At 35.7% G+C, this 72,089-nt stretch overlaps 3 protein-coding genes and 1 long non-coding RNA gene across 6 annotated transcripts in view; 3 read left to right on the top strand and 1 right to left on the bottom strand.

Moving 5' to 3' along the window:
- LOC128982303 (uncharacterized) overlaps positions 1–3,142 on the top strand; it is a 5,595-nt gene extending 2,453 nt beyond the window's left edge. Inside the window, exons 2-3 of the long non-coding RNA XR_008489618.1 lie at positions 581–680; positions 2,913–3,142. This is a non-coding gene — a long non-coding RNA (uncharacterized LOC128982303). The remainder of the gene's footprint in view (positions 1–580; positions 681–2,912) is intronic.
- LOC128982277 (flavin reductase (NADPH)-like) overlaps positions 1–7,255 on the top strand; it is a 17,200-nt gene extending 9,945 nt beyond the window's left edge. Inside the window, exons 3-4 of one of the 2 annotated variants that reach the window (XM_054401304.1) lie at positions 6,339–6,428; positions 6,872–7,255. In XM_054401304.1, the coding sequence (XP_054257279.1) occupies positions 6,339–6,428; positions 6,872–7,146 (365 nt within the window). In that variant the 3' untranslated portion in view covers positions 7,147–7,255. The remainder of the gene's footprint in view (positions 1–6,338; positions 6,429–6,871) is intronic. The other variant, XM_054401305.1, reaches the window with a different exon arrangement.
- Positions 7,256–19,271: 12,016 nt separating this feature from the next.
- LOC129006004 (flavin reductase (NADPH)-like) lies at positions 19,272–37,186 on the top strand. The gene is made up of 4 exons (XM_054435095.1): positions 19,272–19,534; positions 20,297–20,461; positions 31,755–31,844; positions 36,064–37,186. The coding sequence occupies exons 1-4, from the start codon at positions 19,462–19,464 to the stop codon at positions 36,348–36,350; spliced, it is 615 nt and encodes a 204-aa protein (XP_054291070.1). The 5' UTR covers positions 19,272–19,461; the 3' UTR covers positions 36,351–37,186.
- Positions 37,187–47,933: 10,747 nt separating this feature from the next.
- Positions 47,934–70,136, bottom strand: LOC129005991 (26S proteasome non-ATPase regulatory subunit 4). Of its 2 annotated transcripts, none has more exons than XM_054435076.1 (9): positions 69,990–70,136; positions 63,220–63,360; positions 60,728–60,839; positions 58,553–58,708; positions 58,145–58,276; positions 50,404–50,490; positions 49,948–50,053; positions 48,872–49,024; positions 47,934–48,301 (listed from the first exon to the last, which is right to left on the bottom strand). In XM_054435076.1, the coding sequence occupies exons 1-9, from the start codon at positions 70,013–70,015 to the stop codon at positions 48,066–48,068; spliced, it is 1,149 nt and encodes a 382-aa protein (XP_054291051.1). In that variant the 5' UTR covers positions 70,016–70,136; the 3' UTR covers positions 47,934–48,065. The 2 variants fall into 2 exon arrangements, with proteins under 2 accessions (XP_054291051.1, XP_054291058.1); XM_054435083.1 differs by having other exon boundaries at positions 47,934–48,298.
- Between the last annotated feature and the right edge of the window lie 1,953 nt (positions 70,137–72,089).

Raw genomic sequence — 72,089 nt, 5'->3', positions numbered from 1 at the left:
CGAACATTTAGACCAAAATTAGAGGCACTTGGAGGGTTAAGTTACTAAGTTAATTTCAACCACTAACTTACCATTACAACTACAGTAGCCTAATATCAGTTATAAGTTAGACTAAAAAGATATTTTAAACTAAAATATCAGTCGTTAACATCATCACTTTACATTTCACTTTACATTAGTGTAGGTGGGTTGTGTTATTTTAGTTAATAGGTACCATTAAATTACTCTTTAATATTATAATAGCCTACCGCATTGTTTATGTTGAGTTTTTGTTTTCGTTAACCAAAACTAAGATCGTAAAATCATCAATAATAATGAATGTTCTCTCTAACAGGAAAGTACCCCTAACTAACTTACAATAATTTGTTGGTAGGCCTAACTTGTTCTGTTCCGATCAAGGTTTGCTGTACTTTATATAGGCTATTCTTATTTGTTTGTTTTAACTTAGTCACACTGCTTATGAATATTGCGCAGTAATTAAAGCCTAATTCAAACAGTAATCAACCTGTACATTTTTGCAGGTGTCTTAAGTTACATAAATACAAAAATCCCTTAACTTAAACACTCTCATTCTTCACAGGCACGCAGGCATGTATAAAACCATGGGGCACGAGGTCAAAATAAAATCAGTAGACTCTACACAAGACTGACCAAGTTTCTAACATCCTTTGAAGCTACAGGTAATTGACCTTTTCAATTGATTTTCTCTGTCAGCTCAGCATGTTAGCCTAGATAGTTTTAAGAATGTGATGTATGCATGGTTGATTGTATTGTAAGGCCCTTTTACAGACTTAAAGATTTTTCAAAGCGGACTTTAGCTCTATTAATCTTGCATGATGTTTTTCTAAAATATAGCTATCAGTACTCTTATTTGGTTTTTAGTACAATGAACTTATTAACTTATTTTGCTTTAATGTATCATATTTTACTGTTGTATGACTGACTTTTGCTTTTCAAGCTTTCATGACAGTATCAATTGCATGTAATTGTCTAAATATTAATAATTGCTTTATATCATATTGTATGGCTAGGCCTATCGTTTGACTAGATTAATCAAATCACAAAACATGTATTTATAATCATAGGGAGTGTTGTGTCTGATGAGGCTACGTTGTAGGTAATCTCAGCCAAGATCGATTAGTAAAGTAGGCTAACCAGATGGTAAAAACTAGGTAGGCTATCAAGGTGAGCACTTTTTTTGTCTAAAAACGCCGTGTGATTTCGCAAACTGTCATAACCTAACCTAACTAACCAAACATGCTGTTAATGAAAAAATCAAATGAAGGTTTACTATCGAAAAAATTGTTCTGTTCATAAAATAAAATTATAACTTAAATGCCTCAAATTCTAAAAAAAGATGTACAGTTAAGAAGTAATCACATTCTAAGCAAAATCTTTGACAAAATGTTAGTGTCACCGGTGGGATTCGATCTGATAAGTATTTGATTATGAGCCGAACACTATCCACTTCACCTCGAACACCGATGGCAGCACTTCGTACCGTCGCGGTACGGTAACAGTGTTCATTATATGTATTCATTCAACCATTAATCGATTGAATCGAGCCTATTTGGTCCGAAATAATATAAATACTTAGTATTTCGTTATTGAACCGATAGTACATGGCGCTTTTGTACGAAAATTTGCTGACCCTCTTAAAAAGATTTAACAAATTTGATCATTTCACTAAAAAAAAAAAAAATTTAGTTAGATTCTGACACCTAATGTTTGAAGTACGGTAGCCAAGAAATATATTGACTACCGGTTTGAAAAATATATTGGTAGGCCTATATACGGTTTGATATAATGGCAAAAAATAGCTTTTGGTTTTGTTGTATGTTTAGGAAATCGTTCCTCGAATGACTAATTTTACAACAGCCTACCGCATTGTTTATGTTAAGTTTTTGTTTTCATTAACTAAAAATAAGGCAATAAATAGCAATATTAAAATATTTCTAGATAATTTGAAGCTTGTATAAGAGTAAATAAATAAGCCTTTATACTCTCTTCTGACTCTATCTCTGCCTAACTAAATTTTTAAATACATGCCTTTCATACATAATATAGGTTAATATAGGTCTTGTATTATATTTGGCTATTAATACAGGTAGGTGTTGATTAATATTCAACAATTTAGTCAATGGTAATATGCAAAAATTTTTTGACAGTGGAGAAAATAGTGGAAAAGTGAGTATTTAAATTACAGACCTTGCAAACCATTAACAATCTCCAAGGCCACGTTTAACCTTAAAATAGTTATTTTAAAGTGGGCCATGAGGCACAATTTTTATTTCAGCTGCGGTTTTCAATACGGACAAAATGAGAACATTCTATTGGCTGTCATGGTCTGACGTCACTCTCTTCTCTTGAGAGAACACCATTAGCGCAACGATACGAAGTTCAACTATCGATGTTGTGTAGTGGATAGAGTACTCAAACGATGTCTAAGAGTTATCCAGTTTGAATCCCTCCGGTGACACTAACTTTTTGTTAAAGATTTTGTTTAGAATGTGATTACTTAATTTTTTGTTAGAAATTGAGGCATTTATAATTTTATTTTATGAATAGAACAATTTTTTCGAATAGTAGTAAACCTTCATTAGATTTTTATCTTATATCTCTTTTTATATTATTAGCAAGTTTGGTTAGTTATGTTAGTTTATGACGGTTAGGTTTTATTTTTTTTTTTTACATTTTTTTACTCTCATTTCGTCCACAATGAAACCGCAGTATTAGCTGAAATAAAAATTGTGCGGCCGTGAGAGCGTGGAACATAGATCAAACATGCCTGATGTACTTCATAAGCTCTATCCAACCCTCAACAACATGAAATAGCAGCTGTTCTTGTTCTATACTTTCAGATACTCCCAATTCCCATGCAAAATAAACTTGACACAAAGACTTTTTTTTAGGAAAGGGAAGGATGCCACTACAGTCGAAGAGAATCGGGCCTATGGAGATGTCAGCGAAGATATAAACACTTTTCAACAATCACTAGGCCTATACATTGAGCCTACAGTTATTAATTTTTAAATCTTGAAAGTGATTTACTTTTGTTTACAGATTTGATATATTATAAGAATATTTTGTTCGCTTGGTTTTTTGGTCTCTTTTGTGATTTGACCTTCTATAAAAAATGTATATTTTGCGCTTTGTGAAAGAATAAACAATATATTTTTAAATTGTGACATTATTTTTTACCTTTTTCTTGAAATAAATATACATAACTTATGTCAACAATATTCCACAGAAATACTTTTTGCAGATTTTATGAAATAGCATAGCCTACTGTTATTCAAGAATAAAATAATATATTAGTAATAGTTTTGTCAGTCAATAGAGTATTACCTAAAATGAGTTTTTTTTTTGGCATTTTTGTTATGCATTTATGCAGGCCGAAGTATTTTGAATACTTAGATTGTTTAACAATTATTTTGTGATATTTTAAAAATATTAGCTTAATATTGACAGGATAATACAGACGATACAAAAATACTTTAACAATGTTGTAAAAACAATAATCAAAATACTGTTAATGTTAACAAAATATTGTTAATTGATTATTTCTACATTTTTTTCAAAATTGTCTTAATATTGGCTTAATATTTCCATATAACATTGAAACAACGTTGAAAAATATTAAGACAACATTGTCAAGACAATGTATTTTGTTTCACGAAAACGTTGTAACAATATTGTTACCACATTGATCAATATTTGGGCAATATTGAATGAATGTTGTTTAAATGTTGAAAACAACATTGAAACAACGTTAAAAAATATTAAGACAACATTGTCAAGACAATGTATTTTGTTTCACGAAAACGTTGTAACAATATTGTTACCACATTGATCAATATTTGGGCAATATTGAATGAATGTTGTTTAAATGTTGAAAACAACATTGAAACAACGTTGAAAAATATTAAGACAACATTGTCAAGACAATGTATTTTGTTTCACGAAAACGTTGTAACAATATTGTTACCACGTTGATCAATATTGTGGCAATATTAAATTAATGTTGATTAAATGTTAACGACAACATTGAAACAACATTGTTATGCTACTTGGGATAGGATAAAAGTAATGGCAATGCCTTAATATTTTTATATTTTGTTCTATACCTACACAATCTAACATAAATTATTAAGTGAATAATAATCGTGCGTGCTATCTCAGGTTATCAAAAGCTTCTAAATTTGTCACTAACCCAACTCAACCCACCAAAAGAAGGAACTCCAACAATACTAATGCGAAACTTTATATACCAAAGCTCTGCAACGTTTCCAGACTGACGATTTAAAAAATTACACCAAAATTGATTGAAGCCAAAATTATCAGTGGTAAGAGGAGAAATAGAATTAATACTGATGATTTCATCCTAATTACCCTCTGAGTTTAAGCAACTACAATGTCCTTTTCCTTTGTGTCTTGCTTTCGCAATCGCCATTAGCCTATAAGACACTAGGGCAATCCCTGACTAGGGTCGGTTTAAATTTAGAAAATACATGCTTTTCACACGGACAGCTGTATATTGCGTGGCTCACGTGGTGGTAGGTACGCCTAAAAACTTATATATTTATACACCTAATGAAAAAACAATAGTTATTTGTGTAACTAGTGGTGAAAGTGGCACTTTGCTGCACACGAGAGCAATGTTTACTCGGCTCGTGTGGAATGATCTCGAGTGCAGCAAAGGCCTTTTTCACTCGTGTTACACATTATATTTTTCCTACAGTCACTATAAAGCATATAAATTATTAGTCTTTCAAACACTATGCAACACGTTTATAGGTTCAGCTGGCAACACAAATGGTGCCCTAGAGAAAGTAGTACCCGCGGTCCATATCACTCCGCTATTTTTCCTCTGCAAGAAATGTGCTCTGCGTTTTGAGAATATAGTTCCGTATGTTTTTGTAATTTGAAGTGGATTCCGTGCCTAAAAAAAATGCTTAAAAGGTATTTTCTTGTTTATTATGATCGTAGGAAGGTTTTAAAAACGTTTAAAAGAAAAGTCCAGAAAGTTCAGAAATACCGAAACTATAAACACGAAATGACAGGTTAAATCGTAGTTATAATAGTCAATCAGCTGCTCATAGTATAATTATCTTCAAGTGTTGCCAACCTATTTCCAAGCGTAGACCCTACACGGATTACGTGCATAATGGAACCACGCTGTTTTGTGTTGTTTCGTTGGAATCCTGATGTGCGGCAAAGTATAAACCGTACGGCAAAGTATAAACCGTACGGCAAAGTATAAATATGCAGCAATTAGCAGCTTTCTGTACTATAAACAGTACAAGGAAGCCAACTTTGTCGGGTGACTGTAGGAAAAAAAATATTGTTTATCCACTGGCAATTAAGTAATATATTCTATTTTTATTTTTGGTATACACTTTCATTATTCATCGTAAAGAACAAATTACCATCCTTATTATATAATACGTAAAGGTAATTTCTACGAAACACTACTCCTCCGTTAATAATGGACGGATTTTTACAAACGAGGTGTCATAATAACAGGTGCACTAGCTTAAAATAATCGTCGGGTAACTGCTAGTATGTCTATAAAAATAAATCTTTAGGGGTCGATTTACTGCACACAAAAATCCAACAAATTCTTTTAATAATATATATTATACTTGGAAGTGTCCTACCATTTTACTTAATGGTAATGTTTCCTTTTTTCTTAAAAATATGTGGGGAATTTTGATAGGTTTTCATAAATTTGGTAGAGTGAAAAAAGGTTTGATTTTAAAAAAATAATTCAAAATAGCATTTAAAAAATATGTTTTATTCATACAGGTTAAGTTACTTCTTAGTTATTGAAAACCGTTGATTTCAGGAGGTGAAAAGTATGCTATTTTTCACACTTAGTTGTTATACAACTTGTATGTGAAACCGGGTAGTTTTCGAGAAAGCAACACATTGTTTTCTCCCTGCATCCTTTTCCTTTTCCCTATCGACAAAATATTAAAATTACCATGAAAAGATTTATAATAAAAATATACATTTCCTGTGTTATACACTTACTGCACCTGGAAAACCTAGTTCCTTTTTATTTTATCATTAGGAAGGAAAGAAATGTAGTAATTAAAAGTAGTTTTTGCAAAGTGACAGTTTTTACTTCAATTAATTAAAAATATATATACCTATTATACAATACTTGATGGTGGTTCATTTGAATTAGTATTTTTTAAACATAGTGATTCATACTTAATTGGTTAACACTTGCTAATAGCTAATAGTACGGTTAAAACACAACCGTTCTGCGGCCTTCCATTGCAATTCAAACAGTACGAGTACATACATTACTGAAGGATAATTTGTTTCAGACACTTCAAACGTCACATCTGAGGGAATAAAAAACATTGTTACTGTGATGGAGTTACTTCGCATTAAAGTTATTTCAGTCTGCTTTCAATGTATGTATTTAAGCACCTTAAATGCAATGACTTCTGTAAATAAGCTAGTATATAAGACAAATACTCGTAAACCACGGTTTTGCGTAATATTATATGCAGTTATCCACTTCCGCTATACTATAGTAATAATGAATTATATGAATATAAGTGTAATACATTTGATGTTATTTACCTCTTGCTCATTTACACGTTTACATGTATAAGAACCAACACTCTAATCGAAAATTGTATGTACTGTTTTAACTCGATATTTTTTCTGGTAAAAACTTAGCAAGAACTTTTATAAAATGCTTATTACTCGCACTGATGACTGTTTAAGTTGAAGCATTGACTAATAGACAAAGGTTGAAGGTAACAATAAAATTACTGCTTCCAATGTCAGCTTATAAATAAATTTAATTCGTATCATATCTGTTCTCATGGGACCTTGTGCTGTTTTTCAGCTAACACTTTTCATGAAGATATCCACACGACTAGGGACGTGTTAGAGCAGGATGAAAGACGCTCCTGGAGAGTGTTGGAAGGCAGCAGTCTTCATTGGGTGGCCGTGGTCACGCCATACGTCACCGACGTCGCTACTACAGGGTATACCATCGTCCGAGGACCGGGCTACCCTGGCGTCTCGCGCGGGGACTTGGCTAAGTTTCTGGTCGACTGCCTCACTATGCCCGAGCGTTACCAGAAAACTGTCAAGATCGCAAGCCTTGACAAAAGATAGTATTTAGTTCCTTGTAATAACATTTTATATGCATTTTTATATTGTGTATTTTATTGTTGTAAACTCTAATACCTCTGTTTTCCCAATAAAACATTTTTTTTGTATCTTACCAAAACCTTTGTTTTACAACCAACTAGCAGTGTGAACGATCTCAACTCTATATAACTTTCCACATCCTCAATGATCCCATCACGCTATTTAACAATTGTCTAATTAAATAATAAACTCAAGAAAAGTATAACCATGTAACCAACAAGGTGAAAATGTCTTTTGTAGATGACAAAACTAACCGAAGGATCTAACCAAAATGAAAGTATACATAATTATGTACAATGTTGAATCACGTGGCAGCATTGTTCACCCATCAAACCAAAGACTATAAGTCCGCGCGCGATATCTTTTCACTTGGGATTTTTTGTGTTCCACTGTTCCGTGTGAATTTTGTATCGGCAATGTCACATCACCGAGTTCAGCGCCCGCGTCTTGTACAGTATTGTGTGCTGTGGAACATGTCAGGTATAGGATGGGGTAGCGAGCCCTGCAGCGTTGCCAGGTTGTGTAAGTCCCAAGTGAAAAGATATCGCGCCCGGACTTATAGTCGAGCTTTGCTGGGGATCGAGCTTTGCACGTGGAAAATCATTAGTTTACACTCAGAGCAGTCTTAGTATTGCAGATGCATTAATCCATTCTTAATCCATTCCCACACTCCACACTGCTCGCATTTACTACTTCCTTCACCACTTCCTACGTCGTGGACCTGTTTCCCTCCCTTCCCATAGCATTTAAGGATTGTCGATCCATTAATCTAATTGCCACAAACAGTTTGCACACTCCGCACAACTAGCCTTTACAACTTCCTTCACCATTTCCTACGTAGTGGACACGTTTCCTTCCATTCTCATAGCATTTAAGTATTGCAGATACATTAATCTAACAGCTACAAACGGTTCCCACACTCCGAACTGTTTGCCATTACTACTTCCTACACCACTCCCTACGTCGTGGACCTATGTCCTTCCCTTCCTATAGCATTTTAGTATCTTAGATACATTAATCCAACTACCACAGACGCTTCCCACACTCTGCACGGCTAGCCTTTACTACTTCATTCACCAATTCCTACGTCGTGGACATATTTCCCTCCATTCCTATAGCATTTTAGGATTGCCGATACATTAATGTAATTGCCACAAACAGTTTACACACTCTGCACTGCCAGCCTTTACTACATACTGCACCACTTCCTACGTCGTGGACCTGTTTCCCTCCCTTCCTATAGCATTTTAGGATTGCCGATACATTAATGTAATTGCCACAAACAGTTTACACACTCTGCACTGCCAGCCTTTACTACTTACTGCACCACTTCCTACGTCGTGGACCTGTTTCCCTCCCTTCCTATAGCATTTTAGGATTGCCGATACATTAATGTAATTGCCACAAACAGTTTACACACTCTGCACTGCCAGCCTTTACTACTTACTGCACCACTTCCTACGTCGTGGACCTGTTTCCCTCCCTTCCTATAGCATTTTAGGATTGCCGATACATTTATCTAATTGCCACAAACTGTTCCCACACTTCACACTGCCAGCCTTTACTACTTTCTTCACCACTCCCTACGTCGTGGACCAGTGTCCTTCCCTTCTCAAGGCATATAAATATTGCAGATACGTTAATCTAATTGCCACAGACGGTTCCCACACTCTGCACTGCCAGCCTGTACTACTTCCTTCACCAATCCCTACGTCGTGGACCAGTGTCCTTCCCTTCTCATGGCATATGAGGTTTGCAGATACGTTAATATAATTGTCACAGACGGTTCCCACACTCTTTAATGCTAGCCTTTACTACTTCCTTCGCCACTTCCTACTTTTCGGACCTGTTCCTCTCCCTTCCCATAGCATTTTAGTAACTTAGATGCATTAATCCAACTGCCACAGACGCTTCCCATACTCCGCACTTGTAGCCTTTACTACAATGTATCGAGTACAACCTGTTTAGATATGAATGTCTACAATAATGATGGTAAATTTTAAAAATTTTGTCCTTAGGGGTAGTGGGGATAGGGGGTAGCTTAAAATTTTCAAACAGGAAGTATGGTCGAGTTTGGTATCATTTTACAGGTCTTGACATAACTAAACAATTACCGTAAAGAAAATTGAAATCGGACCACTAAAAACAAAATGGCAGTTCAAAATTACTTTTAATAACCATTGTCTTAATCATTTTTAGCTGCCATTTTGCTAATAATGGTCCGATTTCTATTTCCTTTACGTTCCTTGTTTAGTTATATCAAGACCTGTAAAATGATACCAAACTCGACCATACTTCCTGTTTGAACATTTTAAGCTACCCCAACCCCCACTACCCCTAAGGACAAAATTTTTAAAATTTACCATCATTATTGTAGCCATTCATATCGAAACAGGTTGCCACAAACCGACTCCAAATATATAGTTAAAAAGGTAAGGGGGGGCGGGGTGCAAGTTAATTTTCAGCCACCCTCATGGTTATTTGGATTTGATACGCTTTAGGGCGCCATTTTGTTATTAGTGGGCCGATTTTCGTTTTCTTTATGTCAATTGTTTTGTTTCGTCAAGACCTGTAAAATAATACTAAACTCGACTATACTTGCCATTTAAAAATTTTGAGCTACCCCCTACCCCCGCTACCGATAAGGGCAAAATTTTCTAAATTTACCATAATTATTGTAGTTCCTCACATCTAAGAAGGTTGCCGCAAACCGATCCCAAATGGTTGAAAAGTTAAGGAGGGGTGCAAGTTACTTTTCAGCCACCCTGTATAGATATGACTATACTGTACATATGACAATTGTGTGTTGACATCTGTATCAGTCCGCCTCATCGATGTATATAACCTAACCATATGTATATGTTAGGTTATATACATCGATGGTCCTCCTAAAGCCCCTCTCTCTCGGTCCTCCTAAAGCCCTTCTCTCTCGGTCCTCATAAAGCCTTCTCTCTTGGACCCGCTAAAGCACATCTCTCTCGGACCTCGTAAGGTCCCTCTCTCTTTAGGGTCCTGGTAAAGCACTTCTCTCTCCAACTGTCATTTTTTACCGTTAGTCCCAGTAAAGCACCAAGAGGCCATTCTTCAGAATTCAAAATATCGAAGAGCTGAAAACATATTTGGAATCAGGATTTTTTCTGAACAAAATGGCGTATTTCATTTTTCCTAGCACCAATGGGAACCGAGATCTGGTAAAGCACCATGAGGCCATTCTCAAAAACCAAAACTAGTAAAGCACCATACGCTGGACAGAGAGAGAGAGAGAGAGAGAAGAGAAAAAATTGTGGTGGATGCTAAGGCTATCATGGTATTGTTCCCTGGTCGTAAGATAGAAATCTCAAGAGATCGCACCTTGTTAGAGCGACAGAGATTGAAGGAACTTCGTGGATCTCTTGAGAAACGTACTAAAGAGGGTGAAAAAGACCTCACCATAAAGTATCAGCAGGGGGTACCAAAGATTGTGAAGCAGGCAAAAAACACATAAAGACCAACGGACAACTCATTATTTACTATCAAAATGTTAATGGGCTACGGACTAAACTTATTGATTTAAGAAATTTTATTGCTATGTCACCTTTTGATATAGTTGCACTAACTGAAACCAACTTATCTTAAGACATAGGCAATTCGGAAATATCTCTTCTCGGCTTCACAATTTACAGGTGCGACAGGTCTCATCTTACTAGTGCTAAGTCCAGTAAGGGTGGAGTAATGGTTGCAGTGAAAGACAGTATAGGTTCTTCTCAACTAATCTCTGGCTGTCACGATGTTGAACATGTTATGATCGAAATCAAACCCTGCAAGGAAGTAATGTGGCTTCTCATAGCTTGTTACATCCCGCCTCATGAACAAGTAGACAAATATAATAGCTTTCTTCAGTCATTTTAAGCATTAATGTCCTCTGGCCGCCAATATGACGAAATCTTCATCATCGGAGACTTCAATCTTCCGCACGTGAATTGGGTTCAACCTCTGTTATCTCCTCACAATCCTGCATCAAGAGCCATGTTGTCAACGATGGAATTATTTGATCTCCACCAGATAAACCGGATTCAAAACAGCAGAGATGTGTCGCTTGACTTAGTCTTCGCATCAAATGAAGAGATTGAGATCCAGCGAGAGGTTGATGCCCTACTTTTAGTAGAAGAAAGACACCACCCCCCGCTGTCTTTCAGCGTCAGTCTGAACACCCCAATGAACACTGGAAACCATATAAATTATGTGCATGACCTTAAACGATGTAACTTATTTGATACACATCTTTCTCTCTGTGCGCTGGATTTCACCATCTGTCTGAATGAACCTGATCTCAACAAAGCAACTGATAATTTCCTCTCAGCCATTGCCAATACCGTCAAGATCCACTCACCTATGAGGAGAACAGGGGTTTCTCCATTTCCTAGGTGGTTTTCTCCTGATTTGAAGAACCGGGTTATCTAAAAAAAAGTACTGCACAAATGCTATAAGCAAGCACCATCTGCTTCGAACTATTTACGTTTCTCCAATGCAAGAGCATCATGCAAGGTCGCAGCCAGAAGAGATTTTAACCAGTATTTGGCAAGAATTGAAGCAGGCATCCCTAACAATCTTAGTTATTTTTGGAGTCATGTTAATGCACAAAGAAAGTCATCCTCCGTGCCCCCTAATATTGTTCATGATGGCCGAACTATTACAGAACCACGGGAAATGTGCGAGTCTTTCCGAGAGTATTTTTCCTCTGTCTTTACCAGGTCCTCCCATGATTTCATCCCTGATCATTTTGATAGGCTTGGCAATTCAGCAAATTCTCAAATCAGCCCTGCTGATGTCTTGGCAAAGCTTGCTAAGCTCGATGAGACCAAAGGCTGGGGTCCGGATGAAATTCCTCCTAATGTTCTGAAATACAGTAGACACATTCTGGCTGAGCCAATATGCAAACTCTTCAATTCTCTTCGTCATTGGCCTATGGAATCTTCCCTGATGCCTTGAAGAAAGCTTTTATTGTACCCATACACAAGACTGGACCGCATAATACTGTCTCCAACTATCGACCCATCTCTATCCTCTCTGCGTTGTCCAAAGTGTTCGAGGAACTCTTTTTGGACAGAATCAAGCACAAGGTAGCCAGCATCATCTCCCCTCGTCAGCATGGATTTGTATCAGGACGTTCTACCGTCTCTAATTTAATAGTTTTCCAAACTAAAATACTTGAGGCTTTCATGTCAAATCACCAGTTGGATGCAGTTTATTTGGATTTCTCAAAGGCGTTTGACACAGTGGACCATACTATTCTCCTAAAAAAAAACTTGTCAGCCTGGGATTTGATAACACCTCAGTTCGTTGGTTGGCTAGCTACCTCTCGAATAGGCGCCTGTATGTAAAATTTGCAGGCGCACTGTCCTCAGAATTTGTCCCCTCCTCAGGTGTACCACAGAGGGATCTCGTCTTGGGCCTCCACTGTTTTCACTGTTTGTAAATGATCTACCGGAGACTATTATGACTGACTCTTTACTGTTTGCCGATGATGTGAAACTCTTTTCAGCTGTCTCAAAGGAGGAAGATTGCCTGATAATTCAGCGCAGTTTGGATTTCCTGGACCAATGGTGCTTGACTAACAACATGAAACTCAATATTGGGAAATGTCAAGTTATTACCTTCCATCGTTGCACCGCCCCTCTGGTCTTCAATTACAGTGTTCGAGGAGAAGAGCTTTCCAGAGTTACGGAGATAAGAGACTTTGGAGTTATTTGGACCTCGTCGTTGAATTCTGAGGCTCAGGTAGCTACCATATGCAGGAAGGCGAACAAAATGCTTGGGTTTGTTCTTCGATTTTCCAGAAATCTTACCAACTTGACCGCACTGAAAACTTTGTACTGTGCATTGGTGAGGCAGCTGCTAGAGTATGGTTCATCAGTGTGGAGCCCTCATCAGCGGTATCTCTGCGACGAGCTGGAGGGGGTGCAGCGCAGGTTTGCCAGGATGGTTGGTGTGAGGAATGGCTACCTGTACCGCCAAGTCCCGATTGATGAAATCTATAGTGAGATGGGTCTTCAGCATCTGGAGACCAGGAGGAACATCGCTGATCTCGTTGTCTTGCACAAGCTCCTTAATGGCTCATTTGACTGCCCTGATATGCTCCAGCAGATTCAATTTCGGACTCCTCAACGCACTCGTTCGAGAGACCTGTTTGTTAGACAGCATCACCGCACAAACTACGGGATGAATGCCGCACTCGTCCGCATGCAAAGGGCGGGCAACAGCGTGCCAGAGACTGTAGACTTCTTCCTGGACAGTGTATCTTCGATGAAGAGGAAGCTTCAACGTAGTCCCTAGTTTGAAAATTCATTGTCAATATTATATATATTTGAATCGTACATTTTTATATCTAACATCTTGTTGTGTTGTATTAATGTAAAAATGGAGTTGTCCGTTGGTATGTAAAATAAATAAATAAAATAAAATAAATAAAAGAGAGATTAGGAAAGAGTGAGGGTGGGGGTATCAATGATTATTATGATGGAGGGGGGTTTTGATTGTTCTTACTTGTGTAAATTGTATTGATCGTGATGAGGTTGGGTGTTCATGGTTCAGGTGTTTGTATGTTTATGTGTTATGGTATTTATAGAAGTAAAATAGAGGAGAAACACTTATGAAAATGGCATACAATCTTATAAACCATAATACAGGACTTCCAAAACTATTACTGAAACTTAAAACCGGAATGGCCGAAACTGTTTTCAATGGATTTGGGAAGTAGTGAAGTTTTGACAAAAATAGGTAAAACCATTGACTATACACAGATGTAGTCTGTGTATAATCAATAAAAATAAACGGTATCAGCATTCTGACACAAAATTTCTCCCATAAGCTTGTCAACAACCTTTATCATGGGTAAGTGGTGTAAGTAAGATATTTATTGGTTAAAAATCACAAAAGTTTAAATACTTTTTTAACCGTAATTGATACAGCAATGGGGTGTTATACTATTTTTATTTTTTTATCATTATAAGGACCATAACATATTAATTTTTATCAAAACCAGCTTTTCTCCAAAAATCCGATTTTTGTTATTTGATGTTTTTATGGGAAAATAACAATAACTTTTGAACCGTAATTTTTACGGAATTGGGATTTGTACCATTTTGTTCAAAATTTAAAGGACTATAGCATACAAAATGTTTAAGAAAATTGTTTGGGCCATTTTCGAGAAAATCTGATTTCCCCGTTATTTTTATGGGGTTTTATGGGAAAATCAACATTAAAAATCAAAATTTAAAAATATAAAAAATAAATGCCTGGAGATACCATGGATTAGAACCTAGACATCAAATTTCATCAATATCAGGCCACAGGTGTAGTCCCTATAGCTCTGTGCACATCCAGACACACAGACACAACACGTACACACACGGTTATCACTTCGAAAACCACTTTTTTTGTGTCCAGGGGGGATCCAAAACGAATATATCCACTCAAACTCAAAAATGTTGGCGAAAACAATACTTTCTCCATATACTATGGTATAGAGGGAGAAAGTAAAAACCTATGAACTATGACTGTAGGCATCCGACAAAAGACCTCAATAAAGGTAATATAATGTAATTTTAACAATATTTATGTAAGAGTAGGTAGTTCAAATGATCAGCTGAAAATGCATTTTTCGCAGTTTTCAAACCCTCATCGTAGCAGCTTTGGCTATTAATACAACTAGACATTCCATCCCCATGTTCAAATTGTAGCCAGTTTTTCAACCAAAATCGTCGTAGTTGGTGTGAACCACCGATCGACAGATTGCGTTGATCTAAATATTACTGATATTTTTGTCGAATACACAATCGTTTTAACCAATTCAAACAAATGGAATGTGAGCTATAGCAAGCTGTTTCTATTATGGCTCATCAACTTGGCCAGCAACAAATATAGGGTAGAAAATAGAGTTTTAGTCACTAGCGCAATCTATGACTGGGACTGGCTCACACAAGTAGTACGTTCTTTTTAACAAAGAATTGGGTACAAGAGGTGGTCCATAGATGGAGACGTCTACTATCTACTTCAGTATCCAATAGTCAATATGCTAAAAATTATTTGTTGAGCACACATCTTCATATGTAGTGGTTTAAAAAAACAACTGATGTACACTGTATCATAGACTAAATATAACACAATGAGTATGTTAAACATCTTGTATCTATGAATGTACGTACGGACATGGACATGCTAAACGATAAGCAAAACACTATGACGAAGCTGGAGACCATCTCCGACTCTGAATATAAATGCGAGCCGATGTTGGTTTTAATGTAGGTATCCGTGTAGGCCTTTTTTAACAGAGGGCCAGGCTTACAAGTCACCATGGGATTGCATAGCAGCTAGAACAGATTGTGCACCCTCGTTCACAGGTCCTCATTCTCCGTCAAATCCCAGGTCCTTGGTGAACCGTGAGAGCCTTTTGACTATGGTAACCTGTTCTTCCCTTTGATCTCTCATCAATAGGCCAAGGGATCTCATACGCAGACCTTGTAGGGCTGGGCACATAAATATACCTTCACAGCTTCACAAGGTCTCTGGCTGGGGCAAGCCGTAGCGAGATTTCCCTGAAAGGACTCAGCTCCTGAACTTGCTTGACCAGCCAATCCTTTGTGGCTGCGTCAACACAGCCTCCACCTTTCATCCTGGAGGCTTCATTAGAGTCAGCTTTGGGTGTACCACCCTTGCCCTGCTTTTTCCCAGCATCCTAGTTCCGGGAGGAACTGGCTTTGCAGGGAGCAGAGTTAGGGTGCTTGGCAGCCCACAACAGCCTCCTCTCACTTCTGGATAGCACCTTTTCGCCTTTGGCTAAAGCATCCGCTATCCTCCGTCTTTGCAACTCACCCCTGGAAAGTCGTTTTTTGTACGAGGGATCTCATTAGCAGACCTTGTAGGGCTGGGCACATAAATATACCTTCACAGCTTTCACAAAAGGTCTCTGGGTGGGGCAAGCCGTAGCGAGATTTCCGTGAAAGGACTCAGCTCCTGAACTTGCTTGACCAGCCAATCCTTTGTGACTGCGTCAGCACAACCTCCACCTTTCTTCCTGGAGGCTTCATTAGAGTCAGCTTTGGGGGTACCACCCTTGCCCTGCTTTTTTCAGCAACCTAGTTCCCGGAGGAACTGGCTTTGCAGGGAGCAGAGTTAGGGTGCTTGGCAGCCCACACCAGCCTCCTCTCACTTCTGGATAGCACCTTTTCGCCTTTGGCTAAAGCATCCGCTATCCTCCATCTTTGCAACTCGCCCCTGGAAAGTCGTTTTTCGTTCCTTTCCGGTTTCTGCGAGCTTGTCGTCATCGACAGATTTCAGTAGACCTTCCTCCTCCATTTGGGTCAGATTGTCTACATTGTTCTCACGAATACCGGGTATCTAAGTCCACCTCCCCTGTGACCCGATTAGAGAGAGGTAAGGGTTGCGTACGACTGGGTTACCCCTGGTTCCCAGAAGGCTCCGTTAAGACACTGAATATTAGGCCCCCAGTGCCACAAGACTCTTAGCACGGATCGCATTACACCTTAGTCTAGGGCCTCCCTCACTTGGTTCTGTAGGTGGACCAACACCCAGTGGCAGAAGGTAGCTCTCCGCAGCTTAGAAGTGAGAGTTGGGGTTTAGGTTGTGGCCAATCTGCCGAAACAACCCCGCATGCGAGGTTTGGCCGAAACGGCGTGAAATTTTCTCCCACTCACTACAGCCCCATACCTTCCTCCGTGTAGGCCTACTATTCTTAAATTACGTCCAATCAGTCAGTATTTCTTAAAATTTTACGTTTAAACTTAATACCCATGACCAAAATTTTATATTTAGGTGGTATATTCCTGGGAAATTATGGTGATTTTGAGTTGGTTCATAATTTAAGTACGCAAAATATAGTCAGTGGTATTAGAGTCTCTTTTAAGAATAGGCTAATTCAGCCTGTGTACAGACTCCCCTTGATTTTTAGTAAATAATATATGTAAATATTATATAAATATTAGTAAATATTGGTAGTAAGAGCAGAGCCCAAATCTGGAGGTATACGAAAATGTGTGCTAAGTAAAAAAAAAGTTAACTGTAGTAGCCTATATGATAACTTTCTATTCGCTTTGTTCCATATTTATGTCATGTGTATAATATGTGTAAAATGGACTTCTCCGTCAACAAATGGATAAGCAAAAAAAAAAAAAATATTTAGAAAAAGAGTACAGTATACGGTCACGGCCGCATTTAACTCCAGGCCGCGGCCTTTGAAGTGGCAACGTCGCAAGTGGTGTTGTAACAGCTGTTTTGTTTAGAAGCAGGTAATGGTATTTACGAAAGATTGGTTACTGGACAATGACAATATTAACTCCGCTTAAAATGTACAGATATTGATTATTAATTCATATTGCTTCGGTTTTCAATTCTTTATATTTTATTTTCAATATTTTAGTAAATTTTATGTTCACAAATTAAAATTTAAATCAATAAAGTGCGAAATAATGAGCTGATGTCATTTGTCTGCCATGTTATCTCATGGGACGTCTCGACGTCTGTCACTAAACAACACTACTTGCGACGTTGCCAATTCTACCAAGCCGCGGCCTGTAGTTAAAGGTGGCCGTGATACTGTCCTTAAGTCTAGCCATGTCTCTCTCTGCATAGCTACGAGTAGAGCCTATCAAGTACTTCAAGAAAATGTATTATTTTTTTATTGGTCAAATTAAATTACTCTAAGTCCGCACAGGCTTGCTATATCAGGGGTATTAAAATTATTATTTTGCTCCGGTTAATTCTTAACTTACCATCATTGACATTGCTATATTAAGATTTGTTGTTGTAGCTATAACCTAATTACTTACTTGTATACTTGTATACTTGAATTCTTCATCTTTGACAGAACCAGTCTGATAGATTGCGTTATATTTATTAACTAGCTGTAACCCGCGGGCTTTGCCCCGTTTAACTTCTTAATTTTCAAGATGATCTCGTTTGCATGGCTCAATCACGTCCTGGTTGAAGTTCGTTCGCTACGCTCACTCACCTTTAGATTGGAGCTCGTTCGCTGCGCTCACTTGCCTTAAGGTTAGCTCGTTCGCTACGCTCACTTGCCTTCAGGTTAGCTCGTTCGCTACGCTAACTCGCCTCCAGGTTGAAGTTCGTTCGCTACGCTCACTCACCTTTTGGTTGCAAATTGGCAGTTGTCATAAATGTAAAAGAAATAATAGTGCTGCACCCTGTTGGCAATCCTTCTAACTTTAAAGCTATTGAACATCATAGAACAGAACCAACTTGTTTAATTGAAACAGCTGTTAAGATTCATTAATTCCATTTCTCATAAGGTTAACATGGGAAGCTCCAGAGCCACTGGGGCGGAGCCGATTGGACGGATCACGAAATTGATGGTGTATAAACCTATTCCATGACATTCTACACGTATGTACCAAGTTTCGTGGCAATCGGTTCAGCGGTGTCCGAGTTTATCACCCCCAAACAAACAAACAAACAAATATATATACAAACATCCTCTTTTATACTTATAGATGATAAAAATAAAAATATAATTAAAGAGGTTAGTGCTTCGTACTTCCCATAAAAGCATTTAATCTAACTTTCTCAATCTCAAGTTGTTGACTAAACTTTTTAAAACATACTCCCATTCATAGTAGTTTCTCAACTTTATGGCACAATATCTGAAGCTTATTTTATTGTTAGTTCTGTCCGTTCGGTCATAAATTTTAGTAGTTTTTTTCTCTGTGGCCCGGTGCACTGTAAGTAGGTAGAGAGGTGGTGTTTTGTTTACAATTTTTTTCTTGTTATTTCAATCATGAAATTAACCCAAAAATAATGTAAAGAATAAATCTAATCCTTGAATCTAATGAAAGTGAAGTGAGTTGCATATTTATATTTTACATTGCAGCTGCATGGTTTGGTTTTAACTATAAATGGAGGCTGAAAAACAGCTGATCGTTAATTGTTTCTAGCACTTGTTGATGTTGAGATCATGTGTGCGAAGGGAAGGACGGAGTTGTCTGCAACAAAAAACCAAAGCACAGACAATATAATACCAAAGTGTCACGTCACTGTGAAGTAGTGTGTGTGTGAGTGTGTCGTCGTCCCCGTCAGTTGAGTTGGTTTGGTTTGGTTCTTTGGTTGTAACACCAAACACCATACTTTAATAAACAAACAATCACAACTTGCACATTCTGTCTCTTGATAAGATACTAAATTTAGATAGCATATCAGTAGTAAAAGCAGAGGAACCTAGTAAGTTTAGGCCTAACCGTCATATCCTAGTGTTTTATTTTTTACGGAAAAATGAATAATATTGCAATTTTTGGTGGAACAGGAATGACCGGCTTGTGTGTTGTAAAGGCTGCTTTGGATAAAGGTATGGTAATAAATGAAACAGAAACAGTGAAACTTAATTATTTTCATTATAAGTTAGGCCCTTATTTAGCCTAAGTTAAGTTAGCTTAAAAGTAAAATAGCAATCACAAGAAAATCTGTTGAACAACATAAACTCATGTACATTTTAGCTGATTGGAAAATGCAAACCCCCTAAAACATATAGGCCTAGGCTAAGCTTACTTAAACAAGTTTATTTTTACTTCTCTTATGCAACTTGTGAGATAGGTTGCAGCTTCTAACCTACCTAAGAACTAAAACCTACTTAAAGTTACTTATACTTGAATACTTGTATTCTTAATCCTTGACTGACAATGTCATATAGATTGTGTCATGGTTGTATTAATAGTCAAAGGTCATGTCTTTAAAAATTTAAAGACTTTGATTTATTTCTTTAAATACTATAGTAAAACTAATAGGCCTATTTAAGTTACAACTGGTGGTATTATTACAACCCTTTACTTCTTACACTAAAGCACTAAAGTTACGGCGCTTAGTTTATCTGTTGGTTCACTACTAAGCAATTGCTCCTAAACGTAAGGAACCAAACTGGTCCTAAGCATTCCTTTTTTTCTCGATGACATAACTTAAGTTAAATAATTAAGTTATACTTATCCAACCTAACTTAAATGTAGTTAGACCCACACTAAGTTCATTTACTTTGAGGTAAAATTTAACTTTTCAGTTTGTGGCCATAGCAAATGGTTAGAGCATTAACTTAGTTGAGATTTAATAACTGTTCTAGGCCTCAAAATCAAAGCTCTTCTCAGAGATCCTGCTAAACTACCCAAAGAGTATGAAGGAAAAGTTGAAGTGGTGCAAGGTGATGTCTTAAATGTTGAAGATGTGAAAAAGACATTAGAAGGGCAAGATGGCGTAATTGTTGTACTTGGAACACGTAACGATCTCAGTAAGTTTCTACATGTTAAAGAATCATTGTGAAGCGCATTATTATTATTATTATAATTTTTTTTTTTTTTTTGCAGAAGATAAGCGTCCAGTAACCGGACGTGGATTAGGCGTCCGGCAGTTAAGTTACTGTCATAACCTAACCTAACTAACCAAACTTGCTGAACTTAATGAAAAAATCTAATGAAGGTTAAATTCTGTTCATAAAATAAAATTATAAATGCTTCAAATTTTAACAAAATATGTAGGGCTAGAGTTAAGAAGAAATGGCATTCCAAGCTAAATCTTTGTCAAAAAGTTTCTACGATGGGATTCGATCTAGATACCACTTGAATGTCAGCCGAGTACTCTATCCACTACCCACAAACACCGATGGCTGTACATCGTATCGTTGTGGTAATGGTGTTCCGGGCCCCACAACCCGGTGACGTCACTGCCGGGCGCCTAATCCACGTTCGGTTACCAGACGCATATCCTCTGTGTATTTTTTTATATAGGCTATAATTTATAATAGTTTAAGTTAATAGCATCTATATACCTACATAATAATTTTATATAAAATCTAACTTATGATAGGTTAGGCTACACAAAACAAGATCAGGCCTAAATGTTGACATTTATGTGCAACTAACAAGTTGACGAAAACAAGGGAAATATCAGACAAGAAGAAATGTTGGTAATTCATTATGCGCTAAAACATTCTGTAAGGAACTAAGTTTTCTTCACTTTATACCCTGACTTTCCATTTAAAGCCTAGCTTTACCTAGATTATTTTACGCCACACTACTCTGTTTTAAAGAACTTCCCACACAAGGATTTAGTCCACAACAGCTGTTTGCTGCTAGTTTTTAAGGCCTATTTTGCTTGGAGCCATTGCAGGGATATTCACGAGGCGATAATCGCTCCACGATAGTTGCTGGGCACTGCTCTGGCGGAGTTTGCGTTGTCCTGTTTTGCTTGGAGCGACTATTGCAAGAGTCGCTAGCTACAGTCGCGGACCACTGCCCTGGGTACCAGTCTGAGCGATAATCGCGCCGCTACTGATGCACAGCGACACATGCGCAGAACCTCAAAACCCAGTTCACTGAGTAGGCACATTAACTAGGCATGCGGCCTCAGGTCCGCCAATTGAGCGGAGTAAGCAAGCTTTGATATAAACAAATAACTTTAACTTGTTTTCATGATTTAAATTGAATACATGATGACGTCACCATAGCAACAATCCAATTGAATTCTCGTGGTTGGTTGGAAGAGTTGAAGGAAATATGAATCCAGTCAGCTGTTTCTATTAGGTCATTGATTTTTACTTGTATCTATATATTAATTTGAACAGTATACATAAACAGTTCCCACACTCCGGACTACTCACCTTTACTACTTCCTTCACCGCTTCCTTCGTCGCGGACCATGTTTCCCTCCCTTCTCATAGCATTTTAGGATAACAGATACCTTAATCTAATCGTCATTGAATAGTTCCCACACTCCGGACTACTCGCCTTTACTACCTCCTTCACCACCTCCTACGCCGCGGACCTGTTTCCCTCCCTTCCCATAGCATTTAAGGATAACAGATACCTTAATCTAATCGTCATAAACAGTAACCACACTCCGGACTAATATTTACCACAAAACTAATAACAACAATTAAAAGAAATAGTCTGCTTGGAATAATTCAGTAAGGCCACCAGAAATTATGCGAATCGGTGTATTGTTAATCAACGCTTAAAGGTATTCATCGGACTCCTTTTCTTTTGTACTGTATTTTGTAAATAGGCCATATGTGCATGTGTAAGCTGAGTTGCCCGTGGGTACAGAATGTCGAGTCGCATACGCTACGATTCTTTGTTTACATCTACGTTGTTATCTCGTAACCATCATGGCAACACATAAGACTCATGTTAAATATTGCAAATTTTATGTCAGTCTTAAATTGTACAGGTATCATCAAATTGAAATATGTTTGTTTCGAAACATCAAAAATATTTGTCGAAATACCCCTGGTAAGTTTGGATTCAATATGTTCAGCCGTTATTGAGTTAATTGATTACATAGTTTGCATAAGGTCCGATCTCAAAGAGCTTCGCTCACTTCGCTCGCTCCGCTCAATAATTAGGTTAAAATGGCCATAATCTACTTTTTTGTTCACATTAATTTTTCTATTCATGTGCTGTTACGATTGTACTGTTTTGGATATTTATCCTTGGACATTAATTTCATTTTCTACATTAAATTGTGGAAGAAACAGGCGACTCTTTATTTCCAGAAAACTTTGCACTGTCATTGCTCAAATGGTTGTGTTTACATTTTTTAGGTAATCCTCGTCTATTCGAATTTAAATATAAAATGCTTGACTGTTCCAAGTTGACTAGATGTGTTATTTAGTTGTGGGTTTTAATACTCTATCAGTTCTTTGTAGGAATAAATATTTTTTATTTAGACTCCAAATTTTATTTTTCGACATTCATGTGATGACTCTTATTGATATCACTAATTTTTTTATTGATATAAATATAATACATTTTTTTATTGATATCACTACAGTTTTATATTTATATCCTATCTAGTGATACTTATCCGTCCCAAATCCTACATATCACTATGTATTTTCTATCGATCGTCTATTAATACTTCCACTAGGGTCAAGTAGAGCCTCGTCTTCTAACTCTTCCCTGAGGAGATACTTTAAAAAGTTACAACACACACTCATGACTTCACCATTCTGAGTGCTGGTATTCAACTAACTATGAAAATTGTGTGGCGACCGAAAATCAATCGCTTTAAGCACGGCCGCCGTAACAGCGTTAGTAGTTGAGCGATAATCCTGCAAATCGCTACAATCGCTCCAAGCAAAATTGGCCTTTATCAAATGTGGTTTCATTATGTACTACCATTGACTATACACAGAAATAGACTTCCCATGTAATGTAAAAATTTGAAGCCAAAAAAAGTGGTGCAATCTGTTGAGATGGTCACCAACTAATGACAATATTCTGTGTTAAGTGATAAATCAATCAGCTTTTTACTATGATACTGCATAGGTTTTAATTAATACTAGGTGAAACCCGTCGAAATCGACGGTTACTTTCAAGGCTTACGTTAATTCATCTAACTGCGATAAATTGGGTGAAATATACATATTTTGAGCATTTAGCATTGTTTAAAGGGTAATAAGTGTAAAAACAATAATGATTTTAATTATTGCGTTAGTCGCCAAATTTGGTTGATCATTCAATGATTAAAATATTTCCCATACCGTACGTCATCGGACTCATCGAAGTTATAATTAGTATGTTATATGATATCTCTTCCTTTGGAAGAACCTTTAAATAGTATTAGAATCGTATTGGTGGGTCTTTTGTAGTTAAACACTTCTATGATTTCATCAGTGTAAATATGATTTTATTTTAAAAGAAAATATTTTTTGGGAAGACATATTCTAACTTCAAAGGAAGGTATATCCGTTACAGTGTAAGTTTGATTTTTCCTTCGTCTGTTGCGTCAGTTCATATCGTACTTCTGTGCCAATGAACGAACCCTCTAGCATAGTTTTGAGAAATTTATTGTGTGGTTACTATTAAAGCTGGAATTCCTTGATATGGGGGATGTCAGTTGTCTCAGCCTTATCAATAACATAAAGTTGTCAAAATAATCTCTCTACGGAATGTTAGGTGTAGTGGAATACTTGAAGTGAAGTTGGCTTTTATTCTTGAACTGTTAGGGGCCTCCTTATTTATATGTTTATATGGTCTTGGCGGCTTCATTGGCAACAAATAATGCAAATGACATAGCAATGGGACATTTTGAAAAAGCAAAATACTGTAAATTGGCTGTTACGTATATATTGACATTTACATATTAGTAATCAATGTATCTTATAAAGGAATATGTGATCTAGTTTAAAGGAATATGAACTTTCTGTCATGACAGTAGCTGCTTAAATCGTATTTTCTCTTTGTACCATATTTTACAGCCAAAATGTAGTGTTATTTTCAAATGTTACCAACCCTGTGCGCCAAAGTCCGTAATATAGGCAGGTGCAAATAATCTGTCAAGATGGGTACTATTTTAGGCAAGGTTTCTATGTTTGGATTTTATTAGACACGATAAGAGCAGATATTTCTACATAAATATTTTATATGTGTAGAATAATATGATAAAATGTAGGCAAAAGTGGTGAAAAAGGCAGACACCAACCCGTACAATAGATATAAGATAGTTCAATAAGAAATCATTTAAGAATTGCTGTGATTAAAGGATTTTCCACTGATTTCGTAATGGAACGTTATATTGCAAAACATGACATGATAAAGAGGAAAATTAATTTTAAAATCAGAAAATAACATTGCAAATACTTATTTGGTACAATTCAGTAACTCCCAATAAATATGTGAAATACTATTTAAAATGAACAGCTGTTTTATTAAAAAGTATTATTCACATGGCCAAAATGTAAACAACTCTGTGGAGGGATCTTTAAAGGCTTCTGGGGCAGAGCCCTAAGGGATTTTGCTTAGTTTTTCTTTTGATAACTCATGTTCAGACCAAGACCTTTCTATGGACACCTCTACCAAGTTTCTACGCCCAACCGTTCTCTCAAATAAGGGGGGACAACGTTTCCAATTAAATATTTAAATTCCCCCATGTTAATCTTATGGGAGAAAATCCAACTTTGATGGCCTGTGGGGCAAAGCTCGAGGATTTTTATTACAGGAATTGGTGAAAGGGGGCGTCTACACAAAAAATTCTTTATTTAGACACGTCGTTTGTAAAAATCCGTCCATTATTAACGGAGGAGTAGTGTTTTGTAGAAATCGCCTTCACGTATTATATATAAGGATTCAATCCAATAGGCCTACTCTGGTGAGATGGTCCTGAACTTCATCTATTTTCTTGGTTTCAAACTTTCATATCACATGGGAAGTCTATTTCTGTGTATAGTCAATGGTACTACTGTAGGCTACTGTAATGACACCACTTTCCTAGGGAATATTTATCAATTTATAACTATTTTTTTTTATGGAACTTTTACTGGCCTCTTCTATGAAGAAAACAGCTTGTGACTCTCGTACCAAAGAAGCATGCTCTGCTGTGAGGGACGCGTTTGGTTTAGAAAGTGACACTTAAGCCTCTGAAATTGATGTGTTTCTCAGAAAACCCCCTAACTCAGACCAACCTTGTGTCAAATTTGGTATGACAGTTTAAATCCGTAAACGTTCACAATCAGTTCATTTTTCCTAATCTCTTTAAATAAGCTACTGCAATCCCCCCCTCCGAAAAATTTGTGTAAACCAAGCCTCCAAAATGGCAGTTTTATACCATTTGTTTGTCCAAAGTTATTGTGACAAATTATTTTACGCAATGTGTATACACTACCGCGTACTGTATTACATGCAGTAAAAATCTATATATATAATTATTTATGCCCGAGGGGGGGGGGCAGTCGCCCCCTTTGCCCCCCTTCTGGATCCGGCACTGACTTTCTGTATTAAGTGAAAAGTAGAGGTACACAATGACATTACCTTTTAGGTTAGTGAAAAAGAATTAAGATTAGGCCTATAATGTTTAGAACACAGTATTAACAATATATTTAGATTTCACCCCCCCCCCCCAACCATTAAAGCCCAATTGGCACCACTGGCAATGAGTGTGATGTTGGTGAAATGGCAGAGTTAAGATGCAGAGCATTAATTTCATTGATTAAATATTAATGATAGACAGTCGACATAAACTAATTTAATTGAGAATAAGATAAAACACACCAACTGAATGTAAACAGGTCAACTATAAACAAACTCATAACAATAGTTTATAACATAATTAACCATGTTAAAAGCAAATTAGGCAGGCAAGGTGAATATGAAAGTTAGACATTACAACATCCTCCCAACTTGGATATTCCGTGAGGTTACGAGTAGTGATTGTAATATTTAAGGATTTGTACAGATTCTTTTTGTTAAGTTAGCTTGGACACAGAAAACGTACTACTATAACCCAGAATGCCAACCGCATGGTAAAAAGCATTAAGCGGTTTGAGAGAGCTTTGCCTGTCAATCCGTAGGCAGCGCCACCAGCGTTGCCATGCTCTCTCAAACCGCTTAATGCTTTTTACCATGCGGTTGGCATTCTGGGTTATAGTAGTACGTTTTCTGTGGCTTGGAGTAGTATGGTGTAAAATATCGTACGTCACTCTTCCAAAATGTGTTCAAACCGGGCTCATAAAGTAATCTTGCACTCAACTTCGTCTCGCACTGGAACGACCACACTTGTCCGGTAAAAACTTATTTTCAGGAATAGTAACGTAATAAACTATTGAAAATTATAATTAAGCTTTTTTAATAAAAAATGTGATGTGTTCAACACCCTCTTCTCAGTTTACTGAGACCAATTAGTTATCAAAATATAAAAAGCATTAAATGGATTTCCGCGGGCCCCCCCGCAAGTTTGTTCAGCCCCCCTCCCCCAATGATCTTTAAAAACATTTCCCCATGTATTACCGCCTAAACTTGCAAGTTTGCAATAAACTTGACAAGGCATCTCCCGAGGCGTCATTATCGTCTTCCACGATCACGGCAAAATCGTAAATACTTCCCATAGTCATAAGTCATGGAAGAATGATTATCATAGTTTACCGTGATTGCAAATGCAACCAAACCTATGACATCATTAGATAGCAGCATCATCGTCTCCCGCGTTCACGGCCCAATCTAATATCACGGCCTAATATCTCCCCGCGACCCGTCGGTGGTGACAGGTAAATCATTTTTCCGTAATTGCGGCTAAATCCTAGATTACATTTCTCGCTAAAAAAGAAACGTCATTATCGTCTTCCGCAATCGCGGCAAAATATTGAACATCTGCGGCCGCGGAGACATCGTCATCGTCACCCGCGGGGAAATGTTCTCGTCGATATCCACGATCGCGGCAAAAGCGTAGGCATTATCTTTCAATTTCGTGAGTGTGATCAAGCTCGAGCTGATTTTCTCAGTATTCAGTACAATAATGCACAATTAAAAGTAAAAGCTTTTATATCCGTGAGGGATATAAAAGCTTTTACTTTTAATTGTGCATTATTGTACTGAATACTGAGAAAATCGGCTTAAGCTTCATTTTCTGACTTTGTGCTTAATCTCTCAAACTTGTAGTCCAGGCTCTGCTCGGCTCGAAAATCGACAATATAGGCCTATTATAAAAATCAACCCTTCCCAAACAAACCCGATTTTGAACCGATCTGATTTGGCCTGAGGCCCTTAGGTAAGTAACATTTTTGACCTGACTCGATGTAAACACATCTAGTACGAAGTAAATAAGTCTAAAGGGCAGCCTCCTAATAGTAAGACATGAAATTAAATGAAAATCCTTCTTAAGCATCAATGAAAGAATGGAATTATTTATTAGTTAGTGCCCTAGCCACCTAGGTTAATTTGCCGATTTGGTCGTAACAAAGTTTATTTTGTCGAATCAGCATAATCCTCTATGGTGTCACCTGCTGTGGGCTAGAAGGATTAACATTAATGTTTTATCTTCCCAGGCCAGAGGCCACATTGGTTATAAATACGGCCCTATTACTAGTAGTACGCTTATTCTGCGCGTAACGGGATGAGTGAACATGAGCGCAGTAATGAAAGAGTCCACCCACACCTAGCCTACTTACCGGTGTCACTAGTGAACATAATAATGTTATTTGTGTGTTGTATTTGCAAAACACCCAATCTCAGTCAACAACAATCCTAACTTCTCGTCCATTAATTAACCAAAGTCATTGGTAATATACGTAATGGATTTCCAACAGTTATCAATAGGAGGTAAATCCGTCGTTCCTGTACAAAACGTCTTTTGATTAAATGAAGCCTACAGTATTACTATATTTGTTATGAGGCCTATCATAAAAAAACTAAGCCAAACTGAACTAATCTAACTTAAATAAATTGCCAAAGCACAGTGTAAGGAATCTCCAAAAAAATATCGTATTGCTTACAATGATGATTTATAACAACGATAGCGTTATTATATAATCTAAAAATTATTAAAAATCCAATAAATGTTCATCTAACTAATGAATCTAAATGCCATAAACGGTTCCCACACTCCGCACTGCTTGAATTTACCACTTCCATCGCCACTACCAACGTTGTGGACCTGTTTCCCTCCCTTCCCCCAGCATTTTAGTATTGAATGTACATTAATCTAACTACCACAAACTGTTTTCACACTCAGAACTTCTCGCATTTACCAAATCCTTCCCCACTTCCTACGACGTGGACCTGTTTTCCTCCCTTCCCATAGCCTTTTGGTATTGCAGATGCATTTATCTAACTGCCACCAACGGTTCCCACACTCCGCACTGCTCGCCTTGACTACTTCCTTCAACACTTACTACGTCATGGACCTGTTTCCCACCCTTTCTATAGCATTTTAGTATTGCAACTGTTTCATTACAGATACATAAATCTAACTGTCACCAAATGGTTCCCACACTCCGCACTTCTCACCTTGACTACTTCCTTTATCACTTCCTACGTCGTGGAGATGTTTCCCTCCCTTCCCATAGCATTTTAGAATTTCAAATAGATTAATTGCACTTTCACAAAGGGTTCCCACACTCCGAACTGCTCGCCTTGACTGCATCCTTCACCACTTCCTACGTCAAGGACCTGTTTCCCTCCCTTCCCATAGCATTTTAGAATTGCAGTTACATTAATCTAACTGTCACAAAGGGTTTCTACACTCCAGAATGCTCGCCTCGACTACTTCCATTACCACTTCCTACGTCGTGGACCTGTTTCCCTCCCTTCATATAGCATTTTAGTATTGCAGGTACATTAAGGTCCCCTTCACACTGGGCCACCATGGTGGTGACACCGGTGGCTACGTTACATTAGCATTGATTTAAAAGGGACATCTTCACACTGAGCTTCCGGTGGCTACGTTACATTAGCATTGATTTAAAAGGGACATCTTCACACTGAGCTTTGGTGGCGCGTCTGGCCGCGCGACCAGAAATGCGGTGGCTCGGGGTTGCGATTTTCAGAGACACCAGTCTGGTGGCGCCACCACGTCGTACCATGGTTTCTTATCGGACTGTTCACATTGGAGCGACTGGCAGCGCCACCAGTCACTACCAGCGGGCATAACTCAGTACACTAGTTTACTAATCTTTTGAAGTTGTTAAGGTAATAAATATGGGGAAACGATTTTACTGATATAACAAAATGTATAGGTACTCTATTTCTTTTACATCTTTTCATCATTGCAATGTATACATTGAGTCAAGGTATTATAGTGTTATTAATAAATGGTATATTAACTATGTTTTTTTTTTAAATTTTCCACAACAATAGTAGCAGTTTCTCTTCTGGAGATATTTTTTCTTTCAGACGTCCCAGAAGCTTATCAAAACTTAAAACACTCATTCTTGAGTAAGTAGTAATTGTGAAACGTGTCAGGGTTATTTCTAAGGTCTTGGTAGTGAATGAAAAAAGTCTCTCTGGTACTTACATCTCATAAAAACGGATGAACAAAAATACGTTTTTTTTCTTATGTTTTCACAATAAAAAAAAAAAATATACGCTAAGCACCTGCCTCTTCGACGTCCAACTGTGAGCTTTGTGGCTGCAGCTGCACTGGTGGCTGAGCTGGTGGTCCATGCGCATTTTGACCGACCACCAGTGTCGCCACCGGTGTTGCCACCATGGTGGCCCAGTGTGAAGAGGCCCTAATCTAACTGTCACAAAGGGTTTCTACACTCCGGACTGCTCGCCTTGACTACTTCCTTCACTACTTCCTACATCGTAGACCTGTTTCCCTATATTTCCATAGCATTTAAGTATTACAAATACATTAACTTAACAGTCATAAAGGGTTTCCGTACTCCTTTCTTTTCACTGCTTACCTTTCCGCTTCCTTTACTACTCTCTACGTCGTGGACCTGCCCCCCCCCCCCCTACACATAGCATTTTAGTATAAAGATATATCAACATCTTTGAATATTTAATATTCAATGCCAACATTAAATTGAATAATGTAAAAAGCTGCTTTGTTCTAAATACATACGTATCTATTTTTAATTTAAAGGTGAATTTTAATACTGAACATAAAGTTCAATTTATTATTCTGAAAGCTGTGAAATTATAATGATATATATTCATAGATGCCAAACTGTTTACTCCATGAATGAAAGAGCTTAGAGTAAAAGTCGTTCTCTCTGTCTTAAGTAGACAACAAAATTGTTGGTCGCAAAACGTAAACAAATAAAAAGAAGAAGATGGTAGCTCCTAATGTTATTCTTATGGGACAAATTTAAAAATGTTTTTTTAAGTATTCTATAATTAATACTGGGCGGAATCGTCTAGAATTTTAATGGTGTCTTCCCACTGGTGTCATAATTATTTGTGCAAAATTTGAACGCTATAAGTGCGATGGTTCTTGAGTTTTTGGTGCGAACACACACACACACACACACTCACACACTCATACACAAGCGGACAACTTTTCTCCGACTCTGCTATTACACGATACATAGATTCGTTCACTTCGTTCACTCATCTATTATGCAACCAATTTTGACTGCGCCTTCACACAATCCACGAGGACAGTTAATGCAACCCGCATGACTGATGACAATTCTTTTACTTAGGCTGGTAGATAATTTATATCGATCGGTCAAGTAATAGTGTTAGTTTAGCTGTTGTAAACTACTTAAACTATAGGTTTTGAACACATTTTCATCATAAAAAAACATATTTTAATTCTCATATAAATATTGTTATGATAGGGGACCCATGTGGTTGAGCCTGTCACACTATCGCAGGCCCGTGTGCCAGTAAAATTTACCGAAAATCCCGGTCAAGGCTCACGGGCCCCCCTAGCTCGCGCCCCCCCCCCCCCCCCCGCACAATCGGTAGGCTACAATATTCCGATTAAAAATGTCACAGGCGTTAACAATAAAAAATCATATGCAAGCCTACAAAATCCAAATCCACTAGAGCTGTCAGTGTTGCAATTTTCATCATGTCATCAAAACTTACAATACCATCATCAATAGGTATATTTGAAACATTACCTATACAAATATCTGGATAACTTGCTGATTTATTATTAGCTTTGACAAATAATTACCTCTTTCCTGAGCATATTTATAGTATAACAACTTATTGTTATGGTAGATATTAAATACCTATATTATATCTTAACATCACATTAAACTTAAATACACAGAAAATATGTCCTAACTCTTCCCATTAATTAACCCCAAAAAACTTGTATTTACTGATTATGATTGTTGTGTTTTGTTTTAGGCCCCACAACTGTAATGTCTGAAGGGTTGAAAAATGTTATTGCAGGAATGAAATCATTGAACATTAATACGGTTTCAGTGTGTTTATCAGGTAGGTCTAAAAAGAAATGTGTTTCCATCAAAACGGCCATGTTTGATCTATGGTTATCCGACATAGGCCTAATGACAAATGTTTTACTTAGAATTAAATGCTTGTCCCTCCTTCCTGATTGATGGTCTTGAGCGGGATTCTAATTTTCTGGAGTAGGTAGCATATAAAAATATTACTGTCAGATACACATAGCCTACACTGACAGACAGAAGTTGAGAAAAGACCAGTTTCTGCTTTCTTAGGCTATGAAACATAAAATTAACCAATAATGTCATGATTGAAGACTATACACAATGCACAGACAAAACTGTAGAAATATTTACATATATTTTTCGTTAATCTGAGCCCAGTAAATATGAGTGTCTAGAAATCCAAACAACATTTTGTAGAAAAGACGTCAACTGAAGTTGTAGCTAGCTACTTTTTTGGAAATGTAGCAGTAATTTAGTTGTAGTTGTACATTTTAAAAGTAGCTTCCCCAACTATTTAAAAAGACGTACTATATAGGTATCTCATTTATTACTTTCTGGCCATACCATAGTAACTTATATGAGGAGGGTATTGTTTTTCATCAAAATTTTTGAGTTTGAGTTTTGGGTGAATCAATTATGTTCGTTTTTGGGTCCCCCTGAACCCAAAAAGTTGTTTTTTTGTTGAAGTTGTTTTCGAAGTGCTGTCTGTGTGTGTGTGTGTGTGTGTATGTGTGCGTCTGTCTGTATGTGTGGATGTGTACAGAGCCACACAGATTGTTTTTATTTTGATGAAATTTTGTATGTAGGTCTTAACCCATGGTTTTTTTTTTATTTAGATTTCTTACACGTTTGCTCGATACAGATCGTCAACTATAGGTGACACAAGACATTAAGTCAGTGCCCCAACTTGCAGGCCAAATTTCCCTTTTGTACTTCGTTGTATGTATCAATGTCTTTATCCATTAGTAGTCTGCCGATCTTTATTTGTGATATAAAACACAATAAAAGGTTATAATAAACACTCACCAACTCACTTGAAGAGGACTGGGCCAACTAACGCCTCGAGACTTGTAGAAATTTATGTGTAAAAATAATGATGCCATATGTACCGGTACAGGAAAAATCACCCACAAGAAAACCACAGCAACGGCATATTTAGGGACTATTCAAAGCCATAAAGTGTATACATGTTGACGTCAACAATAGTTTGCATCGGTCCAGTGAGATCAGACCAAGCTTTTCAACTAAGTTGATGCCGGTCAAAAATCCATAAGTCAACAGTCAACCATAGTTGACGTTGGTCTGTTGTAAAGGAATTTTTTTAACATGTCAGACTGAACGTTTCAATGGTGATTTTCCCATTAAAACTCATACAATAACAAAAAAATTTACAAAATTGGCCTGAACAATTTTTATTGAAATTTGGCATGTAAGGGGGTATACTTCTTTTGACTCTAAACAAGATGGTAGACTCCAGTGTTGGGGAAGCTACTTTTTAAATGTAGCTACAACTACAGCTACAATGAAATGTAGCTATAGCTACAATTTGAGCTGCTTTTCCAAAGACGTTACTTTTACTCCACGCAAATTATGTAAATGTAATTGCAACTACATTTTTAATGAACAAACACTCAAACAACAAAATGTCGGTATTGAATCTAACATTACTTGAAAAACTACTTATTCCTAGATTGTATTTTATTTGTTGGCATCATAAATCAAACTTACAACAACACAACCAAAATAGTGGATGTTCCATATCATATTTGGTACTTATTTTTAAATATTGCATTATTTTTAAGCATCTTAAATATGGAAATTTCATTAAGTTTAAAACACATTGACATACAAACAACCAAACTATATTTAAAAAGCTCATTTAAACATGTTGAAAATTGTAAAGTAAAAATAATATGTAGGCCTACTTGGCTATGTAACAAGTTGGCTATAGTAGGCTTTTTCTTACAAGGACTAAACCGATATATTCCTATTAATTGAACTTGGTATTCGACAAGAACTTACAAGAGCTGTTAGCAGGAGCAAACTATGCCAATTTTTCAATGTACCGTAAGTTGATCATGTTATATGGAGATTTTTTCGTTACAACTATTATGTAGTCTAGGCATATCTTTTTCATCAGGTAATTTCCTCTTCGTTATTTTAACAAACCTTTGAAAAATCTTTGTAATCCAACCAAGGAAGGGCTTGTGATGAGGAACCACAATCAACAGCTGAAGCAAATGTTGATAGACCAGCTTTCTCATTATTTTAAGGTTTAGTGTTGTTTTTCATTAAAACCCATGTTGAAACTATCGATAAAATATAGAAATTAAATTGATTACTAATGTCCCTGTCAATCACTTGCAAGCATTCAATAGCTTCTCTTGTCAATGGTAATGTTTAAATATTGTCTGCATCTAGCGATTTTATTTTTATCTGACAGTAACTTAATCATAGATCCTATTTTTGAAAGACATGTTTTTAGGCAAGGTTTATTATACTGTGTTGATCAGCTTGTGGGCTTCACTCACCTTAATTTGTTAATCCAGGACTCGTCAAAATGCAATACAACGAAGAGACACATTTCGTTTCGTGGGACCAAAAACAACGTCCCACTTCCTCAGGGAATTAAAACTTTATGTTTTTCGCGTACACGAGCTGAACGCCTAACCACGAGTCTTAAGTTTGAATCTCTTTTATTAGGTATTCCAGTAGTCAATAGTTAATTATTTGATTTTCACAAATTGTATTTTAAAGATAGTTGTAAACTCACCTCACAAAATTCATTTTAGGCTAGGCCTATTCTATAAATGTTTAAAGTTAATAACAAAGATATACGAATTACAAAAGGTATTTTATTGAAACAAATGAACCAACATGCAACAAAATTTAAAAGGCTAAGTTACGTTATAATGAAAGGACTGACAATGGAGTGTGGGCTGAAATTAAAATAAAATAGAAGATAAGTTTTAATTAAAGGTTCAAATTTACAATAGTATAATTTAGATGTGCTTTATCTCAGGTAGGGTGTCTTGCTGGCTTGAATGCTAAGAATTAATAAATTAAATAGTGTCCAAATAATGAATGTGTTAAACTTACAAAATCCCAACAATGAAAACTAAATTTTCAGGTTGTCCGAAAGGCAAGTCCAATGTGCACTGAATTTTAATGAGTTTAAAAGAAAATGTTTATACTTAATTTTGAAAAATAATGTTGGAGTTAGTCCTCTTGAGGTTGACTGTAATATAACTTGAATATAAACTGGTTTTTCTTGATGAAATTAATTATTTTAACTGGACTCCTTTTAACAGTTTCAACTTTTAACTATGGCTTCCCTTCTCTTCTGAATCTCAATGTTTATATAGGTCTATTGTTGAACACATGGATCAATGTTTCACTGCTTCTTGAACTTTTATTCCTTAAGGACTAGAGTCGGGACCACGTAAGTTTGCAGTTGAGGGAGGAGCCTATTTACTATATGGTTTTGAATGAACCAATGAGAACCGTTCGGTGTTGCCAAATCTATTAATACCAGCTGAGTTGAAAATATTGCTTAGTATATTTTAATTAGGGTTGTCAACGGGTGATGTGGCAACGTCGCACTAGCCTTGTCTTGTGATTGGCTGCCACCAACTGCAAACTTACGTGGTCCCGACTCTAATTTTGAAATTATATTATAAGAAATTTTAATGTATTGCAATTCTCTTACATATTTAATAAATAACTAAGTTGTGGGCTTTGTAAAAGAAATATATAAACGCTATGGAATGAATATTATTAATGATTAGTTGAACAGATTAATGAAATTGTATAAATTGGGAAAATAAATACTAGGCCAGCCTTTCTGAATAGTGAATAAAGATGTATGAACAAAAGTTAACATTTTAAGAAACTTAATGCTAAAAAAATGATTGAATGAATGAAATTAAATATAACATAGTTTCCATGTCTAATAGTAACAAACTAGGTTACATTCATTCCAACAGAAAAAGGAAACATAACTTAAATGACATTTTATATATAAAACTAAATTTTTAAATTACTTATAAGCTAATTGTGGTGGTAGAAAAAATGTTGTGTCGGCCATGTCATTGTCGCTCTCAAAATGTATGGCCACACTCAGCTAAAAAGCATTTTATGAAGCCATCTACAGTTCTCGAGCGATGTACTTTGGGCTCTCAATACACAACATAAATACTAGGGTTAATTATTCTAACACGATTCAATGTTAATTTATATTTTTCCAGCATTCTTATTCTACGAACCAGAAAAGGTTCCCGCCATGTTTCATGAGATCAACGCAGATCACCAGAGAATGTTCAACACACTGAAGGAGTGTGATCTTCAATGGATTGCTGTAAACCCTCCCCACATAGCTGATCAACCACCGACTGGCTACATAACCAAGCATGGTGCGTCTACAGGTCACAGAGTCATCTCTAAGTATGACCTGGGCCAATTCTTTGTAGACTCCCTTTCTATGCCAGAACACTACCAGAAGGTGGTGGGGATTGCTAGCAATCCCCAGAAATAGATCAAAGAAATCACCCAAACTGGGAACAACCAGCGATTCCCAGCAATTTAAACAACATGAATAATCGGCCAAATTAGAAATTTATTATTATGAAATGTGTTAGAAATATTATGTGTAGGCTACCTAAAGTGCCCTAAAAAGTACCTAAAGTAATTATGTGAGGAGTTATTTTACAAAAATTGGTTTGACAGGATGCATTGCACGACATCCAAGCGTCACAACGTCCAACCAAAATATAAATCTTGAACTGTGACTGTTTCACAACGTCCAAATCTCATCATGTCCAAAATACAGTAACTGCAATAAACATAGTCTTTCTACAAGCTCTGGATGAAATTGGTCTTCGTGAAAATGCGCTTTTTACACTCTTAAAAAAGTAGCAGTTGCACCACCTCCAAAGCCGCTGAAAGTTCCACGACATCCAATAGCTCAGCACTGTTCCAAGACGTACTGAGCGCCTGGGCCTGCACACTGTGAATACTGTTATACCGACTGCATACTACCCTAACCTAACCTAGCTCCGTATGCAGGAGCTCTGGACGTCGTGCGACAGTGTGCAACTGGCAGCGGCTTTGGACGTGGTGCTACTGCTAAGCTTTTAAGAGTATAAAGTATGCTATTGAATGATGACTAATCCCATGACATCCAAAGCTTGTAAAAAGACTATGTTTCTCGCAGTTACTGTACTTTTGGACATGATGAGATTTGGACGTTGTGCAATAGTCGAATAGTTTATACATTAGAGTCCTGCAAACTCGGTACTCGATAACCCGGCCTACGTCTACGTCTGGATAACTCGGCCATCACCAATTAGTGATTTTTACTTTCTCCCCCTATACCATAGTATATGGAGAAAGTATTGTTTTCGTCAAAATTTTCGAGTTTGAGTTTTGAGTGGATATATTCGTTTTGGGTCCCCCTGGACCCAAAAAAGTGGTTTTCGAAGTGATGTCTGTGTGTGTGTGTGTGTGTGTGTGTGTGTGTGTGTGTGTGTGTGTGTGTGTGTGTGTGTGTGTGTGTGTGTCTGGATGTGTACAGAGCTAGGGAGTACACCTGTGGTCCGATTTCGATGAAATTTGGTATGTAGGTTCTAATCCATGGTATCTCCAGGCGTTTTTTTCATTTTTTTGAAATTTTGATTTTTAATGGGGATTTTCCCATAAAAACCCATAAAAAACCTGAAAAATCGGATTTTCTCGAAAATGGCCCGAAAGATTTTGATAAAAATTTAGTATGGTGTAGCCCTTTAAATTCTGAACAAAATGGTACAAATCCCATTTCTGTAAAAATTACGGTTCAAAAGTTATGGTAAATTATGTTATTTCCCCATAAAACCCCAATAAAATAACGAAAAATAGGATTTTAGAAAAAAATCCGGTTTTATTATAACATAGTATGTTATGGTCCTTAAAGTTTTGATAGCTTTTTCATTTAAAAAAAATTTAAATTTTTAATGGGAATTTTCCCATAAAACCCCATAAAATAACAGAAAAATAGGATTTTCCCAAAAACGGCCCGAACGGTTTTGATAAACAATTTGTATGTAATAGTCCTTTATATTCTGAACAAAATGGTACAAATCCCATTTCTGTAAATACTATGGTTCAAAAGTTATTGTAAATTATGTTATTTCCCCATAAAATAACGTAAAAATCAGATTTTCACAAAAATGGCCCGAACGATTTTGAAAAATATTAGTATGTAGTCCTTTAAATTCTGAACAAAATCGTACAAATTACATTTCCGTATATTTACTTTCACCGCTTACACATGATACAGTAAAGGTTGTTGACAAACTTATGGGAGAAAGTATGTGTCAGAATGCTGATACCGTTTATTTAGTCTGAGTTAAAGGTGGACAAAGCCAGCTCAAGTCAAATCATTCGCAACTCATACCAAGGATTTGTTTTACCATATCTGATGACTTAATACTGACTTGTAATATAAGTATAAAAGGCAGTTAAAAAGCTACAATTTTATTGTTCTTATTTTTAACCCTAGTTCCCGATAACCCAGCGTTTCACAAACTCGGCACCCTTCCAGTCCACATTACACAGAGTTTGCGGGACTCAACTGTATTGGACGTCGTGAGACAGCTCAAAAATTATATTTTGGACGTCATGACACTGTGACATATATCACTGGACGTTGTGTAACACACTCTCGTTTGACGTATAGTCAATAAACAATAAATAAAATATCAGGGATCAATTTAGGCCTACTGTTATTTATTTTCGCTAAAAGTTTTAATACTATAACACAAATTTAATGTATACCCTATTTAAAATATTATTACAAGAATCATCTATAAGATAATCTGAAAATAAACATCATTTGATAGGACCTTCATAATTTAATTGCTATCTTGTTTCAACATTGCCTGTACCATTTTACTTTTATGTGTTATTGTTTCAACACTACCTCAACAACTTTACTGTAATGTGAAAAAAATCCTCTTTTAAATATTAACATATGAAGACTTGACAATTTTCTGTTTAACTAATATGTTCGCTAAGATTGTTGTGGGCTATACAAGGTTTTAGCTTATGAAGCTATAAAAATAAGGCTGATTTATTTATATTTATACTGTTTGCTATAGATAGTTATTATTTGTTATTTTATCATGTTATACAGACAAATAGATATGTTAGCTATTTAATCTTCCTGGTTATTATTTACCCTTGAACATTCCAAACAAACTGAAAAACACTCAAATTGTCACTGTTTGACAGTCTTCAATACAGCAAGCAGGCCCGTGATTTGTATGCGATGCCCTATGGGCTCAAGAATTATTTGCGCTCCCCCTCCCCATGATAAATCATCAAGTAAACGTACCCTAACGCCTTAGGAATTTGACACACACATCTCCAACATAACAAAGACAATTTATGATGAAACAATTACATAACTACGAACGTAAATACTAGGGTTAGATGGGATAGTACTTTCTGGGATAGGATTTTTCTTGCAGTACAATAAGGAAAACTTTAGTTTGTTAATAAAATCTTGGATAAAATGTCATTTTTGCAAATAATGGCAATAATGTCAAACAAAAAATATTCTCTCTTTATTGTGATGTTCTATAACATCATGACTGTAATCCGTGATCACTACATCTTATTATATTGCTCTCGATCGCAGGGATATCACAATCTTCTCCCGCAGTAGCGAAAACATTTTTAGATAACTTCCTTAAACGAGGCATATTTGTGAATGTCTTCTGCAATCACGGAGACATCATCTTCTTCCACAATCACTGCAAAATCGTGATCATCCTCTACACCAAACGTTTGCATAGTGGCTGACATTTGCAACAAATCCCATTCCCAGAAAATACTTAATTGAATGTAATTCACCCAAAGATCATAAATCTATTTTTCCTTCAGATTTCTCAAAATGTCAGGGCCCATCACATCCTTAACAATCGTATTATAATAGTTTCAAAAAAGACGTCAATAAACTTATCAACAAAACAACTAATTGGAGCGGGGTGAGCAAAGCTCTTATATTACATTCCTGCTTTTGTCTTACAAATACTCCTCCTGAAGTCTGAACAGCTGAAGCGATCAGCATGAAATAGCACAGACATAGTTACCAACTATGGGAAGATAAATCTGCAATGGTACAAATCGGACAACCGGTATTTTCCCTACACAAATTTAAACTTATAGACATTTAACATGGGGTTAATTGGTTGCCATGACAGTATTTGCAAGATAACAATAAAAAGGTGAACAAAAGTCATAACATGATTATCAATAAATCATCTAAACCACCACATACAACAAAATAGATGACAAAAGTGAAAACTGGAGTAAAATCAGATTGAAACTGTTGAGCATTATTTCGTATTTGCTACAAAATGGATAAAACAATTAGGATTATGAACCATTGGCTTTGGATACTGCAAGTAGACATTTAACCCATTGGCGCCGACTTACGAGCGTTACTCGTCTGGCCGCCGCAGGCCCAAAATCCGTCTTACGAGTAGCTTGTTTTTTTTAAATCTTTTTTTATTTTATAATGTTTATAAGTATTTTGCTTCTTGCTTTGCTTATTTTTAATAATTTATTTTTGGGAATAACAAAGGTTGTGTTTCCATGGAAACCAGATATCACCCAAATCAGCTGTGGTAAGGTATAATAAAATTTTTTTTTTCTATGTTATCTATATATATATATAATCCAATGTATGTATGTTTGTTTGTGTTGTTTGTGTCTTTATGGACTCCGAAACCGCTCGACAGATTGTAATGAAACTTTCAGGCATTATCCTATACTCTAATACGAGCAAGGTTTGCTTGTATGTATGCTTGCACCAAGATCTCGAAAACGGCTCCGACGATTTTCTTCAAATGTTGTATATAGTTTATTACTGGCCTAAAAACGAGTTTACTGCAATTAGAACTGCCAACAAAAATCTAATTACGTAGAAAAATGAAACTAAAAATCACATTTTTTTAACATTAGTCTTATGGGTTGCTAGGTAACCATGTTGGCTGAATTAAATAACAAGGAAAATATAAACAAAAGACTTGTAAGCTATCTATCCACAATATCAAATATCCACAATATCGCGTTGGTCCGCGACGTAGGAAGTAGTAAAGGCGAGCAGTCTGGAGTGTGAAAACTGTTTAAGACGATTATATTAAGGAATCTGCAATCCTAAAATCCTATGGGAAGGGATGGAAAGAGGTCCGCGACGTAGGAAGTGGTGAAGAAGTAGTAAAGGCGAGCAGTCTGGAGTGTGTCAACCGTTTATGACGATTAGATTAAGGAATCTACAATCCTAAAATCCTATGGGAAGGGATGGAAAGAGGTCTGCGACATAGGAAGTGGTGAAGGAAGTACTAAAGGTGAGAAGTCCCGAGTGTGGGAAATGTTTATGACGATTAGATTAAGGTATCTACAATCCTAAAATGCTATGGGAATAGAGGAAAACAGGCCTGCGACGTAGGGAGTGGTGAAGGAAGTAGTAAAGGTGAGCAGTCCGGATTGTAGGAACTGTTAATAACGATTAGATCAAGTTATCTACAATCCTAAAATGCTATGGGAAGGGAGGAAGGAATCAGGTCCGCGACGTAAGAAGTGGTGAAGGAAGTAGTAAAGGCGAGCAGTCTGGAGTGTGGAAACTGTTTAAGACGATTATATTAAGGAATCTGCAATCCTAAAATCCTATGGGAAGGGATGGAAAGAGGTCCGCGACGTAGGAAGTGGTGAAGAAGTAGTAAAGGCGAGCAGTCTGGAGTGTGAAAACTGTTTATGACGATTAGATCAAGTTATCTACAATCCTAAAATCCTATGGGAAGGGAGGGAAAGAGGTCTGCGACATAGGAAGTTGTAAAGGAAGTAGTAAAGGCGAGCAGTCTGGAGTGTGGAACGTTTATGGCGATTAGATTAAGGTATCTACAATCCGAAAATGCTATGGGAATGGATGGAAAGAGGTCTGCGACGTAGGGAGTGGTGAAGGAAGTAGTAAAGGTGAGCAGTCCGGAGTGTGAAAACTGTTAATGACGATTAGATCAAGTTATCTACAATCCTAAAATGCTATGGGAAGGGAGGGAAAGAGGTCTGCGACATAGGAAGTGGTCAAGGAAGTAGTAAAGGTGAGCAGTCTGGAGTGTGGAAACCGTTTATGACGATTAGATTAAGGAATCTACAATCCTAAAATCCTTTGGGAAGGGATGGAAAGAGGTCTGCGACATAGGAAGTGGTGAAGGAAGTAGTAAAGGTGAGATGTCCGGAGTGTGGGAAATGTTTATGACGATTAGATTAAGGTATCTACAATCCTAAAATGCTATGGGAATGGAGGGAAACAGGTCTGCGACGTAGGAAGAGGTGAAGGAAGTAGTAAAGGCAAGCAACCCGGAGTGATGGATCTTTTAATGACGATTAGATTAGGGTATCTGCAATCCTAAAATGCCGTTGGAAGAGAGAGAAACAGGTCCGCGACGTAGGAAGTAGTAAAGGTGAGCAGTCTGGGAACTGTTTTTGGGAATTACTTTAAGGTATCTACAATCCTAAAATGCTACGAGAAGGGAGGAAAACAGGTCCATGGCGTAGGAAATGGTGAAGTAAGTAGTAAAGCTAGCAGTGCAGAGTGTGGGAACTGTCTGTGGCATTTATGTATCTGCAATTGTAAAATGGTATAGGGAAGGAGGGCAAACAGGTCCACGACGTAGGGAGTGGTGAAGTAAGTAGTGAAGGTGAGCAGTGTGGAGATTGAGAGTGGATTAATGAATCTGCAATACGTTTCAGAGTAATCTAATAATTTTCCCCGAGCAAAGCTCGGTCTCCAGGTACTTAAGCATAATTCAAGGATGGTTTGTGTGAAGTTTGGTGCAGATCCGTCGAAAGGGCTCCGCCCCAGTGGCTCTGAAGTCTCCCATGTTAACCTTATGAGTACTCATATTTAAATGTAATTAAAGAATCTTAACAGCTGTTTAAACTAATCAATTTTTGATTCTGTCATGTTCAATAGCAATAAAAAGTTAATAGGTTTACTAACAGGGTGCAGCACTATTATTTTTTTAAATTTATGACAACAGCTAATTTGCAACCAAAAGGTGAGTGAGCGTAGCGAACAAACTTCAACCTGGAGGCGAGTTAGGGGAGCGAACGAGCTAAGCCGAAGGCAAGTGAGCGCAGCGAATGAGCTCCAACCCAAAGGTGAGTGAGCGTAGCGAACGAACTTCAACCAGGACGTGATTGAGCCATGCGAACGAGCTCATCTTGAAAATGAACGAGATTTGACATAAACCCACATTAGGACAGGGCGACGTCTGTCGGGTCAGCTAAGTTACTTATAAAAGTAAACAACTATTGATTTTCCTACGTAGGGAATCAATTGAACTTTATGACAATAGTGTCATTTGGTGTCTGGATTAATCTTGGAATTTGTAAATAAAGTTTACTTTAAAAAAGTTTTCAAAATTTTTATTTTTTTGAATTTTACATTTTTATCATCCAACTAGCTGTTGTACCCTTGCTTTGCAACTTGAAGAGGACACAAAATAGAAACATTTTAATCATTATCTCTTGCATACAATAGTTACAGATCCGCCAACGCTTTTAGAAACAAAATTCAACTTTTATAGCCTTAATAGAAACGTTTAACCCTTCCCGGACGGGTGACGGATATATCCGCATAAGTCATTAGCGATTAAGGACGGGTGACGGATATATCAGCCTATGGTTTTTTATGTTCCGGACGGGAAGCGGTTATATCCGCCTTCTTTTCAGACAGACTGGCAGGTACTTAAACAGTAACCAGATGTTTCGCGGTACCAAGGCGCCACTTTCCTGCTCTATCCATGGCTGCGCTCTCTCTCGCACTCCCCCTCTCTCAGGCGCTGCCCCTCTCTCCCGCGCTGCCCCTCTCTCCCGCGCCGCCCCTTTCTCCCTCACACCAACCACCTCTCCTACACCCCCCACGACGTTTCGCGCTCAACACCACGTTGTCTGTGTGTTGGCGCCAAACGTTACAGTTGTCTGTCTAGCAGAATGAGATAGTGATGCACGATGGCTTATAACGTAAATAGTACTAGTTTTTCTGGTGATATTATTGAGTTATTGAACAAGAGTTTTTCGGAGGGTGATGTTGCTGTTGATGGAATGGAATTGGACGAAGATGACAACATATCTGTGCGTAGTTGTGATGTAAATAATGCAAATATCGATGGAAATGATATTGATATAGTAAATGGTTTTGTATCCGAAAATGACAAAGACGCTGATGTTCCTCAAGATGAATGTAATGTGGTTCAAGTGGAAAGTATTAGTGATGAACAAGTTAGTGAGGACGATATTGGGAATGCCTCAAGTTTTATTGACTCGGAAAAAGAAAGCCTTCATAGTTCAACCAATGAATCTACAATGGCGTCCAAAAAGTCATTTGCAAAGAACTCTAAAAAGCCATCTAAAAAGAGGTCTACAGAGGCACAACAACCAAATCTAACTAAAGCTAAACTCCTTCGTATGAAGTGGGATAAGGAGTATGCTTTTGTGACCGACTGACAGTGGACCTGTAAGTACTATTCCTATTTATAACTGCAATTACGGTCGTAATCTGCCTACAGAATTTGATCTCACTTCAAAACCAATTGATTTCTTTTCACTTTACTTTCATAGTAATCTAATACAATTGATTTGTGATGAAACCAACCTATATGCTCAAAGTTTGCCTATTCAAAACCAAAGGAAACAAAAGGTTTGGGCTGATACAACAACCACAGAGATCCGAGCTCTTCTCGGGGTTGTACTGAATATGGGACTTCACCCGTTGCCTGATATAAAGGACTACTTTTCATTGTCCTGGGTAAACAATATGCCCTTTTTTTCCTATGTTTTTACTCGAGATAGGTTTTTGATGCTGTTTTGGAGATTACACTTTAGTCATGAACAGGGAAGCACACGTGACCTCAAAATAAGAAATATTGTGAACACAATTCAAGAGCACATTTAACACCATCTCTGCTATTTACTTTTTAGTTCCATGGTTCTCCACTTTTTTATCTGGTTGTCTCTTACGCACACTTAATGAATTGCCTTTTATTTTTATTTTTGTACTTTTCACACCCTGGGGATTATGATAAAGTTGTGAGTCCACTTTGCCTTTAAACATCAAGTCACACACTTTTTCACCAGAACCGAAATCGTAAGTCACAGTTTCTAAACCGACTTCCCTGTGCATTCGAAAAAAAATTAAGTATAGTTCACTGATAAATTGTAGTTCCACATATCCAGAGTACTCATCATCTCGAGAAGGTAAAGTTTGGTACTGCTGAACGTCAAACACTGATCTTGAGTAAGATTCATCACCTAGGTACGATAAAAGGTTTGTATTTTTCCCACTCATTAGCAATTTTCTGTACAACTTGCAAGCGGAATTCCCAATGATTGTTCTGGTGGCCATAGAGAATAAATTATATTGATCAGAACAAACAGTTCTGTCCCCTACTATGGGTACTATGGGTATTATTTCACGTTCCATACTCAAACCTAAACTCAATTAGCACTTTCCTTCAAATCTGTTCGCAGGAAAACTAATACAATATTCAAAAATACAAAATTTACACCAAAACATAGGCTACAAATAATGTTTAAATACACCTAAAAATAAAATAACACATGTGGTATAATAAGTTAACAAATAGGTACACTTTTCCTTGTTCAAAATCGTGTCTGTTCTTAACAGGAACTCCTAGATAAATATTTACATACTGAAAGTGAGGTTATAAAAATAATAAGAAATGTCTGACAAACATTAAACAGCTGACGAATAATTTATAAACTGTGTATTATATTCTTCAATCAGAATTGTATTGACTCGACCTTTGAAGGGCTGTAGGTCGTAGCCCTTAGAAAAAACGTAAATTCGAAGGAAGTTCGGCAAATCTACACACTATCCCCTTTAATTTGAGACATAAATCTTGTTGATCGATCCAGTAATGACTGAGAAAACAGACTTACAACTGTGTATTAAATATCTACTAGTTAACCGCCCGTGCTTCACCATGGGAATATTGTCAGCAATAAAAGACATAACAATTAACGAATACTGTTTATCTTTGTATTTTATTTAGGGGCTGCTTAAGAGGGGTTCAATGTTAGAGTATTAACGGTCCAATCCGATGGTAAAGGGAGTCTCGGATCTTAAAATTATATAGACTACCACTACCTAACAGAAAGATGTTTATGCATGTGAGACTCAGAACTCGCCATTTCAAATGCAGAGTTGTGTGGTTGGATTGTATATTATTCAAATAGTTGTTTTTTCTTTTGACCCTTAATACTTTATTTATAGTCGCATTGATAAGCTTTTCCATAAACTCAAAATGTTGATAAGGAGCTCATTTTACCTTCCCCTTGTGACAACATAAGGAGAATATATTTGTGTCCCTGTTAGTCTGATCTGACTCAAAATTCATAGATTTGAAGTAGTGACAAATCCAATTTAACGACCCCAATTCAAAAGAGTTGGTGTTTTTTTGTAGGGACTTCCAGAGCACATTTTGACTGCCTGGGCCACGACCTGATATGCAAGAAACTCGAAAGACTCGGTATAAGAAACTCAGCGCTAGAATGGTTCAAAAGCTACCTAACAGGACGTTCACAAAGTCGTGGAACTGAAAAACTCAATTGAAGTCACAGCAAGTTTCAAATCTTCAAAAAGCAAGCTGACAAGAGGAGTTCCACAAGGCTCTGTATTAGGCCCGATTCTATTCATCCTATTGACTAATGACTTCCCCAAACAAATTGAGAGTGAAAATGCTGTTGCAATCATGTATGCAGATGACACAACCATTTTGATCAAGGACAACACAGCCCAAAGCCTGTACCTTAATTCAAAATCGATCCTAAATAAAGCCATCCTCTACTCAAAGAACAATGACTTAGCAATAAACCCCACAAAAACTACAACTCTGAATTTCAGTAAGAAAAAAGACATAGTCCCTCAATAAGAGGATGTAACAATAGAAAACCATACAAAATTTCTCGGTGTTATCCTTGATAACAAACTAACATGGAAAGAGCACATCAACCACCTAAGCAAAAAAGTCAGTGCTGGAATATATGTCGTCAGAAGAATAAACTACATAGGCGGACTCTCTGTGGCCAAAACAGCTTACTTTGCACTGTTAGAGTCGCATATTAGATATGGCTTGACAGTGTGGGGAGGAACTTCAACAAAAAATATTAATCGAATCCTTGTTCTTCAGAAGAAAGCCATAAGAGCCCTCGCCAACCTTGTCCCACCACAGACTTGCAGACTAGCATTCGCAAACCTAGGAATCCTCACAGTGGTGTCTCTCTACATACTTGAAACCATAAAGTATGTGGATGAAATAAACCCCGCAAGAAACCAAGACCTGCACCACTAAAACACCCGTCATGGCTTTAAATTTGCCCTACCAGTTCACCGAACAACTCTTTGGGAAAAAAACCTTCCTACACCGGCTGCAAACTGAGGAACCATCTACCTGAATACCTGAGAGACCTGATTGGCAACAAGCTACACCAGGAGTTGAAGAAGTGGCTAATCGCAAGACCCTTCTACACAATAAAGGAATTATACGAAAATTATGGAAATTAACACATACAATTCACTATTGTATTGACACTATTGTAATTCTTAACGAATGAACAATAAAGAATATTGTATTGTATTGTATTGTTCAAAGAGGTCCTGTAAACATGTATTTATGCTTAACATTATGTTTTAAGTTAATTATCTAAAAATGTCAACCCACATAATTCTATTCCTGAAGTAAGGACCCATACTTAAATAAACGATGCACTTACTACGCAGTATTAACTGTATGTTGTGTACTTGAATAAGAGTATTTCAGAAGGATTCATTGTGAATGCTTCACACGGAAGTTCATTGAAGCATGAACAAATTAAAGATGTGCATTTACATTTTTCAAGCAGTTTATGAAGTGGACAAAAAGTTAAATATAGCGACATAATAAAGCAAATTTTCCTCTGTGGATTTGAAAATTGTACAAACTGAGTAATTCTGTAAGTACACCGCTACGTTATAGTTAGAAGGTTAGAAGGGCTCAAGTCACAAATTCTGACATCATTCCCAAATTTATATTTGCAAGTAAAAATCAAATTACATAATTTTTTAAGAATAAATATCCTATTAGAACAAAATTATTCAATTAGGCTATAAAGCAAAGTAAAAATAGGTACTTCAACAGAATAATATTTATTTGCTACCATCCTTGGATTTCTTCTCCTTCTCTTTAGCCTCCTTATCCTTGTTGAGTGAACCGACAGCCTGACGAACTGCTTCACTCTGGGGGTCAACTCCTGGTAAGTTTTCCAAAACACTCTGTAGAAACTCGGGATCATTCATCACTTCGGCATAGTCCTCCACCTCCATGGGAGTCTCAGGAGGATTATCTTTTTTATTTTCGGATTCTTTGCCAGCACCAGGATCTTCTGAAAATAGTTTTTCGTTTTAGTAAAATAAACTGCTGAAACTAACAAAAAATTGCTTAGTTGTTTCAATAAAATTAACAAAGAAACAATTATTATTAGCACTTACACTGCTAAATATTTAATGAGTTAATTTCACTATTATGACAACGATGTGTAGACTATTTATAATGTGAGGAACAAGTGCCCAGGAATGAGTCCGGTTGAATATTTTTTTAGTTATTGCAGCGGTTCGACAGGAGTAATTAAATTCTTTATATAAATTTAGCAATAATGGATAAATGTTTAAAATGTGTGGCTTCTGTATTATTTGTCTTCTTAGCAAATTAAATTATAAAAGTTCATATTTGTAATAAAAAAAACAAGCGATGCCAAAAAGATAAGAAATACAGAACAACTCAAATGAAAACCAGCACAAGAGAAACTAAGCAATGGGTCTATAATATATTCAATATTTATGTATAGATATTTAGTCACGTCTAAATTATAATTATTTTTCATTATCAAGGATTCAATACAGAGCAATTTCTCCTTGGGTACCAAATACTAGGCACTGGTGTGGGGAAAACTTACGAGAATCTTGTAGTGACATTTGCATGGCAAAGGCGATCTGCTCCTCCTCCGTCATATGGCTGAAGTCAGGGGTCTGGCGTTGAGGCGTCGGCTGGTTCTGCCCCTCCACAGACATGGCCAGAGCTCTCTCTAGACTGGCCTCCTCATTGTCTCCTGAAACACATTACTGAATGAAGAGAGGAAGCATACAAAGAGAAATGGAAACACTATGGTTGCAGATAATGCATTCAAATTGGTTTAGTAACCAAATTTTTCATTCTCTAACTACAAGATTGTAGAGATGTGGTGTAGTAAAAATGTTACTTAACTTTCCACTTTTTACTGAAATTGTTGATGATACCAATAGATTAGGTAAGATTTGGTTTTGTTACCAAAATGCCATGCTTGAATTAGTCTCAAGTCTAGGTAAAAAAGTATACAAAATTTACAATTCTTTGATACCGTTATTGAAGCAGGGGTGTGCGAGTAATCGAAACTTCAAGCTTTCCATTAATCGGCTCGGCTCAAGGCATTTTGAAAAAGCTCGAAGTTCGAGCCAAGCTTTTTACTACGTAAAAATACACTAAATTTGTGTCATAATTCTGGGGCGGAGCCTGAAAGGAGTTTTGAGATAACAATATGCTTATATGTTAATCGGGAATGTGAGCTATCATCACCCCAAATTTCAGCCCAATCCGACCAGTATTTTTTGCGTTTTCTTGTCACAAACATCCATACATACATCCAAACCTTCTCATTTTTAATATTAGTAGGATGTTTTAAAATTATACTATATACAATTTTACATTTTATCCCACCATAATGGATTTACGTCCTTAGAAATTAAATGAAAATGAAATGTTTGTGATGTTAACTACTCTACAGTGTTGAGTGTACACAGTAAAAACTGAAGCTAATAAGCTAGTGATGTAGTTTTTAGCTTTGATTGAATTTGCTATCATCTTTTGATAAAGTTTTATTATGTAACATTAATATTTGTAAACTTAAGTCATATTTTGTATTTAATTTGTGTAAAAATCTTCCCAGCTAGAGGTCCCCATAAATCAAGAGTATACTTACTACATTATTCTACTTACCTTCTTTGATAGTATCAGGTCTAGCGGCTTCCTTGCTGTCTGTGTTGGATTTTCTTGCCTCTTGTTCTTGTCTTTGCCTCTGTTCCTCCATAGAAACTCTCAGAGCCTATACATAGAAAAAAACACTACTGTATTGTAAATTACTTATTTCTCAATGATTTCTATTAGGGATATATATAATGTATACCTTTTGTCAACATGGAAAGACATTAAATTGCTCATGATATTTTAAAATTCCAGCAACATTTATTGACAAAGAGGTCATTTAATGTAGGCCTACATAATATATAGAAAATACAATAAGAAAATTTTACATAAAAGATTTCAGGTAGGAAAAACTAAAACAAGCTTAAATTAGAAAGATTACACTCATCTATCAGAGAAGTTAAGTTGTGTTCACCAAATTCTAACATAAAGTTCATGATTGAATAATTTTACAATTTATGAAATACTTACCAATGCTAATTCAGGATCTTCATTGGGGTCTACACCAAACTCAAAGCCAGCACCACCTAGGCCGGCTCCGCCCATGCCATCCTCTCCCTACACACAGACACACAACGGTTGATGTAAAATATTGTTACACAACCATCTTTTAGACCAATATTATAATAATCTATTGGGACTGTTAAAGTTGTTTCTTGGCCATCATCAGTTACCTTAGGCCAATTTATTGTTGTGGTAACTTTTTTATATTTTTTGTATCTGTTTACGTGTTATTGAGTATGAAGTAAATCTAGTAAAATAAGATTAGTGGAATACATTCAGGGCATTAGAATGCGGTGTGTTGTTTATTGAAAATTACGTTTAGATTGAATTATCCGAATCAATATTTTTTATTGTATCGTGATGAGATAAGTCTGTTTTGTCTTTTGGTAATGGTAATAATAAAGAAGTCATATTGTTCTTATAATGATTTTTATAAATTTTACTAACCTTTTTGTCTATTAAAAATTACAGAAAATTTACAAGCGTTACGTGTATATCTATATAAATAAAATTTGAGTTTTGTCTGTACATTGCTCAGAATCATAAATTTGTAGGTTATTTTTATGTTTTATACATTAAAGAAGCCGATACAAGTCTCATCTAAATTTCTGTCTGTCTGTCTGTCTTTCTGTAACACTCAAGATGGCATTTTACGCAATCTTCTCCAGGAAAATGAGAGTACCTATCAAGATCCAAGTCGTTTTAATGTATTCACTGGATTGGCGAGAGTGTCTTTAGCCATTAAAATATGGCCTCACTACTTAGTAAATAAAATTACGGACGTTCAAAAATGCAGTTTTGTGCGATTTTTGTCAAGTTTTTGTCCAATTTTTATTACATTATGATCTATAAATAACAAAAGCTGTTCGGATCAAAATTATTTTTGTCTAGCTGTCACTGATATGTTTACAAATGTTGTTTACAAATACCGCAACCATTTTCGATCACGTTTTGAAGGTAAATCAAATCCAAGTGACATTAAAAACGTTGTCTTACATAACGGATTTAATTAATCGCAAGTGGAATAATATAGAGTAACCGTAAATGAAATAATTAATAACTAGGCATCATCCAGGTCAGGAACCAGAGATTCTTTGTGTGTAAAATTGTTCTTGAGTTTTGATAACCAGAAAGAAGACCTTGAATCAGTGTTGTATAGGGCTGGGAAACTTAAATTTATTAATGATCGTCGCCAATAGCTTACTAACAAGGATTCCACTCATTGACGGCGCTTCAATGGCGGTTGTGTAAAGTGTAAAGTAAAAAATCACAACTGCAGTGGGTGATTGTAACAGAGGTTTACGGTTTATGGATTATGCTAAACTTGCTTTTCCGATGTGTCACTTTCTTTTCCTACTCACCTTATGATGCAATCGCTGGACCATACAGCCATAGGGCCATAGCCCATCTCTTGGGTACTTACGCCTACCCAATTATTCATAACAACCTTTTCGACGACGATCCTTGATCCCGGTAATTTTCCCTAGAAGAAATAAAATTACAAACGTCCAAAAACCCAGTGTTGTCTCATTTTTGTCACATTTCATTCGAATGTTAAAAGATATACGAATCATTGTTTAGAGAATAGGCCTACATAATCTATTAAATAACAAACAGTTGTTTGTATGAGGTTGATTTTTTTTCAAACTGACACCAATAATTTTACATTAAAATTTGTTTACGAATAAAGCAATTAATGGGAAATAGCTTTGATTGCCAATAATTTTTTACGAGAAAATCCAAAACCAAGAAATCAATAACTTTGGGACTTGATTAACGCATTTAATTTGTCAGACGTAATTCTTAACTGTAAACGTTGGTTTTTGGTACTGGTTCTTTTCCTTAGAACCGTTCGTAGCAGCAAGAATCATTTTTAGTTTTTTACGTACCAACACATCACTGTAATTTACAAATTAGTTATCGTTGGTGTTCACCTTATTTATACAGTCGTATTATAGCCGTACTCAATTTAATTGATGTCTTAACTGGATAAGTTTTGCTTTTTCTGTCTGGATTCAAAATTTTAGTTTATGCTAAGAAAATGATAACTCATTTGAGTAAAACATTTGTTTAGCAAACCATCATGAATTGTTTATGATTTACGTTGTTTATGTATCAATAGTTTGTGGCCTATTTTGGTAATTTTATTATAATTAAATTACCAATCTAAATTGTCTATAGTACTTCATTTCATATAGTAAGACGCCATTTCGACAGCATTTCGGGTCATCTTCGGTCTAAGTAAATATAGATTGGTATAATAAAATTTGATGACATTAATACAAATTTCAAATACTAATTTTATATGTACTTTTTTATGCTTAAAACGTAGCAAATTCCCTAATTAAGTTCTGTATTTTTGTGTGTATGTCTATTGGTAACGCATTTATGTCCTTATTTCTCAGTGTCACGAAAAGGACAAGAGCACCTTGATAATTAAAATGTCAACCCGAATAAAGTGTTAAATGGTGAGGTTGAGGTAGTACTTTAAATACTTTGAACCATTGTGGGAAGTAACTTTCAACTATAGGCCTACCTTAGAGCTATGCCTCATAGATCTAGGCCTATAAAGCTTTTTTAGTTTAATCATTGGATTTAACATATGGACTAACACGATCCGGGTGACATTTAATTGCGAAGCATGTGTTTTGGCTTGAAACTGTCAGATACTGTATTTGCGAAGGTTTATATATAATAGTTTTGCCTGCATATCTAAAAATATGCAAACCAACTGCTGTTCTTAATATAAGAAGATTTCAACTGACTACTTTAAGATCCCCTTGCGTAGAACGGGCACACAGCTAGTATATATATACGGATCAATGCATTCCTTAGTGAGCGCTGGACGTATATATAAGCCGCAACAATTATGGTCATAAAACTTGTAAATAGGGATGGGCTGATTCCGATTCTCGATACCAGCGGAAGAATCGCTGATACTCGATACTTCGCATTATTGTACTCAATATGGCTAAAAACACTCTTGCAAATCCATTGAATACAAAAAGACTATTTGGATCCTAATAGATGCTTTTGTTTTTCAGGAGAAGGCCGCGTAAAATGCCTTCTGAGTTGTGACATACAGAAATTGAGATAAGACTTGTTTCGGCCTCTTTAATGTATAAAAAGTAAAACTAACCAAAAAATATATAATTCTGACCAATGTACCGACAAAACTCTAATTTTATTTATATAGTATTAAATATATTATTTAATATCGATATTATCAAAATTGATAATATTGATGATGACAATATTGAGGATGACATTATCACTCAAGCAATATGATAGCAATATTTCTTGATTTTTGATTCTATGGAAGATTCAATGTAAGCCTAGATGTACAAATGCTTATGCAAACAAAAAACTCAGTGAAAATTTTAGGCCTACCTAAATCGATGTTTGTTGTTTCAATTTAATTTAATAAAATATGTTAAAATGTATGTTTTCTTGAAGTATCTTATGGGCTAACCTAATATATGTTAAACAAAATCAATAGCAACACAGTTATCTAATTGTATAAAGATTAAATAAATAAAAAATGTTCCATTATGCATAGGGCTAGCGAGAACCACACATTATATTAATGTATTATTGGGTGAATTTATAACAGGTATCATTATCAAGTGCGGAATCAAGAATCAAAACCAAAAGTTCTGAAATTGGTATCGAAATTGACCAATTCTCGAATCGGCCCATCACGGGTCCGAGGAATTGGCTAACTCTGGAACTTGCTAACCCCATGTTAAACGTCCTATCTTCAAATTAGGTCGATGAGAGGAACTCGCTAACTTGTTCGGTTTCGGAATTGGCTAACTCCGGAACCCGCTAACCCACTCTGAATTCCGTCCTCGTACGGAAGTCGCTAACTCGGTCCCTCGGCGGAACTCGCTAACTCCCAATGAGAAGCCTCGCTCACCGTCCAATGGGAGCCAAGCACGAAGATTGTTGGACAGTGTTGCCGAAAGTGTAGTACCTACGATCGTATCGGTACCATAATATCGTATCCTACGAATAATTAGGAGTATGAGCAATGTAGTAAATAAAATAAAGATAAATTTAGAAGTATGTTTAATATCTTATGACTTATTATTATGGTGGAAAATGCATTATAGTCTCACCATAGACTAACCAACATAAGTAAACATTACATACCATTGTAAATTTTGAAGCTCGTTTTTCGTGTTTAGTTCACATCCGGTGACACTTATCGCTAGTGTCGTCAAAATTGTGTTCCTATTATTTTATAGTTGATTTCATGATTTGTTTTCTACTGTTTGGTTATATAACAAGGGGACGTGATATTTGTTATGATTAGAATGTTTTATTTGGTTAAACGAGGTTTTAAATGACTGAAAACAAGAAACAAATTGTAAACAAAACACGACCTTTACAGACAGTGCAGCGGACAGAACAATAAAATTGTCTTCAGCTGATCTATAGGGATGAGAAATTTACTAATATAAGGGAGTATGTTTTATCTATTGTCTTTTTACACTTTTTGACTTTTTGTTAGGGATGGACGAGATTGGACTTTTAGTTCGAGACGAGACGAGATTTTTTATTTCTCATAAAATTTCGAGACGAGATCGAGACGGGATTTCCCTTCTCATACACAACGGGAAATGCACGTTCAACATTTTTACCTGATTTTGTAACATTGTTAGATGACTGTTTAAATACAAGAATAATAATAATAGGCATGAATATTTACAATCTTTTATTAAAAAACATCAGCATAACATTTTTTTATTAATCACGCCTAACTTATTAAAAATGCCTACGATTAGGAAACATAGTGATATCAGTTAGGATAGAATTCAACTTATCCTAAAATAAAATAAATCATAAAATAAAAGCAATATTAATTTTTATAAAATAGTTACTTGTTTTGACTTTTTATAGTAATAAAACATTCCTCACACTGCTTACACTTAACAAAACTTCTCAAATGTTATTAAAGTAATACTGTATTATTAAAATAATTAAAGTAATATTTACATATTTTAAAGAATTAATTAAATAAGAACGCCTTCGCAAAGGAAACAAAACTACAACACGCTCCTGTATTGCGGGTATTTCATTGACTTTCTGCAGGCGTTTTTAATTTTTTTTTTTTTTTTTTTTTTTTTTTTTTTATTCTTGTCTCGATAAAAATCTCGGTCAAAAAGAAATCTCGTCTCATGTAACGAGATTTAAAATTTCCCGAAAATTTCCCGAAATTTCGAGACTTGACCATCCCTACTTTTTGTGTTTTTTAATTTTTTATTAGGATGCAAAAAGATAGCACTGTACATTTAATTTGTATCTTTTACAGGTTATGAAATATCTATTTTCGTAGTCGGCCATTTGTTTCTTTTATTCGAATTAATACCATTTTGTAATCTTCTACAAATAAAATGATTATGTTCGTATTTTGTATATTGGGCTTGTAACCTTGAAGGCTTGTCCTTGATAGGTTATAAGATTTGATTCTTTAAAGGCCTATTATATCTGTCGTGCGAGTGTTAACAATAGTTTGGTTCTTCTTAATATTTCTGTATTATTACCGAAATAATTCTTAAGATTTTTGAAATCCCGAAATAGTTCATAGTATTTAGTAAACAAATAAAATAGTTTCGATATTTTTGTATAGCAGGCCCATGATATACCTAGGTACATTAATTAATAACGGAAATCTAAAAAGTTAACACTGTATTACAATATTGCATCTTTACTTTTAGGCCAGAAAAGGAATTTAAATGTTGTTACATTATGATGCTAGGAAACATATAATCTATTAACAAAAATTGAAACAGTATTGTAATAGTCTATCCTATTCGAGGCAACCAACAATTAGACATTGTAAAAGAAGCCCCAGTAATTGCCGTAGACTTTATTCCTAGAATTTTGAGGATTAACTTCCCGATAAAATTTACACGTTAAACGTCATTTCAGAAATACATTTTAGTTAAATATAAGTTAATATAGTTTTAGTGTTAAATATAATTTTAAATAGAGCTATTGAATTTAAATAAATATTAATCAATACATTATAAAGTATTGATATTTCAATAAAAGTGGAATTGATAACAAAAAACAATAGGTAACATTTACTGTATCTTTATTGATACTGACATTTTGAAATACGGCAGTGTACAATTATTTTGTCGTACAAGGTTGGCAACGCTCCGTGCAGTGGGCACGGCCGGGTTAGCGACTTCCAGAGTTAGTGAATTCCGGCGCGGGACAAAATTGAGTTAGCGGGTTCCGGAGTTAGCCAATTCCTGACTGAGACAGTTAGCCAGTTTCAGAGTTAGCCAGTTCCGACACACAACCGAGTTAACGAGTTCCTGAGTTAGCCAAATCCTACGTCTCACCATCACTACTTGGAAAAATACTATTTTGATAAAAAATGTGTCTATAATCAACTTTAACCATCAGATAGAAGTAGAAAAACATCAAAATTCCGAATTTAATTTAAACTCCAACCAAATTATTGATTGCGTAGTGAGTAGGGCTTCGCCCTGCAGCCGCCGCTCGGGAAGGGTTAAGACAAGACCATTAACTAAATAGAATTATAAGCATATTAAGGTTAAGAGTGTGCAGATTTCCCAAAAGTTATTGATATGAACAAATTCCCCAAAGGCCAATTTTCCAAGAGCTCCGCCTAACATTTTTCCAAAGTTTGCAGTTTTTTAAATTAATTGAGCGATAAAAATCTGTTAACAGGATTGAAAGATATTTATTAATTTACATACTGTAGTTGTAGTAGTAGCATATAAGCTATAGCTGTTTGAAAATGCATTTGTTGGTGTTTTATTTACATTGTGGAGATTTGGGTATAGAGCCTATAATTAATGTTTCATTAACAACAGGTAGTAAACGTCTTGTGGATGTTTTAGCTTACCGTTTTCTGTTAAATTTATGTAGTGAGCTACAGGTGAAGAGGCAGCTTGTATGATATTGAACACATGGTAATCTCAAAGCTACCTGAGGTATAAGATTGATGTTGTCTACTTAAAGTTTTAAGATTTTTATTCCTAGAATTTACAAGACTAGCTGGTGATTTTTATTATAAGCAAATTTTAATTACTAAGTTTTGCTTCAGCATTTACGACAATACCTTTTCCATACTGATTTTGACATCCTGTGTCCATAGAATCTTCCACCAAATTAGGCAAATACACTGCACTAAGCAAAGATTTTCTCACTCAAACACTCCTATCAGCATTATTAGGTGTTTGCTAATAGTGAGTAATGAGTAGATAGTCCCAGTGTTGTGTACTAACAGTGATACTTAGTTTCGATTTAATAAAAGCTTAAAAACTTGCCAAGGAGCTGAAGTTATCTGAAGTTAGATTTTTAACTAGAGCTCTGTAAGATTCTCAAAATTTTCAAACAAAATAAGATTGAACATATTTGATACATTTTTGAGACATAAAATGAATATATGACGGAGGGTACTTAACAGTTTTAGCTATATAGAGTTTAATGTTAAAGCTGTCCATTACCAATAGCACAACAGCAAAGATTTAGACTGTGATCCACCAATGAGGCACGTCCGAGATGAAGAATAAGCCTGCTTTTAAAAATGAGGAGGTCCCAAAGTGAGAACTTATACACGAGTTTACTTCCACATCAACAGTATAAATTAAACTTAATAAAATTAATAATTTTGACAACTTTCTCTGCTAATTATTCTAAGAAAACGTGTTGATTTTTTCACCTGAATGACTGGAGAGGAGATGAGAGCCTCAGAAAGGTGAGGACCAGGAGGTACTGTTACCAGGTGACTTCCACCTCCGTCCTTGCCATTCAGAGTGTTGACAAAGGAGGTCAGAACATCGGTGTTTATTATCTGGAAAATGTCAACATAGTAAAACTGCTATTGGTGGATATTGGATTTGTAAGTACATTTACAGTACTACTCCTGCTTGCCCCAACGCATTGTAATGCCTACTCAGTGTGTGTTAGGCTTCTTCAAATAAGAATCAAATATATATAGGCCTACTTGTAGTATGTTTAAAATGATAAATAAATGTTCATGCATGTAAATTTGTTGTTGGAATTGGTTAAACCTTATAAGACACTAGCATCAGCTGGCTGTTGACTCATAAAAACCACTCTCTCTTACCTCTTCACCAAAACTGACAATATCCACATTGACTTTCTCCTTTTTCAATCGTTTTGCCAACTTCACTAACTCTTTCTCCTCTTGATCAACTGGACTTCCAACAAATGCTACAATGCGCATTTTGTGATTTTTTCCTTGTCTGTGTTTAAGAGCAAGCTGAAAACATAAAGGATTGTTTTTACTATCCTGTCATGACTTGTGTTAGAATAAATATATATTAGGCAACCTTTTAGGTTCATATTGTGATACTTAAATAAATACCTACAGTTAACCATATAGAGATAACTGTACAAGTGTAGATTGTGTCAACAATTTTATGAAGCAATATTCATTTTGAAGGTATTATTTTTGGTGAGAGGAAAGTTTCTATCCAAACCTTGTGATACACCAAATTTACTCGAAATACAGTTTACTTTATAGGTTTGCAATGTTATGTTTATAATTATCATTGTCCATGGGTAGGATTAATTGGATGTAAAAGTATAGAGTGGAAATTAATGATGGTCAGACCCATATATCGGACTAACGGATCCATAGGATCTGAGCTAGACCCGATGCCAGATCGAATCCACAAAAAATCAGATCTTGGGCTGGATTCGGTTTTGATGGATCCAATTTGGTTTTATCAAACAAAAGAATTTTATATGGAAGAGTCCGATTATAAGGCATATACTGTAACATTGCCTAGCCATGATATAAGTTATCAGTGGCGGTTCCAAGGGGGGGGGGGGGCTACAGGGGCTAAAGCCCCCCCTTGGACCCTGGAAAAATTGATTTAAATATACATTCATTGTGACATTGCCAAGCCATATAAGTTATTGACATCGGCATATATTGTACTTTTGACTGACCGTATCCATATATGTTATCAACGTCAATATATACAGTCATTTAATTACCTAAACATGTTATTGACATACAGGGTGTTTATAAAAAAGCTTTACAACTTTGCCATCCACCCATCCTCTTTCCATGTAACATAAAGGTTTTCTAAAAACACCACATTAAAGAGTAGCTCAAAAAGTTTTAATAATAAGCAATTTTATTAACTAATTGGTTTATATTGTTGCTTGGTAAACAATAACAAATAACTGATGAGTCTCGTAAGAATCGCAATGGAAGCTCGTATGAAAGCGCCGTGTGTGGAGTGTGATTCATTGAAACCAAATGTTGTTGTTCAAAGGAGATTTTTGCAACATACATAAGAATCCCCCTTTAACCCTTGAGCTGGCGCTTGTGGAGTTTTCCTCCGCACTTTTAGTTTTTTTTTTTAATTAATGCATGATGGGTGTCGGCAGCTGTGTCCGGCTCCATACTTCATTTTATTTCTATTAATGATGGGCAGATCCAAGAAAATGTCGGCTCTGGATCAAGATCATGAAATATTTGGAACCGGATCCAAATACATAGGTACTGTCATAAGGATAGGGTCAAATAAAAAACTTAGTAAATATCTATAGAAATCCAATTTAAATCATACAGTTCAAAATGAAATTGGTAATGTTTAAAGGGTGATATAATAAGGTAGGTATATAATAATATAACTTAGATGGCAAGGAAATGTCACAGTATATGTTGGTAGACGTCAATAACTCATATGGCTAAGCAATGTCAAAGTAGGCCTATATGTTGCTGTCAATAACTTATATGGCTAGGCAATGTCACAATGAATATACAGGGTGTTTATAAAAAAAAACTTTACAACTTCAAACAACCGTAACACTTTTATTTTTCCACATAAAGCTATGAAGAACTACAAAAGACTAGAAAATAATTTCCAAGTTTTAGTACATAATTAATAAGGAGTTTACCCAACTTATATAATGCTATGAAGCTAATTGGGTGTCAACATTTTTATCTACTTAACATATTTGATTTAAATTAAAATCATTTTTTCTGACAAGGTTGTCACGTTTTTAAATTAGAAAAAAAAAATGTTAAACTAGCACATAGGTTTCTTGCTATTGTAAAAAATGACAATTTCTTATTTACATGCAAAAAAGATTAAACCAAGGAGCCATAGAATTGACCATGGCTATGCAGGGCTTGCGTCTTATTCTGAAGGGTCTATAAAAGTGTAATAAGATTCTACACATAAATTAAAATATTTTATTTTTAAACCATCGACAATTTCCGTACGACATATTGAGTTTCTAGCCAATGATCAATACTTACATGAGCTATTCTGATGCCAGTCAAAAGATTGATATTTCCCTCAGGCTGCACCTGATGAAGCTTTGACAAAATCCTCCCAACATCTGAAGTCAATGTTGCCAGCACTTCAACTCTGTTAACAGCCCATTTTATAGTAAATGACTTTTATAGAATTTTGGCTCTTGAGGTAAATCTTGTATATGACGCACGAAGGATGGAATGTATGTTATTGAACAAGAAATAAAAGTTCATGTAATATTAGGTTTGCGGTCTCAGTTCAATTAATACTCCAATATTTGTAGAGAATAGAATAGAATAGAAAGGTGCTTTATTGAATACATATTATGTACAGTAGGCTACATGAAATGGGTACGATAAATTGATACATGCACGTACAACAATGGTCATACAACCGTCTGCTGGGTTGGCATAATGTCCGCATAATGTCCATTCAATATTATTAAATAAAATTGTCCCACATAAATCAACATACTGAGCACTAAAACAAAATAAAATAACACTTCTTTATGCAACACATATACATACATATATAAGAAGAAGAAGAAACATGCTTTATTTTTCACACAAAAAAACATTGACTACATCACATAAAAGCATAAATCAACAATGGTTATAAAACCGTCTGTTGTGGTTGGCACAAAACAATATTCTTTTAGTAAAAATAATAACAATCTCCAAAGTATAAAAATAAAAAGCTACTTGAAAATACATCCAAATTTAAGTACTCTGAGCATGAGGATGAGAGACAATTTGTTACATACAGTCAACTAAACACAATTAATATGAAATACATAAAACGAGGAATGAACAAAAGTACAAAAAAACTATATCCAATTATACAATGCTCTAGTCAAAGTTAAATTCGTTTATCAATGCCCATCGATATTTCCAAGCGGCTTTCAAATATTTAGCAAGTATCCGCCAATTCATCCCATTTAAATATAATTCATAATTCATTGGACTTAAAGTTTGTTCCCCAAAAAACTGTTTTCTTAAATGGTGAAAGACAGGACATTTTGCTATGAAGTGAAATGTTGTTTCATTTTCCTGAAGGTTGCATAACGAACATAAATAATTTCGTTGTAACCAAGGCTTATAGTTTAAATCGATAAGTTCGGCTCTAGCTTTATGGCCCAAGAGATTCCTTGTATCATACTTTAATACTTTTCATTGAAATGGCTACCCATACAAAATAGGTATTTTAAGCCAAGTATGAATGGAGATGAGTGTAGGATGAGTGGCGCGATCTTGTATTCTTGTTAGTGGCTGAGGCTCGTTTCACATCTACCCGGCATGCCTTTAACCCAGATTCTAGACGGCACCGGCACGGGTGCATCTCTCACATTACGCCGACACCGGCACTCGGGCAGTTGTACTCCTGTTTGTGAAACTTGTGTGTCGTAGGGATGGAAATGGAACGTAATAGAGCAGTTGTAATGTTACTTTGAAATAAATTTTATTGAAACTGTATTTATATTTGGATTTTTTAAATTTCATTCAGTTTGAATTTGAGTAAAATTCAAGCCAATGTTGACAGTAGTAGTTAATATGTTAATAACATATGGTAATTGTTCAACATATGTTTTGTGTTATTGTTTGATATTTGGATTGAGTTTTTGTTAACAGAGAAATGCACAACCTTTCATGAATTCTGTATAATTATTTAATAATTAATCTAATGACAAATGTTATATAATAAAATAAAAAAATTAAAAATAAAATTGAGTAAAAATTCAATTTAATTCAAATAATTCTGCTCTTGAACTAAATTAATAAGTGGTATACGGTCTATTTCCGACATTACCAAAACTTAGCAAACAAATGCCCAAAAGAAATATACAATAACTACAAACAACTGAAGTAAAAGTACACTTGGTGCACCCGACAGACGGCAGGTGCCGGTTGTATGTGAACAGTCACATTGGGCCGCTACACCCACTACTCCAGCCGGCTTGTTTACCCGACACCGGCAGCCGGCCTTCGCCGAGGGGGCACCCGGCATCCCTCGACCAGTACCCGGCAGCCGGGCAAGTGATTAACCGTCAACAACACATGCCGTGCATATGTGAACGGTCCCATATACTTCTTCATTCCATTGCCGGTTAAACGACAGCCGGGTAGATGTGAAACAGGCCTAAGGCTGACATATTTCTTAGATACAGCTGTTAGTTAATAGCCCATACAGATAATGGCAACTAAGGGACCTACAGTTTATAGTGGAATCCGAACCACATTTTTGCCTTGGTACTAACGAATTAGTCTAGTTCCAATAGTACAAGTTTCAGTGGCATAGGTTGTGTAGTGCATGATGGTATTTGCCTTGCGGGTTACGCAAGAGATAAATCATGATTCTGGTTATGACTGAAGATAAAGAAAATAGTAAGTCTACTATTTTAGGGGTTTACTTCATAATAATTGCTAAAAATCACCTACAGATTGGGCTTAATCAATGGTCAATCACACTTTATCAATTGTACCAAATTTTAACTTACTTGGCAAGGGTTAACAGCCCTACATTGTTTTCTGGATTTGATCTAGTTTTGGAGTGACAGACAATGTTCACAGCATCTTGTTGCGCTTGAAGTCTTGTAGGCAGAAAATCTCCATTCCTCATATAGTCACTGTTATCCACACTGAAAAATAGAGAAAATAGCCATCAAATTAAAAGCAATTGCAAAGGTACTCTTCAGATTAGAAAAAATATTGACCTTATTCATACAGAAATATTAAGTATTTTAAGCGAATTTCCAAATAGGAATAATAGAACACAAAAACAAATACTGTGCCCCAACAAATATAGTGCTAGTCTGCTACGTTAAGTTTAAGTTAAGTGAAGAGAGTTACATGGATGAGGATGATGGGAAGAATAACATTGTTGATTAAATAATCATCATTGACTAGCCTATCGAGACATTTGAAGTGATTCTGTAGTCTATAATGTTTTCTATAAAGGGAATTTTGTCACATTATTGAGATATAGATAGAACGGTTGACTAATTACAATACTTTGGTATTATCAGGAGGCCACTTTAAGGGTGCTGCGTCATAAGTATGTTTGTCGGACTTTCCTCGTTTACTCTGGCTCGTTGTGATGCATTTCTTGGTACTAATGAACATCTTAAATGCCAAGTGACAAAGTCTAAATACAAACCCAGTAAGCATAAGAAACTAAAGCCTTGGATCACAACTACATACACGAACATACCACCAAACATCATCTTTTGCCGAACATTTAATATCCCAAGGCCACAATTATACCAACACATTAGCAGCAATATGGATATTTTACATTTTTCTAAAGACAGATATAAACTTAACACATTGGAAGAGTTTGAGATAAGGCAATAAAATCCGACCACCGAAATGTACTAAATGACCAACAATTTTTCTCGTCTTATTTTATGTATGACACTGCCATCAATTTACTGGAGAGGGGAAGTGTGATTGACAGGACGCAACCTGGAATGATAAGATAACGGACGTACACCATTGCACTGACCACCTGCAGTCTGGACTCAGACTCCGCCGGGTTAGCATCGTCTGTTTTCTTAACTGATCAGTTACCATAAATGTCTCGTATTCGTGTTTGTGTCGTGATTAATGTTTATTTATTATTTTTGTGTGAACTATATGACACTCTTATTTATATTTTTTTGACTAACTAATCTCAATCTTAACAACCAATTAACAAGTCGAGTTTTGATATTATTCCACTTTATCAGTTTGCATCGTGATTATAAGTTGTAAATTTGTAAAATGTTTAGTTTGAATATTATTAATTGTTCCTTGACTGAAATGTGACAAATTACTTTTAGAAACTTGTGACTTTATTTTTAGTTGGTTTTTTGTGTATTTTGTTGACTGTTTCAACAACAAATATTGCGGGTTGTGACACTTTAACACTTTGAATAATTTATTTATTAGTTGTAAATTTGTACATATTTATTTTGTAAACTTGTTTCTTGTGCATAGGGGATGTCAGTTAGATGTCTCAGCCTTATCGATAACATAAAGTTGTCAATATAATCTCTCTACGGAATGTTACGTGTAGTGGAATATTTGAAGTGAAGTTGACTTTTATTCTTGAGCTGTTAGGGGCCTCCTAGTTCATATGGTCTTGGCGGCTTCATTGGCAACAAATAATTCAAATGACATAGCAATGGGACATTTCCAAAAAGCAAAAATACTGTAAATTGGCTGTAACGTATATATTGACGGTTACATATTGTTAATCAACGTATCTTATAAAGGATTATGTGACCTAGTTTAAAAGGAATATGACCTTTCTGTCATGACAGTAGCTGATTAAATAGTATTTTCTCTTTGTATCATATTTTACAGCCAAAATGTTGTGTTATTTTCAATAATGTTACCAACCCAGTGCGCAAAAGTCCGTAATATAGGCAGGTGCAAATAAGTTTTCAAGGTGGGTACCATTTTAGGCAAGGTTTCTATGTTTGGATTTTATTAGACACGATAAGAGCAGATATTTCTACATAAATATTTGATAAGTGTAGAATAATATGATAAAATGTAAGCATAAATGGTGAAAAAGGCGGACACCGACCCGTACAATGGATATAAGATATAGTTCAATAAGAAATAATTTAAGAGTTGCTGTGATAAAAGGATTTTCCACCGATTTCATAATGGAACGTTATATTGCAAAACATGACATGATAAAGAAGAAAATCAATTTTAAAATCAGTAAATAGCCTAACATTGCAAAGTTATGACCTAAAAACAAAAAAATGTCAAATTTCAGGATTTTGCGCTAGGTACCGTACCCTATCTACAAATTTCAAACTAAAACCAAATAGGCTAAATGTGTTCTCAAGAAATGTAGTAAGTGAAGGAAAGCAATAACATTCAAATGGAAAAAATTATCATTACAATAAATATTTATGACTTTTATAAATCTTTATATTTTTCTAGAAAAACATTTTGTTATTCAAAAATATTACTTATTCAAACACATAAAACCCAAATACCATATAAAATGTTGCTGTACGATATGAACTGACGCGATGTGACGAAGGAAAAATTAAACTTACACTGTAACGGATATACCTCCCTTTGAAGTTAGAATATGTCTTCCCAACAAACAGGTTTTCTTTTAAAATAAAATCATATTAGACTGAAGATATCACGGAAGTGTTTAGCTACAAATATCCACCAATACGATTTTAATACTATTTTAAGGTTCTTCCAAAGGAAGAGATACCATATAACATACTAATAATAACTCCAATGACGTTCACTATAGGAAATATTTCATCAACCAAATTTGGCAACTTACGCAATTAATATCATTATTGTTTTTACACTTATTACTCTTTAAACAATGCTAAATGCTCAAAATATGTATATTTCACCCAATTTATCGCAATTAGATGAATTAACGTAAGCCTTGAAAGTAACCGTCGATTTCGGCGGGTTTTCACCTAGTCTATTATATTATTAAAGTGATACAATCAAATTTTATATAAACGGTTAAGGTCATTTACCAAATAAAAATATAGGCATATGGCATATCAAAATGAAGCTTAGAGTGTGTAGATTTGCCAAAAAGTATTGATATGGACAAACTGCCTAAGTGCTCTGCCCCACAGGCTGATTTCCAAAGGGCTACGCCTTGCATGTTTTGGAAGGTAACGTTATTCAATTAATTTAGTGAACAACAGCTGGTAAATGCAATTGACAATAGGCCTATAGTTTGTTTGTTTACATTTTTGTTTACTTATTTTATTATTTACTTTTAGCGAATTTCCCTATAGGGAAGTAGCTATTACCGTAGGTCTCATGGTAAGACCTAGGCCCGGGACCGATTTACTTTTTCATTTTGATGTCCCCAGAGGCCAAAAACACCATTCGTTCAAATTTTTATATATCTATATATAGAGATATATATATATATATATATATATATATATATATATATATATATATATATATATATGTGTCCATCCGCACGATAACTTGAGTAATTTTTGTCTGATTTTGATAAAATTTGGTTTGAAGGTGTAAGGCGGGATAAACTCGAACGAGTTCGCGAACCAGCATGATCGGACTATGGGAACGGGGGTTTACGGGGGGTTTTATGGGGTAAAAATGGGTTTTTCCCATTTTTGACCCAAAAAAAATAAAATTTTGCAAAATCTTTTCAAACCATTTTGTAGAGCTTAAAAAAACAAATAATTTAGTATATTGAAGTGTTACTATGCGCCTAATGGTTACGGAGAAAATTCCAAAAAAATTTAAATTTTAAATTCCCATGTTATTCTTATGGAGAATGAGTAAACTGTTGTAGTTTGCTTGTTTATGAACATATTTTGATCAAATTTGGAAAATGTTTTTATTTCTTACTAACTATTAACATTTTACAAAAAAAAGTTTTACCCTCCCTGATGCAGCAAACCTAAGTACCTGTTAAAATAATTCTATTTAAATAGGAAATAAATGTTAAATTTTTAAGTAGACATTTTAGTGTAAATCCAATCAGACATATGGAAATTCGCTTAGTCTGCAGGTTTGCTGCGGCGGGGGTATTATGTTCTTAAAAGAGGTGCGGTGAATGGACAGAGTGAAGCTATTTCTAGCGGTTTGTTACAAGTGAGTAATTAAAGGTGTTTGAAACACGATGAATATGAGATTAACAAACCATGTATGTTGTTCGTTCTAAGAGGTTGTCACCTATCTTTAACAGGTCGCCATTTCATTGAAAAGTACTAAAGTATTAAAGACATCGTAGAGAGCGGCGGGTTCATATACAACCGTACCGGTACCCACCTCGGCGGCCACCTTAGGATGTAAGGTATGAAGGTTCCACTGGTTTTAACATCCTTTCAGATGACAATTTCTCGAACTTGGGCCCTTTCAATGAAATATAAAGTCAAAGTTGATTAAATTAATTTACCGGTGGCTACTGTACACCCGTGAATTCGTCAATTCGTTTTTCGGTAGAACCTCTTGTACACATATATTATATAACTTTTTACAACACAAACTAACACTGTACGGTTTTTAATTTTTTTTTTGGTTCTCCATTTGTTATTATATTTCACCCCAAAAACTTAAAAAAAAAGATATTTTCCTAACATGTTATATATTTCTACATGTAGGGAATTAGATTGTCTACAAAATGTATACAACTTAATGAATTTCCTATAAAAAATCTGTAGAAAAATTTTTACCTAGGCTGCTTTTGAAATTTAAAAAAAAATCTTATTTTTTTTTTAAATTAACCGAAAAAATACACTGTCTAAATCATTACTATTTAGGCCTATAGATTCTCCTGTTCTTTCCAAACAGAATGAATAGGCCTATAAGGTTGGCTAGGTTTACTTGCACGGTTGAAGTTTTACGAATTATCAAAAAAAGGTACCTGCAAAATCGCCAAAATGGGTTGGCCATTCCCCATTTCTAACATTGGCCACTGCTAGGGTTAACTAACCAAACTTGCTGTAACATTTCAAAATTCCGTTTGATAGCCTTATTCCCCATATTCCTTTTCTATTATCGAACGGAATTTTGAAACGGTTACTTAGCCTACAGCAAGTTTGCTTGGTTAGGCTATGTTAGGTTAGTTTTAATTAAGAAGGCTAGTTTCATTTCATAAATCCAATATATAGGCTATCAGTCTTGCCTAAACAAGATTAGGCTAGTTCTTAATCCTATTATCTAATACGAGCTATAGGCCTTAACTCAATAACACTTGTTATTAAACCAAGTTAGCTCTATAACTTAAACATATTTACTATGTCTGTTTGTTTGTCTGTCTGTAATTTAAATGTGTTTGAAGATATTAAACAGATGGTAACTTATATGGATTGTAAATCAAAACAAAAGTACGGTACTTATCGATATAGCTTATCAAAAATAAATCATCAATAACTGAATAATGAATGTTCCCCTTAACTGGAAAGTACCTACCGTCTTTTGTTAAAACAATTTATTGTTCACTAAAAATTGAACTTAGGCCTATGAGGAAATGATGAAGATCATACAAAATGTGTGGGCTTTTGTGAGAAAATGATTCGGGATTTGTTAATTTAAGTACTTCACACATGTTCTCATTCGCCTAACTTACGTGGGATCCAGAGTACTGTAGGCCTACCCTTATTAGGACGTACACTTGGGATATTATTCCTACTTTGTCTTATTATACTTATACTTTATACTTTTTGATGAAATGGCGACCATAAAAAGTAGGTATTTTAAGCCAAGTATGAATGGAGATGAGTGCAGGATTAACCCTCCGAGTGTTGTGTGTCGTAAAAGCGACTCATAACACACTTTCTGTAGTGTTTTGTGTCGCTTTTGTGACTCACAAACACTGTTTACGGCGAAGGCTCTATGACTGACTAAATCGGATTGAACTGGATCGAGTTAGGTTGGCTATCGTTTTTTTTTTTTTCAGATTCTAAGCTTTCTCCCGAGGTCTGTCTCTAAGCGCTTTTTTTTCTCGAGCTGATCATAATTGTAGCAGACAGCTGACGTGCGTAACTTATTTGTAAACAGCTTGGTTAACCTCGCACCGATGACTGATGTGTTTTATTACGTTTATCATTGTTTTAGTGTTAAAAATCAAAAGTAGTGATATACGTGGTGCATTATAAGAAGATTTAAGTGATTTTGAAGGGCTGGTTAATGATCCTGAAGAAGTAGTAGGCCTAGTGATATTGATGTAAATTATCAGCCAGATTCCTAGATATGGTTAGGCTATGCATTCTTAGCTAAACGCTATGTACCAAAATCTGTTTTTTGCCCATAACTTATTTAGGCCCTATTTGCAAATCTACTTCCTTATAAGTTATTATTATATTTTTGGAATCCTCATAAAATTCTGAACAAAGTGGCTATTTTTAAATATTTTTGATTGTTCGCACTGAATGGGCGAACATTAAGACCAAAACTAGAGACACTTGGAGGGTTAATAACTGAATAATGAATGTTCCCCTTAACAGGAAAGTACCTCAACCTTAACCTTAGGATTAAGTAAATAGTGTACAGAAAAACTATTTAGTATTTTGTTAGATCTAGGCCTATTTTGAATAAAAATATCTGAACAGCCCAAACTACACATTTGAAAGGAACTTAATTATTATGTCTACTATATACTTGCTTTAGTCTATTGAATTAAGCCTTCGTAAAAGTGCGTTGTCATTGTTGATGTCAGGATAAGAGTATGCCTCGGCTTGTTCATTTAAAAGTATTTTAACAAATGGAAGTACTGGACATTAAGTTAAACAATTATGCTTACCAAATCATAGTACTTTCAAGAACCATCTTCTTCGCGTTGCTTGATATCCGCTATGTGATTATGGAATAATAATATGAGCCCTTCCTTGCCTTGGTGCCTGATGCCTGAAAGAAAACTGATGCTTGCTTATGTATTATGTATTGTTTCGTTTCTTCATTTCATTTGCTTTTTTCTGTTTCTTCTCTCTGCAGACAACTCCACAACTGCTTTAAGCCGAGCGAGATTTGGATTTGAGTGCTTTCACTGCTTTCAGTTAGCTTTGCTACCGTGGGGTATCCACGGTTAGGGTTCACTTACTCTACGAATCATTGACACAATGAGCCTCCAAATATGTAATTCTTAAAACACATGGCTCACTTACTCTACAAATCATAGTCTATACGAGCTTCGTAAATAATATTGAAGGTTCACTTGCACTACAGGCTCGTATACTATACGAGCCGATCAAAAATATCAAATAAATTAAGAGGGTTCACTTACTCTACAGATCATTGTGCCTATGAGCCAAGCGTATGAATTCTTGAATAATTCAGGAATAAGCTCGTATAGTATACGAGCCAAAATACTGAATTTAAATAAATTACAGGAGTAGGCTCGTATACTATACGAGCCTATTTCATGATAACTATTACACAAATAGAAGACGGCTCACTTACTCTACAGTTCATTGGCACAATGATCTGTAGAGTAAGTGAACCCTCTACAAATATTAGAAGGCTCACTTACTCTACGGTTCATTTAGCTACTCGTCGCGCGGTTTGCAGCGCATCGTTGCAGGCGTGTATGGTAAACCAATACCGCAGTTCTGCCGTTCTGCCTTACTTCTGCCGTTTACTAGTCTTGCAGCGTGAAAGAGAGCTTGTTATGTTAATGCATTGTTGAATTTTTAACTTGTGTACTCGTTACTAGAAATCAAGCAATTATCAAGTACCGGTACAGGAGCTATTTTAAGAGTTATTACAGACTTAATTTTCAATTAATTAAAAAGACTCACGTAAAAGCTTATGCAACTAATGGAATTACTTACTGTGTTATGAACATTTCTATATAATTAAAGTTGTAAATATTTTAAAATTGTTTAGAAGATTGCCTTTTTAGTGTTTTCTACAAACGTGTCTCAACTTATACACATAGACTGGTGGAGTGGTAATTTATATTTCTAATCATTTAACTTTAAATTATGAACGCTTTCAGTCACGTGAAGTTGAATTAATTAAACTGACATTAGTTTTTACCATAAATGATAAACCTTTTGAAATTGACTTAATAGCTTTGTATAGAAACTATAAATATGATTTTTATTTTTTCCGCAATGATTTGCAACGTATTTTGAGTAATTGTAAAAACACAGCTATTATGTTAGGAGATATAAATTTATGCATTTTAGAACAAAATAACAATGTCATTGATTATTTAAGTATAATGAACTCATTTGGTTTTGAGTCGTTTATAAATGAGCCAACTTGGGGGAGAGAAAATTGGGTAAAGTGTTTAGACCATGTATTCATCAGAAGTAAGACTAATTTAATTTTTCATAGTAATTTAGAAAACTATGACTTTACTGATCATGCTGGAGTTAATGTAAATTGCGTAACAAGTTGTGATAGTGCTTTGAAAGAGGAGTTTGTCAAGGCTGTAGATCATTCAATTTTAAAAAGAAGGTTGGCTGAAGTGAGCTGGATGCCAGTGTTTGATTGTGAGGATGTTGATAAATCTCTAACAGTTTTTTACGATATTTATAATAAATGTATTGAGCAATCAATTTTTTTAAGGCCTATTAACAGTAAAATAGGCATCGAACTCCATGGATATCGGACACACTAATTAAAAAGATAAATGAAAAAAACAGACTTCACTCTCGATTGAAAAAGCACTATGACATACATTTGTTTAATAGATATAAAGAACTCTCTAGAGAATGTTCTAATTTGAAAAGACGGGAAAAAATTAATTATTACTCATCTAAAATTGAAGCAGTAAAGGGCTGCATCAAAGTCTTATTGGAATATATGCAAATCTATTATGAGAAAGTCAAAAAATGAACTAACATCGATTAATATAGATGATGAAATTGTACAGGTTGAGGGTAATGAAAAAATA

This window comes from Macrosteles quadrilineatus, unplaced genomic scaffold (genome assembly GCF_028750875.1).
Source record: "Macrosteles quadrilineatus isolate MER2022 unplaced genomic scaffold, UCM_ALF_1.0 Scaffold_1__1_contigs__length_201487025, whole genome shotgun sequence".
Taxonomy (NCBI): domain Eukaryota; kingdom Metazoa; phylum Arthropoda; class Insecta; order Hemiptera; family Cicadellidae; genus Macrosteles; species Macrosteles quadrilineatus.
The sequence above is the reverse complement of the archived record's forward strand: the minus strand, read 5'-3'. Positions and strand labels throughout refer to the sequence as shown.

What these genes read in the sequence shown, in the direction of transcription:
- LOC129006004 (XM_054435095.1), top strand. Translation starts at nt 19,462, where the DNA reads ATGAATAATATTGCAATTTTTGGTGGAACAGGAATGACCGGCTTGTGT. An exon ending in TGGAACACGTAACGATCTCA is followed by an intron (nt 20,462 to 31,754) that starts GTAAGTTTCTAC and finishes GTTTTGTTTTAG; the next exon opens with GCCCCACAACTGTAATGTCT. An exon ending in GGTTTCAGTGTGTTTATCAG is followed by an intron (nt 31,845 to 36,063) that starts GTAGGTCTAAAA and finishes ATATTTTTCCAG; the next exon opens with CATTCTTATTCTACGAACCA.
- LOC129005991 (XM_054435076.1), bottom strand. Translation starts at nt 70,015, where the DNA reads ATGGTTCTTGAAAGTACTATGATTTG. An exon ending in CTTGAAAGTACTATGATTTG is followed by an intron (nt 63,361 to 69,989) that starts GTAAGCATAATT and finishes TCTATTTTTCAG; the next exon opens with TGTGGATAACAGTGACTATA. An exon ending in TTGTCAGTTTTGGTGAAGAG is followed by an intron (nt 58,277 to 58,552) that starts GTAAGAGAGAGT and finishes GACATTTTCCAG; the next exon opens with ATAATAAACACCGATGTTCT.